We start from the raw sequence: 72,089 nt of genomic DNA on the forward strand, positions 1-72,089 counted from the left end.
CAATAAAATGATATCCAATCACAAATAATGAGGCAAAGTATGAAGTTATGATTGCATGCTTGGAATTGGCACGAGAACTTGGTATCAAACAAATTGTCATTGTATACAGTCTAAATCGAGCTCGTGGTGCATCCTAGACTCCGACATGGTAAGCCAAGCTCGAGACATGATAATAAATGACTGAAGATCGATCCCAAGTCCCACCGGGCTAGAACCCAGAGACAGGACGCCTGCACTCGAGAATATCAAGGCCATGATCCCAGAATCAGTCCTAGCCCCAAACGACTTTGAATAAACATTGTCAGCATAGCCAACGGAATATCGGCATGTATCGATAAGGAGCCGGCAATCAGTAAATCAAAAGATTTTTTACCTTTTGTAGAATTATACCTAAAGTAGGACTCCAATACTATATAAAGGGGGTTTGATAATTCATAAAGTACGTTAAAACACGCATTCCAAGGCAATATACCATTATTTTTTCTACTATTAGTTCTTTTGCTTTCGTTCGTCAGTGCTTGTTTTTACGAGCCCAGATCGAGGGCAAGTACCTTAGTAAGGCTTAAATTGTCTTCCTCGTATGGTTTGAGCTTACTTCATCATTACTTATTCAATTTGTCTTTATTTACTGCTTTGTGTCAAATAAATCCGCGTATCCTTATAATCACTTACAAATTTAATTGTTATCCGATTTTGAGGGTAAACAGTTTATCGCCCACCGTAGGGCTAAGGATAATAGTGTCTATTTGATACAAATTTCTATAACACATACTATTTTATACTTGTTCTTTGGAGTGTATCTAATTTCAAGTTAAAGTTCAAAATGTCAAACTATCAGTCAGCACCTCTACATGTTGGCGATGAGTCCGGTCATCATGGCGAAAATAACAACATAGTGCATAGTGGCGAGGTACCACCTGTTGATCCTATCAGAATTTAGGTCACTGACCCGGTTGACGCCAACTCGCATGTGGCCATCGATGCAAATCTGCCCACTGATCCCGAGAATAACGTCTGTGGTAAAGCCCGATCAGCAGCCCGAAATACACAAGACATTAGAGGCGATGGGATAAATTAACATGTGATCTTCGAAATGTTGCAGGCTCAACAGACGGCGATAGCACAGTTACAAAACCAAAGTCGTGCACCGATCAGAATTGAACCCGATCCATCCCGGAAAATCACCCGCATAAATGAACCGGCCGCAGAGAGGCCAACTGAAAATGAATCAGGGACCAACCCCGAGATCATAAAGATGCTCAAGGAACTAAAAAAAAGAGTAGAATCAGGAGAGAATAAAATCAAAGCTAATGACAAAAAGGTAGAAACCTACAATTTCAGGGTCGACCAAATCCCAAGAGCACCACCGATATTAAAAGGCCTAGATTCCAAGAAGTTCGTTCGAAAACCTTTTCCTCCGATCGCGGCTCTGAAGTCGATCCCTAAGAAGTTCCGCATGCCCTAGATTTCTAAGTGCAACGGAACAACTGACCCAAATGAGCATCTGACCTCCTATACATGTTCCATCAAAGAGAATGACTTGGAGGATTATGAGATCGAGTTTGTCTTGTTGAAAAATTTTGGGGAGACCCTGTAAAAAGGAGCTATGATATGGTATCACAACTTGCCTCCTAATTTCATTGACTCGTTTGCTATGCTTGCAGATTCCTTTGTAAAAGCACATGCCGGGGCTATCAAGGTCGAGGCCAGGAAGTCAGACCTTTTCAAAGTAAAATAGAAGGATAATGAGATGCTCAGAGAGCTCGTGTCCCGGTTTCAAATAGAACAGATGGACCTGCCATCGGTCGCTGATGATAGGGTCATTCTGGCTTTTACCCAAGGACTCAACATTTGAAGCTCGTTGGTTTCACAGCAGTTGAAACAAAACTTGGTAGAATATCCGGCCGTCACTTGGGCCCATGTCTATAACCGGTATCAATCGAAAATCAGGGTCAAAGATGATCAGCTCGGGCCCCTTCTGGCTCTGTGTATCCCGTCAGAACCATCGACAGAGTCAATAGAGACATCGATCGTGAACCGAGATCAAACAAAGATCAGTATTAGCCGTAAAATGGAGACCGAAGAAGCAGTGGGTCTAGGCACGGGGTTATACCCCGATCTCAGGAAAAAACTCATTCAATTTCTTATAGTTAACGAAGATTGTTTCGCTTAGTCCCACCTTGATATGATAGGGATCCCGCCAGAAATAACCACTCTCAAGCTAAGCCCGAACCCGAAGTTCCACCCGGTCAAGCAAAAGAGACCCCAGTCCGAGGTCAAACATGCTTTCATCAAGGATGAGCTATCTAAACTCCTTAAAATAGGGTCCATTCAAAAGGTTAAATGCCAGGATTAGTTAGCAAATGTAGTGGTAGTCCCTAAAAAAGAGAATAAATTAAGAATTTGTGTAGACTATAAATACTTGAATAAGGCATGTCCCAAGGACTCCTTCCCTCTGCCCAACATCAATTGCATGATCGATGCAACGGCCGGCCATGAGATCCTCAGTTTTTTCGACGCCTATTTCGGGTACAACCAAATACGGATGAACCCGGGCAATCGAGAAAAATCCTCCTTCATCACTAAGTGCGTCACCTACTACTATAACATGATGCCATTCGGACTAAAAAATTACCAATGCCTAGTAAACCGGATGTTCGAGGAACAAATAAGAAAATCAATGGAGGTTATCATTGACAATATGTTGGTTAAGTCCCTGCGAGCAGAGGACCATTTGAAACATTTGCAGGAAACCTTCAGCATATTGAATAAATACAATATGAAGCTGAATCCAAAGAAGTGTGCATTTGGAGTCGGATCTAGTAAATGCCTCGGATTCATGGTATCCAATCGGGGAATCAAGATCAACTCCGATAAGATCAAAGCCATCGAAGATATCATTGTTGTGGACAACGTGAAGGTCGTATAAAGATAAACCGGACGTATAGCCACCCTGGGGTGATTCATCTTGAGGTCTTCCGACAAGATTCACCGGTTCTTATCACTATTGAAAAAGAAGAATAACTTCTCGTGCACCCCGAAGTGCCAACGGGCCTTGGAGGAGCTCAAGTGATATTTATCGAGCCCACCGCTGCTCCACACGCTAAAGATAGATGAGCATCTATACCTGTACCTGGCAGTATCGGAGATAGTGGTAAGTGGAGTCCAAGTCCAGGAAGAGAAAGGTATGCAATTTCCAATTTACTATGAGGCCGAAACTAGATACCCTCACTAGAGAAATTGGGGCTCACTTTGCTAAGCGCCTCTAGGAAGCTAAAACCGTATTATCAATGTCACCCCATATATGTTGTGACTACTTACCCATTGAGGAATGTAATGCATAAACTCGAGATCTTGGGATGGTTGGCCAAATGGGCCATGGAGATCAGCGGGTTTGATATTGAATATCGGCTCCGGACCGCCATTAAATCTCAAATTTTGGCACACTTTGTGGTCGACTTTACGCCGACCCTAATACTCGAGGTTAAAAGAGAGTTATTGTTGAACTAGGGGACTTCTTCGGGGATCTGGACCCTTTTTATGGACGGCGCCTCGAACGCAAAAGAGTCTGAACTTGGCATCGTCTTGAAACCACCAACAAGCAATGTAGTTAGACAATCTATTAGGACTGTAAAATTGACTAACAACGAGGCCGAATATGAGGCCATGATTGCAGGTCTTGAACTAGCCAAAAGCTTGGGGGCGGAGGTGATCGAAGCTAAGTGTGGCTCCCTCCTTGTGGTGAACCAAGTTAATGGGACGTTGGAGGTCAGAGAGGAACGAATGCAAAGATACCTGGATAAGTTGTAGGTAATGTTACATCGGTTCAAAGAGTGGACTCAATAATACGTACCTCAGGATCAAAATAGTGAGGCTGATGCCCTTGCGAACTTGGGGTCATCGATCGAAGACGATGAGTTCAACTCGGGGGCAGTTGTACAACTCACGATATTGGTGGTGGAAGAAGGCCAAATCGAGATAAACTCAACGTTCCTAACTTGGGGCTGGAGAAACAAATATATAAAATATCTGAAGACTGGAAAACTGCCTTTGGATCCAAGGGAATCGAGGGCCCTCCATATGAAGGCAGCCCAGTTTAGTCTTTCCGAAGATGGAACCCTGTTCAGAAGAACATTCGATGGCCCGTTTGCGATATGTCTAGGACCGAGAGATACCAAGTACGTTCTGAGGGAAATTCACGAAGGCACTTGCGGAAATCATTCAGGCGCCTAATCATTGGTTCGAAAAATAATTAGGACTGGCAACTAGTGGATCGACATGGAAAAGAATGTGAAGGAGTTCGTATGAAAATGTGATGAATGTCAAAGGCATGCTCTGATGATTCATCGAGTCGGGAAGGTGCTGCACTCAGTCTTGTCACCTTGAACGTTCATGAAATGGGGGATGGACATCATTGGCCCCTTTCATGGGCACCCGGTAAGGCTTAATTTATATTATTTATGACTGACTATTTTTCTAAGTGGGTGGAAGACCAGGCATATGAGAAGGCCAGAGAGAAGGAAGTCATCGATTTCATTTAGGACCATATCATATATCGGTTCGGAATTCCAGTTGAGATCGTGTGCGACGATGGAAAACAGTTCATCGGCAACAAAGTAAGCAAGTTTCTCGAAGACCATAAGATCAAAAGGATCTTATCAACACCCTACCACCCTAGTGGGAACGGATAAGCAGAGTCCACCAACAAAACCATACTCCAAAACCTCAAAAAGAGGTTGGCCGACGCCAAAGGAAAATGGAAGGAAATCCTGCCCGAAGTCCTATGGGCATACTGTATGACCTCGAAGTCGAGTACCGGGGCCACTCCATTCTCTATGGTTTACGACGCCGAAGCTCTAATACCGGTCAAAGACGGAAAACCGAGTCTTGGGTTCCGATATGCAACAAAAGAATCAAACGACAAAGCCATGAATACAATCCTGGATCTAATAGATGAAAGGTGCGAAGCCGCCCTCGTTCGGTTGGTCGCTCAAAAACAACGGATCGAGAGGTATTACAATCGAAGAGACAACCTTTTACATTTCAATGTCGGGGACTTAGTGTTAAGGAAGGTCACGCTAATCACCCGGAACCCGAACGAAGAAAAGTTGGGGCCGAACTAGAAAGGTCCTTATCAAATTATCGAGATCACCAGAAAGGGATCATACAAACTCGGAACATTGAACGGTGGGCAACTACCGAACAACTGGAGCATAACTCACTTAAAGCTCTATTACTGCTAAGGTACCACCCCATTTATTCCTTTTACTTATTTGCATTTTGAACTAAAACTTGCAGTGGACCGTCGAAGAACGACACAATTTTTAGGCCTAAAAGCACGCGTTGCACTCTCTTTTCCTTGAATCGATTTTGTCCCAAATGGGTTTTCCGGCAAGATTTTTAACGAGGCAGTAGTAAATCATGCTAACTTAGAATTGAAGGTTGGCTACGAACTAGTGTCGAAGATCACGACAACATAATTTGAGGCTTCTCTGTAATTGACCTCGAACACTGGGGGGGGATCATCCTCAGATAATGACTTCAGGAAGGAAAGAAACTTTGTGATCGAATGGTCTCGGCTCGATCGATAGGAATTACTGTAAGGGCCAAACGGTCAAATGAACTGTGCTCACATATACTCCTCGAGCCCTGTCACAAAGCTTGTACACATGTATAACCATATATATTACACACAGAAATAAATAGAAGTTTCTACCTTGCGGATAAATATCTTGTCCCTTAAACAAAATTCTTTTTTTTTCTCTTAAGGAATTTCATACATTCGATCCCCTAAAGATATTGAGCCCAAGGGCCACCTTTATCCGGGTTCAAAAGATCGCTCTCACTCGGAGACTGTGGTCCAAATACAAACTCGGACGGCCCGGGCTATTAGAGCCCGGGGGCACAAGGCCTATTAGGTAGTACCCGAACCTCAAAAACTACGGCCATCCCTATTCGGGGACTATTTGTCACGACCCAAACCGATGGGCCGCGACGGGCCCCCGGTACCTTACTCAACAGAGTACCAACATAACGTATCTTTTCGTATCATACTATCATGAATAACTGAACCGGAGAGGCTGTCGTGAGATAAGTAGAATACAACATGAAATACCAACTTATACATAAGACATACGGGCCTATAAGACCAAAATAACCACTTGTAAACTGAACATAGGCCGACAAGGCCATACAATCTTTTACGTACATGACATCTGTCTACAAGCCTCTAAGAATACATAATTATCATAAAGGTCGGGACAGAGCTCCACCATACCAAACAACACACGTCTAAATCATACTGACCAAACAAGCAACTCAGGAGCAAACGGAGCGCACCAACACCTTCCGCTGAGCTGATAGCCTACTTGGAGGACTCTCGACCTGTCTATCGGGACCTGCGGGCATGAAACGCAACGTCCCCAGGAAAAAGGGACGTCAGTACAAAATAATGTACCGAGTATGTAAGGAATGAAAATCAGTAAATAATAGACATGAGAGAAACATGGAGTAAAAGACTCAACATGTAAGTCTGAACAACTCTGTGAATCATGAATACTTATAATGCCATGCATATGCGTATAAATGTCATACCATGCATGGGTACATGCGTTCATAACATCATCAAGCCTCTGAGGGCATCCCATCATATCATCTCGGCCACTGTGGGCAAATCATCAACGTATACCAACTGATCAGGTGGTGGTGCGTATATAACGCCATAACCTTTTCCCATATCCCATATACATATAATATACGCGTATATAACGTCATTTGGTCATGGGTCAATATACATGTATAAATGCATGAAATGCATAAGAAATAAGTTAATAAGATTTCTCAGAATGTCATAAAAATCAATATGCCTTTCGGATAAACTTTATCCAATACGTAATTTATTTTTGAGACCCATGAACAAAAGATATAATAATAATTCACATGGGAAATCAAAAATATAGACATCCCTAGTACTTCTATGAATAGAGTCATTTATGAAAATTGTGAGTTTAGTTGTTTCGTTTGTATCGTATGGATCAGGCCAAAAGGAAAGAAGGGATAGCCTTAACATACCTGTGTCGATTCTTTTGACAATCCCTCTAACACACATCAATTGCGACAAATCATGTAACGGCAGATCGAAGTAGGGAAAAATTTGTATGATATGTTTTAGAAAGATTGTACAGTACACCCTTAGAATCAAAATCTCACGTTGCGATAACATTAGGTAGACTTCATATGAAATCTTTGAATCAATTTCGTTGCTATTGCAACATTAGCTTTGCTGAAGCTTGTTACGTTGCTATGAATATATATCTCTTTTGTGAATTTATCAAAATCTCATATGGCTTTGTTGAATTAGAGAAGTCTTTCATGACTTGGTTGAAACAGAACGTTGCCCTTTTTCCAATTCTTTGTAAATTGAGTCTTTTATGGCTTTAGCCAAGATTCCCTATAAAGGTGCCACCTAGCCTCACAACATGGTTAGTCACCTTAGGCTTAATTAAATCTTCACACATGCTGCCACGTTTTTGGCTTTATCCAAAATCCTTAATTAATCACCCACCAATTCTTAATTAACTAGTTAATCTCCCATTAACTAATAATTAACTAATTACCCACATAATTAAGAATTATCTCAATTTACTTAAAATACTACTCACTTTTAACACACATTATACACCTCACTATCATGGCCATGTGGTACCTTCTATGGTATTAGTCCATAAATACCGGGTATTTTAGCTCGGGCCATATTTTATCCCAAAATATCAAACTTTGACGAAATTCATTTTTTTCGATTTGCTTACCCTCTTTCCTTCACGAATTTACTCATCACTTGTTTGAAATAGCAAAATACTTATAATCTCAAAATAATCCTATTCCCGAACTTACGTCGATTAACTTACGACAAAACTTTAACGTACGAAAATGCGGGATGTAATATCTCATTTCTAAGCTTTCATCAATTTACTTATGGCGTATTTTCACATACGAAAACATGGGGTGTAACACTATTATTTTGGGCAAACAATCCCATTGGGCAACACCCGAACTAAAAAGGCTACGACCACACTACAATGGCTCAGAGACGTCCGAGACCCGTGACAAAAACAAGGCCTTCAAAATTTCTAAACCGGTTCAAAAGGCTACCCTCGGCAAAATTATCATCTAAAATCGTTCTAAGTATTTTGGGGAAAACTTCCGATCATACCGAGCCCCAACAAATTGTAAACAAAATAATATCGAAAGAAAGGCTTATCCGAACCTTCGGGCAAGACCTAAATATTACATGCTAAGGCATTTCGATATCTTCAAAATCATAAAGAAAAAAGTGAAAAGAAGTAAGCTTAGAAACTGTTGGAGGGAAAAAAGAGCCTAATATGTATAAAAATATCTTTACAAAGGCCAAATGGCCTCGACAAAAAAAAGATACATGAACAAAGAAAAGTACACAAAGTACTTAAACGGCTTGGCTTCCACCGGAGCCCGTCTCGACACCAGGACCATCGGAGAATCCTCTGTCCTCGGATCCGCCCGATCCCTCGGAGTCTTCTTCATCCTCGGTGTATGCCAACTTCTTGGCCTCGGCCTCAAACCCCTTTGCGGTCGCGATCTTGACTGACACATCAAAACCCGAGCATGAACCTCCTCGAGGGCCTCCTTTCAGGACTGCCACTTCGTGTATTCAACCATGTCCCTTAAGCGGTCTTGGGCTGCCTCAACGTCAGCCATATACTGGGCCACCATCTCGTCGGCATCCATTTTTGTCACTTAAACCACCGACTTGACTGTTTTGAACTCCTTGGCAAGGGCTTCTCGATCGGAGACAGCCGAGCTTAGCTGAGACTGGAGCTCCTCAATTTTTTGGGCCTGCACCTCGGCCTTTTCCTTTGTTGCTCGAAGCTGGACCTCTGTCGAGGTCAACTGCGACCGGGCAGTCTCCTTTTCTGAGGCCATGTGGTCCATCCTACCTCTCCATTCTTCGGCCTCGACCTTGACTGCATCCATCTCGGCTCGGAGTTAGTCGATCCGATCGATCTTTTGTTGGACCTGCAGGTTTCGACCATTAGTCACCGTATCTAGCTCATCGTCACTAACTTCAAAGATATTTACATGTTCAACCAGGTTGGCATGTTCCTTCCAAGCCACCTCCAACTCAGCTCGAAGGATCTTAGCCTATCCTTCACGTTGCTCACTGAGAAGTTTATAGGTGTCTCTCTTCTCAGTGAGCCCTTGGACTTCGGCTTCTAGTTGGTTCAGCTCATCCCGATACCGAAGGAAAGTTTCATGGTGAAGCACCGAGGCCTACAAATACAAATAAAAATGTTAGGATTATCCATGGATTAGTCTGAGTACAAAAAGAGAAATTGAAGTCATCGAGAGGTATCTAAAGTTACCCGGTTCAGCGCCTGTTGTGCTTTGTTGAACAGGCAGGGCATGTCTACCTCGTTCATCTTGGCTTGGTCTTCCTTGGTCACTAAGCACTGAAGGTAACTGGCCACCCCTACGGGAGCGGAGAGGACTCGGGCATCCTCCGGAACAGAAATGATGATGGGTCGCTTCCGGTCAGGATCCACACTCGGAGCTGGGAACCAATTGATTAGTTTCATCCTTGAGGAAGATCCGCTTGCTCCTGAAGATGGAATCTTCTTCGATACCTCTAAGTCACCCAATCCGGTGACATCCTCCATGGCAGTGGAATCCACACCATCAAAAAAGCCACAGAAGGGGTCGTCCGCTTCACGGGCCCCCTCGTTGGGACGCTCTTTCACCGTTTGGGCCTCCTTATACATGGACTCAGTAAACGAGGGTGATTCAGTGATGTCTATCACACCGAGTTCTTCCTTCGGGGCACTGCCCCCATCCCAGGAAGCCTCGGCCCTAGTCTCCTCATCGACCTCCTTAGCTTAAGGCAGGTCAGTCTCGAGGTTCTCTAGTTCGGAGGCCCCTTGCCATTCGAACTGCGATGACACATGGGCCATCAGGACAAAGGCTTCTTCTTCTTCTTCTTCTTCAGACTCATCTCTCAACCGGTAGAGCGAATCCAAAGGTGGTGCTTGGGCACTGTGCTGTCTTTTGGCTTGTGTACCGCCTTCTTCTTGTTATCTTTTTCTCTGAGCTCGGGGAACTCGGAGCCCTCTTTCTTTTCTTCTCTTTGGCCTGTCTCAGAGCAGGGGACTCGGTAGGTAAGTCCTTGCTACCTGCTGGAGCCCTCACTTCGGCATCCTTGGATAAACCTGCAAAAAGAAGTAAAGGTAGTGAGGACTTAATGATAAAAGAGGAATCCAAATATTACCTACTCAGGAAAGGAGTCTCACCATGGGAACGGGCCTCCCAATGGCCCTTCGAGAGCTTGCGCCATGAGCGCTCGGAGTAGGTCATCTGTGATACGATGCCCTCAACCCACTCCTTGAGTCGAGGGACACTATTCGCGACCCGAGCGATGGCTACACCGCCACGAAACACCGATAAGAAAGAAAGAAATAAGTATAAAATCGACTTCCGAAAATAAAATTGTACTTACGTGATGTATTCCACTTCTCGAAGAATATCATGTGCTCAACTGGGATCAAGTACGAAGTCCTCACTCGGACAAAACGGCCTTGCCAGCCCGATCCCGGTCTTCATCAATAATCAAGAATGGGGCTTTGCTGGCCCAGCGCATGATCTTCATCAGTACCCCCGGAAGATTTGGGGACTATACAAGTGTAGAAGATGGTCGACAGTGAACGAGCACCCATCGATTCTAATCACGAAGAACCGGAAGAGGATCACGATCCTCCAGAGTGAAGGATAAATCTGATCGAGGCATACTTCGTCCCTCTTATAGATATCTATGATAACCGGGTTCATCGGGCCCAATGTAAAGGGATAAGTGCAAATACTTTGGTATCCCTCGACAAGGGTGGTAATGGCTTCATCAAGGTCAGGGATCACTATGCCATTATCGGCCCAGTTGCTGTCTTTTTGGACCGTAGGAAGGACTTCATCAGTGATCGAGCAGATGTATCTCGAGACTTCCTCACACCGGCCTTGTATGGAGGAAGGTTTTTCAACCTTGAAATCAGCGTTGACCGAGCATCCTCCGGGGATGAATATTTTCAAAGGGGGTTCTGGTACTGGTTCATCAACGGCAGTATGCGAAACAGTCTCCTCAACTTCAGTAACCGGCCTCGAAGTAGAAGTGGTTTCTTTCTGGGGAACGGTTTTGGAAGTCTTTACCATTTCTTTAAAAAATGAAGGAAAAATGGAGAAAGGAAGGAAGTTGAAGGATTGTACTTGGTGGCTTGAGATGAAGATAAACAAGAATTCTTGTAAAGGATCTCAGATAACCGGAGTGAAAGCGCTAGAAATTATTGAAATCTCAAGTATACGAGGGTAGAAGGTTTGGATGTAAAGTTAAAATGAATAAAGGAAGAGGTATTTATAGTATTTCAGTGACGGTTCGCATCCAGGAATGGCCGATCGGAGGCTGACATGCATTTAATACCATCAAGACTTGACTGACGAGACGTTTCGGTTGTTTTATCATTTCTGTCATGATGTATCGAAGCAAGAATCGGAAGCTCATGTCATTTCTCGTTGTCTACTCTTCAAAAAATGAGGGGACTATCTGTATACGGTCAAAATCGAGCTTGTGGTGCATCCTAGCCTCCGATATGGTAAGCCAGGCTTGAGACATGATAATAAAGGACTGAAGATCGACCCCAAGTTCCACCAAGCTAGAACCCGGAGATAGGACACCTGCCCTCGAGAATATCGAGGCTATGATTCCGGAATCGGTCCTAGCCCCAAATGACTTTGAAGAAACATTGTCAGCATAGCCAACGGAAGACCAGAATATCCGTGACCGGACAGATATTACGACGGGAATCTCGGTACGTACCGATAAGGAACCGGCAATCAGTAAATCAAAGGATTTTTTACCTTTTGTAGAATTGTACCTAAAGTAAGACTCCTCTACTATATAAAGGGAGTCTGATAATTCATAAAGTACATTTAAACACGTATTCCAAGGCAATATACTATTATTTTTTTATTATTAGTTCTTTTGCTTTCGTTCGTCAGTGCTTGTTATTACGAGCCCAAATCAAAGGCAAGAACCTCACTGAGACTTAAATTGTCTTCGTCGTGTGGTTTGAGCTTACTTCATCCTTACTTATTCAATTTATCTTTATTTACTGCTTTGTGTCAAATAAATCCATTTATCCTTAAAACCACTTACAAATTTAATTGTTATCTGATTTTGAGGGTAAACAGTAATCAAAAGTGACTCGCAGCTGGCAGTTAATCAAATGCATGGGACTTACATGGCAAGAGAGACACGAATGCAGCAATACTTGAAAAGGGTACGAGAATTGCTTAGGCAATTTCAGACATGGAAAGTCGTGCAAATACCTAGGGAGGAAAATGCAGAAGCAGGCGCATTGGCAAATCTCGCATATGTTGCGGATGTAACAAATGTAGAAAATGCCATTGTGATACATTTGTTTCATTCGGCACTCGATCAAACCAAGGGTGAGGTAAATTTTAATAATTTAACTTGGGATTAGAGAAACGAATTTGTGAACTTTTTGCAGTATGGTATCTTGCCTGAAGATAAGAAGAAGTCACAATTGCTATGATAGAAGCTACTAGGTACTGCTTAAATTGTGGAAAATTATACCGTAAAATATTTGGTGGACCTTTAGTACGGTGCCTCGGTCCATCACAAATGGAGTATGTAATGAGAGAAGTACATGAAAGGCATTGCAGTAATCACGCCAGGAGAAGATCGTTGGTGAAAATGTTAATAAAAGCAGGATATTATTGGCCAAAAATGAAAGAAGAAGCAGAAAACTTTGTAGCCAGGTGCGATAAATGTCAACGATATGCTAATAACATACACCGACCGGCAGAGCTGTTGCATTTAGTTATTTCACCATGGCCCTTCATGGAATAGGGGCATGGACATCGTAGGGTCGTTGCCTCAAGCAAAAGGAAAGGTACGGTTTCTGTTAGTTTTAACAGATTATTTCTCAAAATGGGTAGAAGAAGGTGCTTTCAAATAGGTATGGGAAAAAGAAGTTAGGGATTTCATTTGGCGAGATATTATATGTTGATTTGGAGTTCCAAAGGAAATTGTATGTGACAATGGCCCACAGTTCATAGGCGCAAAAATCATAATATTCTTCCAAAGTTAGAAAATCAAACGAATTACATCCGCACCTTACCACCCTGCGGCCAACGGACAAGCTGAATCAACAAATAAAGTTATTATCAATAACTTAAAGAAAAGATTGGAAGAATCAAAAGACAAATGGCCAGAAATATTACCAGGGGTGTTATGGGCTTACCAAACAATCGCAAAAACTAATACGAGAGAGACTCAAATGGTGCAGAAGCTTTGATTCTGGTGGAGATAGATGAACCAAGTACGAGGTACACGAATGCCACTAAAGAGGCCAATAAGGAAGAGTTACCGATAAATTTAGATTTATCAGAAGAAAGGAGAGAAGCAACATTAATTCGAATGGCGGCTCAAAAATAGATGATTGAACGGTATTATAACGGGAAAGCTAATTTGAGGTACTTCAAGATTAGGGACTTCGTCCTCAAAAAGGTGTTACGGTCAACAAAAGCATGCAAGAAAATTGAGCCCAAATTGGGAAGGCCCATATAGGGTTCGAGGCATCGCTGAAAAAGGAGCATACGAGTTGGAAACCATGGATGGCGAGGTATTACCGTCGAACTGGAATGTAGTCCATTTGAAGAAGTATTACTTCTACAACGAAGAAAAGACCCACGGTCAGGTATCACGCAAGTTCGATTTTAAAGACCCACGGTCAGGTATCACGCAAGTTTGATTTTATTTTGTTCTTTTAAATTTTACTAACCATGTTAGATGATAGGCAAAAAGCTGGCCAGTACCAAATGATGATATTAAACCCGAACAACACGTGAAATACTGAATTATTTCCAGTCTAGGTTACAACTTTTCTGATGGGAAAATGGTTATGCAGTCATCATCTAAGAAATTACCTCTGAGTCCCATTTGTATTTTCCTTTTCAGGGAAAGGACCAAAAGAAAGGAGTGATCCACTGTTCGAGATTTTATACTTCAAAGCTCCAACATTGGGGGGACTATGCATATAGAAGGAAGGAAAAGGAATCACGGGCATAGTTCGGCCTGAATCAAAACCTTGAAGAACCCCTTGAAAACGTTTCAAATAAGTTCGAACTCGCAAAAAGGATGCAAGATATTCCCACGAGTTTCTAGGTTAAGGCCATAAATTTAGTCACGGGAGAATAGAGCTGAATTTGTAAATCTGCTACAATGAAAGCAGTTATGCATGTGTTGTATGAGCAGTTATGAAAATGATGTACAAACTTTATTTATTTAAAAGTTCAAAACATAAAACTTTCTCAAATTATTTCTCTTTTCATGTCTACTTCATGTTTCATATATTTGCACCAATATGAAGATGAGATGTCATCTTCATCAGTGTCGTTAATATAAAAGGGCCCTCTTTTATAAAAACCCGTGTATATCGAAGTCACGGTCTATTAAAGCATTTTTAAGTGCAAAAGAAAGATCAAACACTAAAAGGGCAGAAAGCATAATATGCGGCAAAAGTAATAACGATATTTATATCATAACCCCAAAAAGACAGGGGTATCAAAAACAAACCTTCCAAAAAAGTTTTCCAAAAAATATAAAAGAGTTCCAAGCAAAAACCAACAAACAAACATTTTCGACAAAAGATCTGAAAAAGAGGAAAAGCTAAGGAGCATCATCAACGAGAAAAGAAGGATCAACTTGGGGAGAAGAGGGTTGAACATTAGGTTCGCCAGGAACAAGTCCATCTTCATTACCCTTAGAACCTTCATCTTCAGGTGTGGAAAAGCTTTGACGTTGCTGAGTTTGTTCAATTGTTTCTCTGGCCTTAACAATCTCAGCGTTAATGTCAAAACCTTCCTGGCTAGCTTCAGTTAAAGTCTTGAGGCGAGTGTTCCAAAAATCCCAGCTAACATCCAGTGATGACTTATCCTCTAGGGCTTCATAATCCTTCTCCCACTGATCAATTGCAGCTCTCAACTCTTCTTTTTATGCTTCTGAGGCTTCAAAAGCTATCTTCAAAGGAGCAATAGAACTTTTCAAGAACTGAATTTTATCTATAGAGGTGCGGAGATCTTCCTAAGCTTGGGTAAGCCTTTGAAACAATTCACACGCGTAAACCACTTTTTGATTGAGGAGCTCTTTCAAACCCCTTATCTCCTCAATAGCCTTGGAAAGTTGTTCAGCAAAAGAGGATTCCAGTCTATCCTTATCCTTCTCAACTTGACTAGAAGAAGCTTTTAGAACCGCTAACTCAGGATACCATTCTCATTTGTTGTTCCAAAGCTTCTTTCTCTTCTGCAAGAACGTCCTTTTCCAACTAAAGACCTTCAAATTGTTCTCCCCAGTTATTAGCCTCAGTGCGCAATTCAATTAGTTGCTGATCAGTCCAAGAGACCCTTTTCATGAGCTTTGTGCCTATCAAATTGATCTACAAAAAAGAATGAGAGTTACGATTGAGGAAAAGTAAGGAAGGGAATGTAAGTAAATTTATACCTTAAGAGAATAATGAACAATGTTATTCATTAAGGTCAAGGAACTGTGACCCTCTAACTTCTTCTTCTCCACGGGTCCTAAAAGTGGCTTCAACTACACGTCAGCTTGTCCAGACTTCCTCAATAAAATTCCACCCTCTGGGACTTCAATCACAACCTTTTTCATTTCCCGCCTGCTACTAGAAGGCTCGGCTTCTACATGAGAAGCAACAGCGGGAGCAACCACTAGAGTAACACCGGAAAAAGACACATGGGGGTTAACAGTAGATAAAACTGGAAGGGAAGCAAGTGAAATTTCTTCAGAAATAGGCCCGAGGCCTTCTTCACCCTCAAAGCCATGGGAGAATTACCTTTCAACAGGACTTGATGGGGGATTAGCTGTGTTACTAGCGTCTTCATCAGAAATTTCTAAAGGGGCATTCTCTGGCTCATCAACGAGTCTGAAGGGAATTGAACTTGATGGGGGATCATGAGAGATAGGGTTTCATCATCAGAAACCACGCGTCTCCTGACACGCGATTTTCTTACCAAAGAGCCTTCTTCTACATCCTCTTCATCGTCAGACCCACGGGCTTCGACAATTTTCCTCTTGGAGGAAGAAGCACTCAAAATCCATTCTTGAGCAAGACTTACAGAAAGCCTGTTGATGGAACAGATGCGGGGCTAATGTCACGAATAGCAAACCCTAATAAAAAAGGGGGAATGATGAAAAATTTATGTATAAAAAAGTAACGGAGGAGAGGAACTGCAAAGATAAAGAGTACCGTGAGTCTTCACTTTCCAACCAAATTTCTGTGAAAGAAATTTCCAAGATCTTTTGTCCATAGGAGCAGCAGTCAATATTTTTTTTACCCAAGCACGGAAGTCAGGAATTTCTTCGATGACTTCCATGGTTGCTGAAAAAATGAATATGTGGTTACATGAAGGAATTCAAGGCAACAACAAAAACAATTACGTGCAAAGTTCTATTTTTCTGGAAAGGCATGTTTTCTTCACTCACTAACCCACTAGTGGGGGCAAAAATAAAGCAGGTGTACCAGCTACGGTTACGGTCATCCTTGCGGCTAACTAAAATCCTTTTACTTCTAGCCACGATGGAAAAGACCCCTTCACGAAACAACTTGGGAGATCAAAGATGAAGTAAGTGACGGAAGATAAAAGGAGTGGAAATCAAATCCGACAAACAGCGAAGGCATGCCACAGCCCTCCACACGATGGGACCAATCTAGCCAAGGCAAACATTAAAATAGCGACAAAACTTGATGATCACTGGATCAATTGGAGGCTTAAACCCTAAAGTTAAAGGGTAGGTATAAACAAAAGAAAAGCCAGCATGGTAAGAGGTGATTCTTTGATTGGCACCAGGAATTAATACTGGGAGAGCTGGTTTCTAATGACATTCTCATCGAACTAAAGAAAGAAGACCATGAGTGATTAAACTTGGGTAATGTTCAGCAGGGTTAAGAGAAGCTATAAAAGAAACTTAATTCTTCATGGTCTCGTGATCTAACACAAAAGAAAACTCTTGAGGAACAATCTTAGATACCGTAGGCTCACACATAGGTTCATTCAGGTCCCTATTTTTAGAAGAAGATCTAGGGGTCAAAGGAACCCTAGGTCTAGAAGAAGATGGCCTGGCGGAACTACTTTGAGAAGTAGAACCACGAGTAGATAACGAACCAAGGTTGCGGAGTCTACCACCTCTCCTACTCCTAGTAGGGGCAGTAGAAGGAGCAAGCTCATTGACGATCACAACTTTGCGAGGGTCTGGTATTGAAGAAGATATTTTAACAAAGAAAATACAGAGGAAAGGTACGGAATTACGAAGAAGGGTTAAGATCGTAGATACAAAGAAGAAGGAAGAGGGTTCAAGAAATCAAAAAGGATGAAGTATTTATAAGAAGATAAAACCGGTGTTAAAATTGGTCATTATGAAGTGTCATAATGGAACCGTCACTTCGTGACTGACGCAGCCGCAGAAAAAACCCTAAAAAAGCGCTGAAAAACTGCAAAACCAATCATAAGAAGCCACGTGGAATGCCACTTAAATGAATGTGACATATGTTGCATCGATTCTGAAGGAGGCATAATGATACTCGAGAAACGGTGGCAAAGAATTTCCGCCATAAAAACTTACCACTTCCTAAATATTCAGTTGAGAATATTCAGAAAGTGCGGGGACTATCTATATTGGTGAAAAAAGATATTACATGCGGACTATCAATAAGCTAACGGGGCATGGTATGTGGAACATCGATGTAAGGACAAGTGGTGTTATTAATTAGATGAGTTAAAGAATGCAAAAAAAAAGGTACGAGAGAAACACCCACGGGGTTACACTAAGGAAAACATTATACCTGGCAGCTGTAAAAGGAGAAACAGGAATGAAATAAATAAAGATTGTAAAGACGGGAAGATACACAAACCTGTCATAAATAAGGAAGAGAAATCGGTGCAGTTATAAGAAATCTTTAATCATAAATATTTCTGTTACGGTTGTACATGGTAATGGGCAATCAAGGCAATTAATATCATTAGTGAGCCCAAATTAAGTAAGGGAACCACTATAATTGTATGCTCCTATATAAGGACTGAAATCTCAATTGTAATGAAAAAGAAACAATTATTATTGAAATTTATACATCTATTATTTGCTTTACTCTCAAAAGTTCTAAGCCGTAAATTTGGGAATGATTATCAGTTCATTCCATATTTTCTTTGTCAATTATTTTTATTTCTTGATCTATTCTTTCAAATTGTTGGGAAAGTGAAGTAAATCTTGATTATCAGTAGCCCGATTTCTTCTAGATATTGACTTTGACCAAGAAATCTATTTTTGGGTTAAACAACTACGTTCCCTTAACACCTTAAGTATGGTATCGCCAAGACAATATTTTTTCATAGTCCACATATGTATTCTTTGATCCGAATTACTACTATCTTTATCATCATCGAAACGAAAGCTTTTCTTGAACCCTACCAATGACCCTTTATTCTTATTATCAAAAACTAGTTTACCCTTGTCTAGTCTCTTCCACGAGCCTCCGCCAGTCAATGTTCTAATGAAGTTTTTACCATGCGCAAATTTGTTCTTCAACCGAGTAATGAAATAGTTAAGATCTGTTGGTTCCCCATGTGGGTATAAATCGATGAATATATCACGTGGCTTCTTGTTACCATACAAGTCTACGTTATGTCTAATATGATCATATTCAAATGGCTTATTACCGCAAACAAACTTCAACAGGTACCGTATGAGTTCTTCGTCTAAAGGACAAAACCTCATACTTGTTACACAACTACTTCCTCCGCAGTTCGTCATCTTCTTCTTTTTCTTCTGTTTCAAACTAAGAAGAAAGCAAAGCTTTAACCTAGCTGTTAGGATCGGGAATCCGGGTAGTACGAAATTTAGCCAAACAACGGTATAATGACAATAACAAAGACAATGAAAGTTGATAACAACGATAATTAAAGTAGATAAAGAAGACACATAACGTGGTTCGGTCAAAGTGACCTACGTCCACAAGCGGAGAGGAGCAATTTACTATAACAATAAGAGTACAAAAGAGAGTACAAAATTAGAGTAAATACTCTAATTAATCCCAAATACCCCAAGAGAATAACCTCACAAGATCATCACTCCAAGGAAAGGGTTCACACAAGTGCTTCCCAACACTAACTCTCATACAAAATACTCTTAATAAAGAAAAAAAGGAAGAAACAAGAAATGAAGACAAGTCTTGTTGGTGTGTCTAAAATGAACTAATGATCTTCCCTTTTATAGGCAAAAAAGTCTTGACCTCTTAGGTGTAAAAGAAGAGATACAACTTATACAAATGATGTCCAACACACAATGCAATATTTTTGGGTCCCAAAGAATATTGCCAACAAAGTCCACACTTTGCAAAGATACTTATGCTTATGTGAGATGACTCCATTTGACAAAATAATGGTCATATTACAAATCTTCACATTGGCCTAATTTTGGATGATATAGTAAATTTACTCCACCTTCTCCACAAAAGCCCCAATGGGCATATGTCAAAATTTAATGCCATCAAAATCAGATAAATTGTCCGATATCGAAACTGTAGTAGGGCCTATAACAGTGGAGCCCAATAAAGTATACAACGAACCAGATCTGTGTGCTTTCATGATCACACGAGCACCTTGAAAAATTTTCAGAACTCCACCTTCACCAGTGAATTTGCACCCAAGAGATTCTAAAGTGCCCAAAGATATGAGATTTTTCTTCAACTCAGGAACATATCTAACATCGGTGAGAGTTCTCACCACATCATCGTGCATTCTGACCCGAATTGTACCTTTGCCAATAACGTTACAAGTAACATTGTTACCCAATTGGACAACTCCACCTGCAACTGAATCATATGTAGAAAACAAGTCCCTGCTAGGACACATATGATATGAACAACCGGAATCTAAAATTCACTCATTGTCTAATCTGAAACTAGTTTCAGTTGCTAAAAATATAGTTCCCTCAATCTCATTAGTTGCTACACTAGCTTCGGCGGTGTCAGTATTTTTGTGCTCAGTTTTTCTTTCCTTATGCTTTTCTTTATTTTTCAGCTTATAGCATTCGGAGAGAATGTGACCTTTCTTATGACAATAGCGACACTGTAAATTATTGTATCTGGATATGGAGTCGGATTTGCCCCTAACAAACAAGTCAACTTCCACTTGAGTTCCACTAGCTTCCCCAGTAATATCACTATCTATCTGTTTCTTTGATTTTAAGATAGATTTAATATCCTTATAAGAGATATTATCCTTTGCATAAAGCATAGTATCTCTTATATGCTTAAAAGATAGGGTAGAGAACAAAGCAGTAACACGGCTTGATCCTCATCTTTAATTTCAGCATCTATATTACTCAAATCCATAAGAATGGAATCAAAGATGTCAAGATGAGAGAGAATAGAGGTACCTTCACCCATACGAATTGTATAAAACTTTTGCTTCAGGTAAAATCTATTTTCCACCGTCTTCTTCATATATAAGGTTTTCAATATTTCCCACATGCCTTTGGTTGTGGTTTCTACAGAAACTTCACGTAAAATTTCATTTGAGAGATTTAAAATGATACCTGCTTTTGCCCTTTTGTCTATGACGGCAAACTCCTCATCCGTCATTTTATCCGGCTTCTTCTCCTTTCCTTGCAACGCCAAGTCTAAGCCATCCTGAATTAGGATAGCTTCCATCTTTAATTGCCACATTTCGAAGTTTGCACTTCGGTCAAATTTCTTAACATTGGTCTTTGTTAGAGTCATTTTGGTTATTGAAACTAACCCGATTAGATCCGGCTCTGATACCAATTTGTTAGGATCGAGAATCCGGGTAGTGCGAAATTTAGCCAAACAACGGTATAATGACAATAACAAAGACAATGAAAGTTGATAACAACGACAATTAAAGTAGATAAAGAAGACACAAATTTAACGTGGTTCCGTCAAAGTGATCTACGTCCACAAGCGGAGAGGAGCAATTTACTATAACAATAAGAGTACAAAAAAGAGTACAAAATTAGAGTAAATACTCTAATTAATCCCAAATACCCCAAAAGAATAACCTCACAAGATCATTTCAAAGAAAGAGTTCACACAAGTGCTTCCCAACACTAACTCTCATACAAAACACTCTTAATAAAGAAAGAAAGGAAGAAACAAAAAATGAAGACAACTCTTGTTGGTGTGTCTAAAATGAACTAATGGCCTTCCCTTTTATGGGCAAAAAAGTCTTGACCTCTTAAGTGTAAAAGAAGAGATACAACTTGTGCAAATGATGTCCAACATACAATGCAATATTTTTGGATCCCAAAGAATATTGCCAACAAAGTCTACACTTTGCAAAGATGCTTATGCTTATGTGAGATGGACTCCATTTGACAAAATAATGGTCATATTACACTAGCCACCCACCAAAAGAACAAACATAAGAGAATCTTTGTCCTAGCTACAAAAAAAACGCGCGCGGAACGATAACAAGAAGTAAGTAGAAAAGAGTGGAAAGCTTGAACCAGTGCTCTATATATATAAGGAAGTATGAGGTTAATTAATTAGCACGAAAACTTGAGATATTTTCATTGTATAATTTTTATTTGGCGAAGGTTTTTGCCTAATATTTTTAAAAAAAAAATAAAGTTACACCATAGGTGGCGTATTCCTTTCATTCATCCAAAAAATCAGTTTCAACAGAGAGATGGATCAGCTATCCTAGTTTATCTCCTTATGTGAACCTTCTCTATAAAAAGGTTACAAAAACTTACAAACCCTGCTAAGGATTAACAACAGGTAACTTAACAAAAAAAAGAACTCCTATCATAAAAAATAGTTTTTCCTATGCTTATGTCTTAGAGAGGCCATTTGCATCAAATCCAGGTCCCTTAGCTCCTTGAGGTAGAGTATTGACCGATGTAAATACATGATATGGATTTTCAATACTCCATTTTGCTAGAACGTCGGCTACTTGATTGGCCTCTCTAAATCCATGTTGAATTCTAACATTAGCCATGTTGATGTAGTTCTTAGTTTTCAACACAAATTCCAACATATGCCATGGAGGTTTGCTATATCCATTCAATATGTTGATAATCAGAAGTGAGTCACATTCAAGAACTATATTAGAAAAACCATTTGTAATACACCACTGAACTTCAAACAATGCAGCCTTTGCTTCAGCAAAGTTGCTATTGCAGTTCACGAACGAGGAGGCAAAAGCCATAATCATGTTGCCGTTATGATCCCTGCAAATGCCCCCACCTCCAGCTGATCCTTGTATATTTCTACTCCCATCGGTGTTCATTTTAATCCAAGAGTCAGGTGGTTTTTCCCACTTTACCAGCTTGCACTCAATAACAGGGGAAAGTTGCATAATTTGAGAACAAATACCTTCCCAATCGGCAGCCCAATTCCTGTTAACCTTAGTCTTGGATACAATCCATTTGAGGTGGATGATAATTTGGTAATGAATTCTCCTAATTGAGGTGTTAGAGTCCCCGTATCGAACAACGCTCCAAGCCTTCCAAATTTTCCAACAAATAATCATAGGTGTGACTTGAAGTAGAGTTTGATGAACACTATTCTTTGGCTTGGTACTCCACCACCTTGTAAGCATAGTCGTGATAGAAATTTCTTCCCATATCACGCCCAACGGACTGCCAAAAATCTTCCAGATATGTGAGGCTATTTCTCCTACCATGAATGTATGATGTAGGGACTCTATCTATGGATTCCTGCAGCAGAAACACATGGATACAATATTCTGGCTAAAAATGGGAAGAACATCATCAAAAGGCAATTTGTTTTTAAGGATTCTCCACATAATGAACGACATCTTAAATGGGAGAAACTTGTGCCAAATCTTCATCAACAAAGGTGATCTATCTTTCCTCTGTCTACCAATGTTCCAGGCTCTGAAGAAGTAGAAAATGTTCCATTTACATTAGGCGTCCAAATAGGCACATCTGGACAATTCTGATCACCAATAGGTATAGTGAGAATGTGCTCCGTGGGAAACTCTGGAAAGTGCGTATGTTCAATGTTCCAATTACCATTATTAATCAAGTTTTTGACCATTTGATTGCCATGAATTTCGCCCACCAGTATGATCCTAGAGATTGCACCCATATCTGTCCAATTATCCCACCAAAGATTACTATCTCCAGCATTTATTTTCCACAACATCCTATCTTCCACTATTTCCCGAAATCTCAACATATTCCTCCACAGTTGCGACTGGGTTGAAATAGATAGCTTGGCCACTGGTGAGAAGTATTTGGAGCTGAGGAAATAAGACCACAAAGACTTACTAGTTCTAAAACACCACCATCTTTTCATATTGAAACTTTCACTGATATCTTGCAACCTTTTGAAGCACAATCCTCCCTCATCAGTATAACACAAATTAGACCAAGAACTCCAATGGTATTTCTGCTTTCCATCTTTTGAGCTCCAAAAGAATCTTGCCATGTGTTTTTCAATCTCTTTGAAGACTGTTTTGGAGGTTCAACAGCAGCTAGAAGATGAATAGGTTGTGATTGAAGGACATGTTTAATTAAAATGGTCCTGCCTCCCACTGATAATAGTTTACCATGCCATCCAGTTACTTTCTTCACTATCTTAGCTACCATCTCGCTATAATATGCAATCCTTTATCTTCCCACATACAAAGACATCCAGGTAAGTAATAGGGAAATTAGCATGCATATAACCTGTCACTTCCTTCACTCTAAGAATCTGATTGTTTGTAGATTTTGGGTTAATCAGAAAATAACTTTTATCTATGTTAGTCAGCTGCCCAGAACATTTATCATAGTTTTGCAATTGACCTATAACCAGCTCCACAATCTCTTATTACCAGAAGTGAAAATCATGACATCATCTGCATATGCAAGATGTGTCACTTGTGGTCCTTGACACCGCATACTGAAGCCCCTAAAATGATTTATGAAGGGTAGTTTATTAAGCATTCTTGATAGAACTTCAGCCCCTATAACAAAAAGAGCGGGGGATAATGGGTCACCCTGCTTTAGTCCTCTGTTAGAATGAAAAAATCCTTGCCTTACACCATTGATCATGACTGAGTACCAAACATTGGAGATGGATCTCCACACCAAATCAATCCAGCATTTAGAAAAACCAAATCTTCTCAAAACAGCTACCAAAAAGTGCCAGTTGACTCTATTATACGCTTTAGTCATGTCTAGCTTGAGAGCAACATTACTACCAATATTCTGCTTCTCCATACCATGAATGATTTCCTGTGCTAGTAAGACATTTTATGTAATGGATCTCCCCTTGATAAAATCCGATTGATTATCAGAAATAACTTTGGAAAGTAATGGAGTCAATCTAGCAGTCATGATTTTGCTAATTATTTTATTGGAGCAGTTACTGAGGCTGATTGGTCTCATTTCATTGAAAGATGTTGGGTTTTCTACCTTAGGCAAAAGGACAAGGCAAGAATTGGTATAAAACTTGGATAATTCAGCCCCATTAAAGAAGGATTGCACCACACAAATGAGTTCCTTTTTTATAATGTCCCAGCAATTCTGAAAGAAGGAACCACCAAATCCATCAGGCCCTGGTGCACTGTTAGGACTTGTGTCAAAAACCGCTTTTCTAATTTCTTCTTCCTCAGGAATTACACATAGTAGTTCATTATCTTGATGGGTAATAATCCGACTCAAGCAGTCCAGGTGATGATATTCTGGTTCAAATTCACCTTGGAGAAGCGTAGAAAAATATTTAATAGCTTCTCTAGAAATATTTTCATCCTCATTAATCCAGTTACCATCTGAGTTTTGGATTCTTTGAAGCGTACGTCTTCTCCTCTTCTCATTAATAATAGCATGAAAGTATTTTGTGTTGGCATCCCCTTCCTCCAACCATCTGATGTTAGCCTTCTGCTTGAGTATGGATTCTTCATATTTCAGCCACTTAGTATGTTCAGCTTGGGCTTGATGAACCTATGCTCTGTAATCCTCCGTGTCATTGTCAATATATTCTGCCTCTAGAGTTTGCATTTTCATCTCCCATTCTTTCACCAATTAAAAAACATTGCCAATCTGCTCCTTAGACCATTGGCTCAGTTTTGACATGGGTAGCTTTATCCACTGTTAACAAGGTGCCGATTGGGGAAGTGATTCTTTGTAATGCACTCCAATTGAAATAATGCCATGGTAGCTCAGGTAAGTGAATCCAAATAGGAGCCAGAGATGTTTCCACATTAGGATTGAAATCCTTCGTCCATCGTACCACACGCATAGGTGAGCCTAAAATCATCAGATTGTCCCTAAAGTAGATGTTCTTGAAATCATCCTCATTTGTAAAAGAGATGAAGATGTGTTTCCCATTGTAATGCCCAATTTTAATTGTTTCCCTCATCGGAAACCTAGCAGCAAAGTCCCTCCGAATATCTTCAATCAGAGCTCTGCCATGTGAAAATTTCCCGATAATAGTAAGCCTACACACACTCGCAAGCTCCTCCTCTTCCTGTGGTGTGAAATAGACTGTTGGTTTTCCTTTGTAAAGTTCTGGCGGTCGAAATTGTAAGACAGACTTCGACGGTAACGGTCTACTCGGAAAAGCCAGAGTAGAGGCATAAGAGGTCTTTGAAGGGATCTAATTATTACCGATCTGGTGGGTCATTGCGGTGTTCACCGCCGAGTCCGATGGTTTCTATGTCGGGGAAAAAGGGAGTGTGGGGCGCGTCTGCAATATTTCATTATATCCTTAAAATTACTGACAATTCCTTTTCATTATATCCTTAAAAGGGAGTGAGAATAAAAACATACATGTAACTAAAGAGAACTTTATTTATCTACTTAGAGAAAAGAACTTAATTAACAGCAAGAGGAAAGAACTTTACCAAACCATTTTATACAATAATATGATCTCTTTATCCAACATTCTTTTCCATTACCTGAAAATATAACTTGCCTAAATTCATAATACATACATAAAGTCATAAAACAATCTATCTAGTCTAAAAAAAGGACTCCATATTTTGGAAATATACTGCTGATGGATCCCTTGGTATTAATTCAGCTTATAGAATTGTCTTACCTCATTACAACAATAAATCATAATAACCAAATTAAAACTATAAATGGTTAAAAAAAACTGTAAACAAGCACAAATTCTTTCCCGCTAGCTTGTCATGACAAACTTCTAACAACCAAAGTGCTCGATCCATGGTAGAGGCATTAATTAATTACTCCAAATGTAGCATCCATATTGAAACCATTAACCATATTTTATACACTGTCAAACTGCATCTAACTTCTGGGATCAATTTGGACACCATCCTCGACCCTACAAAAATAATCCTTACCAATGATGAATAATGAATCCATTAACAATGATAACAATAATGCGAAAAATTAATGGACCTGGAATTTAGTCACTGTTTCTTTTCATTTAAACATTGAAATTTTGATCTGGACCTTAGGACTAACTCAACCCGCAGATGTGGGAACTCAACACCTCCCGCACGCCCAAAACTAGATATTTGGAGCGTGGACAATTAAAGATGGGACCAAACATCGTATAAATCATGAATTGGGATGTGCCTGACTCTGATATTATGATAAGAAAATGAATCTTAGACGTAACTCAACCCTAAAAACCTAGCTCATGAGGTGAGAATTGTCCAAGACCATATAGAGAGGCCAAATAACCCATCACCGCGATATGGGAAGTCAATGGTGGCTAAAACAAAACAGTGGCTAAACATTAAAAAACAATGCTTTCGGTAATAATTAATAACAGCTTATCACCCCAAATTGCAATAAGAAGCTAAGAGCTATAGAGTTCATTGTCATGACTAATGATAAGTAAAGAGACAACAAATTAAGTTTATTCCTTGGCTAACCCCAAGAAATTGAATGCTGCTATAATGATAGTTCCACATTTTTTCAACAAAACGCCCCACTAATAGCAGCATTTGATAAAATAACAAAATCAACAAAAAGAAGACAGAAATATTGTCAAAAACCTGAAACCAAAGATCAGGAGGAGGACATGCAGCAGCCACCTCTGCCACCAGAATCTGAATCCTGGCCAGGAACTATGATCCTTGTTCCCTTGAGAGATTGTGACTTTGCGTACTCTGCACCTTCTTCTGCAGTGAGAGTTTTCTTGCCAACGATTTGATAGATTTCTTTTAATATTGTCATAAATGCAGTCTCGACGTTGGTGGATTCAAGGGCTGATGTTTCCATGAAGAAAAGATTCTCCCTTTCTGCGAATTCTTGAGCATCTTCAATTGGTACTGCTCGAAGACTTCCTAGATCACATTTGTTTGCGATGAGCATTATAACTATGTTCTTATCGGCATGACCCCTTAGTTCCTCCAGCCATCTAGCCATATGATCAAATGATTGACGTTTTGTCAAGTCGTAGACTAACATTGCGCCAACTGCACCTCGATAATATGCACTAGTCACTGCTCTATACCTGACAGAATTTTACTGTTAGAACTATGACAACACTATTTCATGTCATTGGAAGATATGTTCTGGTAATTCACAGCCTAAAGTACACTTAGCACTAAACCGATACCTTATATCATTTGATCGCTCTTTCCTTTTTAGGACGTCCCAGAATGTTGTCACCTCTCCGAAAAGGGTAACCATTATTCCAAAACTACCCATTCTAGAAGCTTATTAGAGCTTCTTTTAATGATTACTTGTAAAAGGGCAATGTTAAAGAGCACAGAAAGCCTTCTGGCTTACATGTCATTTTTTATTTTGTTTGCTCATTTCTCCTTCACCAGTAGTCCAATACTAGCATTACAGTCGAGCATTTTCACATTCTGTGTGAGTTATCTTATTTGTTATTTAGATTGTCAGTGTCACCTTCAAGCTTAACATATTTGCACCTTTTGGCTTCCACCAGTACTAGAATTTATGTATTGCCTTAGCACATTACTTAATAAGATATACCAGTTATTTGTAATAACTTTCTTACACTTTAAATATGGAAGCTATTTGAACTTTTAAAATTAAAATTATTTTATTAGATATGAATTTCTTAATTTATGTTAGTTGCTTTCATCAAAATAGGAATAGCATCATTATCTTTTTGTAGGATTTCCATTCATATAGGGGTGTACGTCAGTACGTGTTAGATATTATAATACTTGGGATGTATCTGCAGTTCATAATTTCTGTTTTTTTTTCTTTTTCTGGTGACTTTCATATGTAGTCTTAAAGTGGCTTTGCTTGTATAGGAGCGGATATATTGTGCTAATAACTGTTGCGTTTTTGTTGGCTTTTGTTTAGAGATAGGGGCAATGCCCAACTCTAGATGAAAAGTCAACTTACAGAGTCTGCCATTGAAAAAAAAAAAAGAACAAAGAAAGTGTCCCCATTTCTTTGTTCTGTTTACTGTTTAGAGATAGTCAATCTTGAATACCTTTGTGGTTACACCGTCTTTATTTTTATTTTCTATTTGTGTTTTATTTAAGTTATTTCTTTTTCACTAGAGAATGCATTCCATTTAGTACTGACCAAGTCTTTATTTGAACTTTTTTTTTTTTGGTTTCCCACCCGGTGTCCGATACTCACATTGGGGCCCGACTAAATCCGGATTCGCGCCGGAAAGTCCCACATTGGGGGTAAAGCGCTCCCTAACAAAAGCGACTCCATACCCAGGGACTCAACCCAAGACCTCTGGTTAAGAATGAAGGAGTACTTACCACTCCACCACAACCCTTGTTGGTTTTAATTGGACCTTGCTTTCAGCTTTGTGGCTAACCATGAAGCCATAACATGAATGTCAAGAAGGATATCATATTGCTGCTATATAAGTACCAGAGCTGCCTACTCAAATATGCAAGATACGTCTTAGCTCTATCTTTCTCTTCTCCTAGTATAGTTGGTTGCAAAATCAAATTGAGAAGCTTAGGGAATTTGGGACAATAACCCCTACTAGCAGCTGCTTTGGCAATTTGCGTAGCAGTCAGCACTGTTATTGCTGGTTATTCTTATGGTTATACTTCTCCCTCACCTTCTTAAAACTCTAAGAAGTACTATAAATTACCATCTCCGTCTAACTTTAATGTAGCCGCTCCTTACTACAAAAATCCAGGAAAAATCTGCTGAACATTCTTCATCGCACTATTACTACAAATCACGTGTTCCTTCGAAGCACGACTATTATAAGTCGCGTATTCCTTCAAAGAATTGCTGCAAGTCACCTGCTCCTTCAAAAAATTACTACAAGAAACATGCTCCTTCAAAGAGCTAGTACAAGTCACCTGCTCCTCAAAAGAACTACTACAAATCACTAACTCATTTTAAGCACTACTATAAATCACTATCCCCTGCAAAGTACTACAAGCAGAGGCGGATCCAAGATTTAAATTCTATGGGTTCAACTTTTAAGATTTTTAACATTGAACCTATTATATTTTTAAAATTATGGGTTCAAATCTATTATATTTGTAATTTTAATGAATTTTTACACATAAATTTCTATTCAGCATCGAAAGTTATGGGTTCAATTGAACTCATAACTAACACACTGCATCCGCCTCTGACTACAAGTCGCCAGTTCCTTCAAGGTACAACTACAAGTCGGCATCTCCTTCAAAGCAATACTATAAGTCGCTAGCTCCTTCAAAATACTACTACAAGTCGTCTGCTCCTTCAGGGCATTACTACAAGTCACATGTTCCTTCAAAGTAGTACTCCAACTCGTCGACCCCTTCAAAGAACTACTACAAGTAGCCAGCTCCTTCAAAGAACTACTACAAGTAGCCAGCTCCTTCAAAGAACTACTACAAGTCGTTGACTCCTTCAAAGCACTACTACAAGTCGCCATCGCTTGCAAAGTAAATATTATAGGTCACCTCCACCAGTAAAATATTATATGTCACCAGTTTACTACAAATCTCCATCACCACCAACTTATTATGAGAAATCGCCTTCATACTGTAAGTCACCTCCACCCCCTCCAAAGTACTATGAGCAATCACCTTCTTACTACAAGTCACCTCTACCCCCTTTAAAGTACTATGAGCAATCACCATCTCTTTACAAATCTCCACCACCTCCACCAAAATACTATGAGCAACCATCTTCATACAATTCTCCACCACTAACACCACCAAAATATTTCGAGCAATCACCAACTTATTATAAGGCTCACCTCCACCATATTATAAAAAATTTACGCCTTCCTATAATCTCCTCTACCTCCACCAAAATACTATGAGTAATCACCTACAACCTACAACGCGCCACCTCCACCAAAGACGTATGAACAATCACCATTATACTACTCACCGCCACCAACAACAAACTACTACAAGCAAACTCTGACCTATGCCTCACCTCCTCCACCTGAGAATTATGAGCAAACAACTACCTATGCTTCACCTCCACCCCCATCAACACCTCCTCAACCAAACCATTACTAATTTCTATCTCCACCATTTTCATTACTTTTAACTCCTCTTAGTCCTCCAATTTTGAGCATTCCATTTCCTCTTCCAAAGGTTAATGTATTGTTCTCGAAATGATTGGTTGTGATTATTGTGTGTTCAATGTTCTCTTCTTTTAATAATTTTTATTATGTATTATTTTAGATTTGAGTAAGATCCTCGAGATCGATCTCCATCAGTTTGGCTAATTGTGTCACTTTTTGGTGTATCTCTTCAAGATTCTACTTTTCTTAATTATACTCTCTTCTTCTTTCTCCGATATTGTTTGTTTTAATAGGCCTAATTCTCATTTATATAAGTATATCTGGAGGACATATATTCCAAACTCTTAGTTGAAGAGTGACCACCTAGAGTTTTCTTAAGGCAAGAGATATATATTCAACAACCAAGCAAAAACAGAGTTACATCAGGGGAACACCCCTGGTCTCTAAAGAAGAAGCATCAGAATAAAGAACAGATGCTAGACATGAAGGATAGGAATTCCAAGTTACACGAGTTGCATACAATAAAGTTATCCGAGCAAGAGAGTGAGCCACTTTTATTAGCATTCCACCTAGTTGTCTATATACACCGGAAGCCTAATTAGTCGTTCGAAGTAAAACTCTAGTAGCTATTGCCCTGAAAAAGTTTAATACACTAGGTGCCTACAGAGTATCACTTCTTAATAGTCAGATTATTTATTTTCGCATTACCCATGCTCATAAACCATGCCGAGTTCTTTAATTGTTACTAAATTGTTGAGACTTTTCAATTAACCATTGAACAAGAGTTCACTAATGAAAATATTAGTTTTCTCACCCTCCCCACCACCCTGACTTCAACATTTATCCTTATGTAATTTGACAATTTTTACTTAAATCCCGGAGCTTGTAAGGTCTGTCAGAAAACAATATGAATGAACCTAAACTTATAATTGAAAAAGAACGAATCTATAGTTATGCTATACAAATTAATTAGGATTTCTTTTTTGTAAAGAAAGTGTAAAAGTAACATTGGTAAATAAGGAGGAAGGAAATGCAGACCTTTCTTGGCCAGCAGTATCCCAAATCTGTGCCTTGACGGTCTTGTGATCAATAATTAGAGTCTTTGTCTGAAATTCAACCCCAATTGTAGCTTTTGAATCCAAGCTGAATTCATTCCTAGCAAATCTAGCCAATAGCTGTGATTTCCCTACTGCAGAATCTCCAATCAATACAATCTTGAATACATAATCAATCTTTTGGTTGTAATCTCCATATAAATTTGACATTGTTTACCAAAATCCCCTCCTTAAACAAAATGCTTCTTTTTTTTTTAGCCTCAACCAATACCTTTCAAATCTTCAGATTTTAGCATATGATTGATCCAAATTTAATAGAACAAAATCCCAGTCGGTATATATATGGCAAATTTATCTTGAAATTGCAAAGAGACATGAAGGGGTTCAATTTGGATTAGGGTTAAGCTTAGGGTTTGAGAAAAATGATCAGAAAATTTTGCTTTTGGTGGGAATGTTTAGCTTCCTCCATGCATTCCTATGTTAGAGAAGAGAGAACTTGGAAAGACCAACGGTTAGTGCGGGACCCATTAACCATCTTTTTGAGTGCGAAGCAAAAAAGTAACAAAAAAGGATTCTTTTTTTTTTCTTTTTCTTTTGACACATTTTTATTTTAGAAATTATTTAAAAAGAATTCAACAGGAATTATTTAATCTTTAATATTTTTGTTGAACTTTTTAAAGGTATATATGTGGAAATTCACTTGAAATAAGAAAAAATTAAAACGAACACGTCGAACTCTCACCATTATTTATTTAAAAGGATAATGTTATACTTTTTATATTATACTTAGTTTACATGTCTTAATTTTTAAATTTCTTGTTCAGTCAAACAATTTCAAGTAAAATGATAGAGACAATAACTTTAGAGGATAAACATCTTATGACTTTTACCCTAATTTTGCTTATAAATACTTTTAGCTTTTCAAATGCCTAGATATGTACAAAAGTATATATAAATTAATTGGGTAAACTCTTTTTACTTGGATAATTTCTTTTTTTATTAGAGACACCCAAGTAACCTCTTTGAGAAGATAAGACATAATTTGTTTTTCAAGTGCATAGATAGTCATTCTCAGGGATGCTATTTAGAGATTAGTGAGTATTTATTTTATTCTGAAATTTTAAAATAAAAATCTTAATTTCAGGACAACTCGAGACATTTTTATCCTGAAAATTTGAACTGAAAACGTGAAATTCAGGACATACTGGCTAATTCCTAAATAGTGGTCCTTTAGAGTGACTACCTGGTGTCATTTCTACCATATAGTATATGTTAATTGAGCGGGCTCTTTACGAAGGGGCTTTTGCATCTATACCCGATTTTGATATCACAATTGAACCTATACCCACTTTGTAAAAATATTTGCAAGCCTACCCACTTTACGATCAACGTTAGACTTATCGGGTTTGAAGTTTAAAAAAATTAGTCTTAAGTGAAAAAAATTGCACTTCAGATGCACTTAAGGCGAAATAGGTCTGAAGTGCAACCAATGGTTTCATGCACTTAAGGCCAATAAGTCTGAAGTGAAAAATTACATTTCAGATGCACTTAAAACCAAAAGGTTTGAAGTGCAACAAACGTTTTCCTACACTTAAAGCCAATAAGTATGAAGTGACACTAGATCTGAAGTGCAAACAATGGTTTCATGCACTTAAGACCAATAAGTCTGAAGTAAAAAATTGCACTTCATTTGCACTTATGGCCAAAAGGTCTGAAGTGCAACAAATATTTTCCTACACTTAAGGCCAATATGTCTCAAGTGAAAAATTGCACTTTAGATGCACTTAAGACCAAAAGGCCTGAAGTGCAAATTGCCAGAAATAGAAATTTGTTCTTCAAATTTTAACAATCCAATATATATACTATTTAATATCTAAATCTACTCCAAATGGTCAAATTTGAAACATAACCTCCAAATATCATCAAGAACAAACCTCAATCATCAATTTGTCAAAACAATAATAAATCTAACGAACCCATTTTGCAATTAAGAAAAAAAAAATCCTAAGCAATAGTAAAAAATAAAGCGCCACAACAGCTCATCATTGTAAAACATCATAAACTATCTTAAATATGTTTCATATAAAATCATTGTTACCCAAAAAAGAAGAAAAGAAGAAGAAGAAAGAGGAGGAAAAAAACTAAAGTTGTTTAAACATTGGTACAAATTAAAAATAAAAATAAAAATAAAAAGTGGGTTCAGGCTAAATGGGAGCGATCAAATAGGACGTCCCGTGCAATTTTTACATTCACTAAGTGTAGAACATGTTTCGGCTTCTCACTTTTTCTTGACATCTCTAGTTGTTCTATATACTCTGAACTTCTCTTTGTCGGTTGATGTGGTGTGTAAGAAAATTAGGAGGCGACCAAATAGGATGCCCCGTATAATTTTTACCTCCACTAAATGTAGAAGATGTTATTTGGGCTTCTCACTTTTCTTGACATCTCTAGTTGTTCTATATATTCTGAACTTTCCTTAGTCGATTGATGTGGTGTATAAGAAAATTAATTATAGTACAAAATTTCGTATTGGGTTATACAATACTTGATCAAGGATAGTTAATCCATGTATTATTTTATTCATTAATTAATTTATGTATAACTTTATAGATAATACGACATGGAATAACAATACAGATATTAGCTATACCAAAATTAAATTTCGTAAAGACAAAAATACCCCTGCTATTTTCATTTTAGACTAAATCAAATGCTCAATATTTCTCTTTTCTCTATTTTTTTAAACCTTAAAACCAAATGTCATAACTAAATTATATCGGAATAGTGATGGCGCCTAACCCAACCAGTGTAAACACAACTCAAACTGAAGATCATCAAATAATAATAATAAAATAAGAATACAAAATTTAATGCAAACTATCTCAAAAACTGATAATGCAAGTCATAAGCTACTAAGAAATAAAATGCAATATTGGAGCGTTAACGTATCCTCAATGCTTGCTCCTGAACTCCGCAACATATGGGCTCTAAATTCTTCGCGCAAGGTGTATAAGCGTAATATGAGTACAACCGATCCCAGGTACCTAGTAAGTATCAAGACTAACCTCAACAAAGTAGTGACAAAGTTTTAGTTAAAGATACTCACTTTATATAACCGGTACAACTCATAAGCATATATAATAACAGAGAAACAATCAAGGAATAACGAATATCCATAATAAGGTGCACAGTCAAAGAGGAGGATAATAAGCATGTTTTTCCGGATAACAGGTCAAAATCTTATACAAATGTACCAATGTGGCATATAAAGGAGATATGCAACAAATAGTAAAGACTCAAAGTTTACATCAATTTGACACTCTCTAAGTGTCCAATAACCCGCTATCAAATTATATGCATTTTTAAAATGCATGAATACGCATATGTAAATGATATGATTAAGTGTCTGCATGAGTCTAGAATGTTTATGCATGATAAAAACTCAAACTTAGTACCAAACTGATGCAAATGGTCTAACACAAATTCATGTGTCCATTGCGCGCACAATGTCGGTGCAGAATTTCGATATTCAGTGACTCTAGAGGGATGGATCCATATCCACACACAGTCGGTACATAAATCATATGCCCGAATAAATATCTCAAATACAGGAACGTGAATCCACACACCCAACAAATGTTTCCATAAAGAACGTGAATCCACACGCCTAAACAGAACCTCAATACAGGAACGTGAATCCACACGGCCAAATTGTCTCAAATGAATGATGTATGTATGTATATATATGAAAGAATGAGTATCCTAGATTTGGTCTTGATTTCAGATTTCGACCGGGAGGGAGGGGTACGAACTTTTTGTTGACCTTTTCAAATATGATGAAGATTGAACCTTTTTTTTATACTAGGATAGTTTTTAAAGCTTGTTTTGACTTATTTAAGTATTAATTAACTAGATTCGAGTTGTTTGGGAGCTTGTGCTAAAGAAAAAACGATATTTGTCATGACCCGAAATTCCAACCATCGGGACCGTGATGACGCCTAATATTTCACTTGCTAGGCAAGCCAACGTTAGAACAATTTATCCATTTTCAACAATTTAAATTTGATCGAACACATTTCGTCATAATTGCCAAGGAACGAGTGGCTCTGATACCAATGATAGCCTAATTACAGGAATTCTACAAAGAAGTCGAGGATTAATCAACTGAGTCAAGAACCTTACAGAGAAGCTTGAGAATATCATCAATGGAGATGAAAGAATGAAGATGAAACATAAATAGAGAGTTGAGAGAAATTGGATATAATTGTAATAGCTTTCTTATTGATTTTTGTAATCTGTACAATAACATGCTTTATAGTGAATGAATCTATTCGTATTATATTGAGTCGATTTTGTTCCAATAGTGCTAACTAACTTGACTTACTGTAACTCCCCTAATCAGCTGTAAATAACATAATTGCTATTACTGACGAGACATCTAACTAGCTGCAGCTTCATTTGTGTATCACATGTTCCTAAGCGCAATAATATGATTGCAATTCTAATCCCTAGGAGTAATACAATTCTGTTAATCAAGGACAATGTTGTATTCTTGGAATGGAAGAGCTTATCCCACCTAAGCCTAAATCTTCATGGCAATTCTGTTGGATCTAAAAAACTTTTTGGGAGTTATTGGCTGGCCTATAGTAAAATAAGGTTGTACCACCCACATATCCACTGCTTTAATGAGAACTATAATATTATATCTCGATATACACGGAGTTCAGATAATTACTTGTAATGAATTCGTAATTTTTTAATTACTTCTTTATTCGATGTAATCAATCAGACTTGACGCCCATGACTAAGAGCCTGTTTGGATTGGCTTAAAAGCTGGTCAAACCAATTTTTAAGCCCTTTTTAGATTTTTGGAGTGTTTGGCAAATAAGAAAACTGCTTAAAAAAAGTTTAAAAGGGCTTAAAAAAGCCAAAAGCCACAAGTTGGCTGACCCTGACTTCTCCGTTTTTTGGCTTAAAAGCCATCTTATTTTGACCAATGAAATTACTTGTCCCTTATAACTTTTACTAATCCCAAAACTACCCTCATCAAATAAATCCTAAAACATCGAACTACTCCCACTTTCTTCATTTTTGAAGCCTCTCCTCATCTTCTTTCCTCTTCACTTGTTCGGTATTTTCACTCAAGTTTTCAGTGGAAATCGATCTTCTTTATATGCTTTTTCTTTGAGGTATGGGAATATCCAGATTATCCCAAACCTGGTTTAAGGCTTTGCATTTAAAAACAATATGGTAAAAATCTTTTTGCAAGTTTTATGTTTGGTGATGGTCCGCTTATGTAGAAATCGATATTTGACAGAATGTTATATAATAAGCAGAGGAAGATGTAGGTTCTTGATTTGTTTTATGCAATATTTTTATCTTTTTAACAGAAAAAATGCTTACCAGCACTTGTTTACCAAACACTTCAACAACTTTTTTTAAGCTAGCGTTTGGCCATAGATTCCCAAATTTATTCTGAAAAATCTGATTTGGCTGAAATTTGGTTTGAAGATGAAAATGTGTTTGGACATCTGTTTTGGGTGAAGTTTGGTTTGGAAAAACATGAAACATGACTTATACCCACAAGTTCTAAAAACTATCACAAATATCCAACAGTACCATTATCAATAACATTCATTATATTATCGCAAACCATAGTCCTGAACATTAATAAATTTGATACAAAATTATCATTTTTATAATGAACTACATGATACACTATCAGATGACCGAGAAGACGAACCAACATCGTTACAAAATAATAAATGGTGGGCTCTTTTATAAAATATAAAAGTTTGGGGCAATTTTTAAAAAATATAACAGTGATATTTTGGACTGAGCTGGTTTTGGGATTTGAAATTTGGAATTTGGCTAAAATGTAGGCAAAATCTATGGCCAAACATGTATTTGCCAAATAAAACCCAAGTTTATTTTGGTAAAATCTATGACCAAACGAGTCTTAAGTTTCAGCACTTTTATCCAAACATGTAATTACTTATTTATAAAATAAGCTCCTGCACTTAAAACCTGCTTTTAAGAAAACAGTTGTGCTTAAAAACTATTTTTTTCCGCTAATCCAAACGGGCTCTAAATTCCAAACACCGTCCTCTAGCTTGCTAAGTTTGCATCTGCGTAGTATATGATAGAACAACTTCAAGTCACCGCAATAGGGCAGTCATGTGCCTCGGTTGTCCTCTACTTTTGTCACGTTTTACCCCCAATTTTGCTATCACCATTCCCAAGGCAACTAACAAATTCAATGTAAATAAAATCTATTACTATATATTTCATCCCCCTTCTCATATTGGACAATTTAAAGGCAAGAAGAGAAATTACCCGAATTTTGTGCTCATTGAAATAATAAAATGGCAACTGGATAAGGTTCCAATTATAAAGAAAATGACACGAAGGTCATCCAATGCAGTTAGAGCTTTGAGTCATATTCTCTATATATATAATAATAATATTAAATTCTCTATATAATAATATTAAAGAATATGTGCAACTCGCAATCATTGACAAACTTAGCCATCCACATGCTGGTTGGTCCATAAATGGATCATAAAAGGGAAAACTGGGATCCAACACAAATATGAGAAAAGAAGTGGACACTTATGCTAATTCATACTAATTAATTACGAAGGGCTTTCGGCTTATAAGTCGCGAGTTCAAGATTTGGAAGTAATCATTAATATTTATATTAGAGTAGACTATCTATATTACACTTTTTGAGATGCGGTCTTTTCCCGAACCCTGCGTGAGCAGGGGATACCTTGTACATCGAGCCGCCATTTAAAAGGGAAAAGGAATACATGTATAATAAAGAGATAGTTATGAACTAAACTATGCCTTTCCCACTAATTTTGTTGTTTGGAACCTTGTTGGTTTAGTATCTAGACCACTTTTGCCCCTGCTAACTGCTAAACAGAAACATAGCTTTGTTTCTTCCATTTCTCCTTCTTTTAAAGGAGAAAGAGAGACTATTGTGGATGCTTGCTTCAACCTCAACCTTTCTCCATGTACAGAAGAAAATCAAACCCTTTGATTGGAAACTGGTTTCTGCATAGCTGCACATTTGCAGTTTGCCCTACAGTCTGTAAGAGTCTGCAAATTATGAGATAAATGTGTGAGGAAAAAAAAAGTCAAAAAGCTCGAATATTAAAACTTGATAGGTTCAACTTTAAAGTTCTTATGCGTACATAATTTAGTATTTGCTAAATTTAAGTAATTATTCACATATATAAATTTATGTTAAGTGTCAGAAAACATTAAGTTCTTTTGAATCATAGCAGACTCCATTAGACTATGCTTAGAATGCAAGGTAGCAGCTAAAATAGTAAGTAAAGAGAGCAGCCCAGTGCACAAAGCATGCCGCATTTACGCAGGGTCCGGAGAAGGGTCGCACCTCAACAGAGTGTGATATAGCAGCCTACCCTAATATATTTGATTAGAGTAGAGAGTTTGGAATTATGCCAGGTTAATTTTTCCCATAATACCTTGTACTGTTTTTGGAGGTCTTTAATGTAATCAACAGCCAAATCTAACATGTCTGCTGTTTTAGTTTGCTGCCAAAAAAATGAATCATAAACTTAGTGAGGTTCCACAAGTCCCAAAAAAGAGAAAACAAAGACAAATAGGTATGAATAACCTACCTTCTCCATGTTTGGGACAAGCTCCTGCAGTTTCCTCATTCTTTCACTAATTCGAGTTCTTCTTACCTGAACAATACCACCATATAGTTTCATTCAAGAATTTAGACTAAACAAGTTGCAACGATAAAGGGAGCCTTGGAGCAACGGTAAAGTTATCTCCGTATGACCTATAAAATACGGGTTCGAACTGTGGAATCAGCCACTAATGCTTGCATCAGGGCAGGCTGCCTACATCACACCCATTGGGATGCGGCCATTCCTTGGACCCTGCGTAAACACGGGATGCTTCATACACCGGGCTGCCCTTTTTTTAAGTTGCAACGATATCAGATTTATTCACATCTAGATTCATGATTTATATTTCAATCAACGAAACTGACAACAATGAAGATCGGTAACAGATTCAAAAAAGTCGTACCCTCTCGGCAATGCTCCTTGGATGAGTAGCACAACCACGTTTGGCACGGATTTTACACGGAACGATCTCTTGGAGTTGGAATAACTTCTCCATTGCAGCTATTTCAGCTGGTGTCTTTGGTAAACTTAAGTGGTGTGACAAAATTGGAGGCTGATTTCCAAGTTGTCCAATCTGGTTGCACACAAGAATGTGAAATCCAAAAGTGTTTTAACTTCTATAAACTAACAACATAAAAGAATTTTTACACTATAAGATCACTTAGTAGATAACTTCAAGTAATGTCCATACAAAGTGATTTTAGTAATCACGAAAGTAATAGCTAGTTAAATTCAATCGAAAATTGAGATAATCCTAATGCATAGATGCCAAATTATACCTTAGCCTTGCTGCTCTTTTCATTTACTATCAAGAACTGGATTCGTGAAAAATAGAGGATCTCCATTTGACTTATAGCTGCGAAAGAAAAGCTAGTCAAAGGTATTATTCTCTTACCTGAGAATTAGCAAACAACTTCTCTTCATTATCCAGCATCTCCCTTTTGTGGCCAGTGAAGGACTCCTGAAAATCACTCCAAGAGGCAAATGGTAATCCAGAATTGTAATATTGAGTTTCTGAGTTTCCATTTCCAGACTGGTCATCACCAAGGCTAGTTGTTAGTCTGCTGATCTCATTCTCGACCTCGTTGATTCGAGACAACATCCCCAAGGAAGAAGGTGAAACTGTATCTCCATTGGCACCATTTGCCGTTCTATAACCTCCAACACCACTACCTGCAAATTAAATTGCTGGTAAAATATTTAACTAGTTGAGAACGACGATTAGTACCACAACAACAACCCAGTGTAATCCCACAAGTGGGTCTGGGGAGGGTAGGGTAGGGTATACGCAGCTTTATACCTATCCTGGAAGGTCAGAAATATGATTTCCGATAGACCCTCGGCAAAAAAACGACGATTAACACTTTATTAATTGCAACTTTTCCCTTTATAGAAGTCTTAAAAGAAGATGAAAAATGAAAATAACAACACAATTAGGAATCTTTTTACATAACAAAGTGAAATAAAGCAATCCAATTGGAGTATATATAAAGGGTCAAATTGCCCCTATTGAATATTGGTATTCATTTAAGCAAAGGGATATGTTTTCAACTCATCAACTTCTAACAAAAGTACAATACAAATCTAAAAGTGACTTTCCAAAAGAAGAAAGAAATGAATGCATCAACAATAAATAAATAAATAAATAAATAAATAAAATAATCAAACAGTACCATTTTGAGAATTGAGGTGAGAGAATAAGCCAGCAGGGGAACTGTTTTGTCTCATAAGATTTGATCCCAATTTGTTTTGCCTTTGACGATCCATTTCCATTGAACTGACAACCCTATACCCATTTATTGAATTATGCCTTGGATATGGAGGTGGCAGCTGTGAATTATTCAAACCAAGACTGCTACCAAGATTCAATTTTGAACCCAAACCATTCTTATAATTCCCATTCTTGACAACTTTATCAGTGAAATTTGCAAGAAAAGAAGTTGGAGCTGAACTAAACCTTAACAATCCAGAAGTAGTACTACTGTTCCGCATATTGCTGTTTGCATACTCTGACTCCATGTTTAATTGCTTTTCTCTCTTCTTTAAAACTAACCCTTCTTTAGTTTTGGTATATGCAGGGGAATTACCATACATTCCTTCACCTTTTTTGTTTTTTGAATATCCAACTTTTGTGCAGGAACGTTGTTGTGTGAAACAGCTTGTTTGTTTAGCAGTTTTATGGGATAGAAATCTTCAAAAACAAGCAAGAAAGAATAGTTCTTTTAGTAGTTCTTTTTTCTGAGATATGTGTAGCTTTTTTTGGAGTGTTTAGCCATGAAAGAAGAGTAGCAAGTATGGGAAAGGTGACAAATAAAATTTGGATTTGTTTTTCTTAGTAACTTTGGTTGATATTAAGAGTACCGCTTGACAGCTCAGCTGTAGTAGTATTTGTATGTATTGTTGTTAACCCGTAAAATGGTACGATTGAATTTGTTCCTGCTTTTTAGATAAGTGAATTAATTTGATCCAAAAAGTAATAAAATAACTGATGAAATATAAAATATTTAGCCTTAAAATATAAATGAAATGTCACAACTGATGAGTCCGGAAACAGAGTTTCCGGGCACAATAATGATGAGATCAAAAAGTGAGAAAGCAAAATGGTAGTATTAAAATTCTATATAGAATGTAGTATAAGTTAGCCAAAAAATCTGTGTCCCTTACAATGATCATTGAGCTTATTATTTATAGCTATGAAGAAGGTACTTGGGTCGTGCCCTTCTTTAATGTTAATTACGAGAAGCATTGATGAAGACGTAACGGTGAACATAAATGTCAAATTCTCTATAACGGGCCATTGCTCTTAATACTGTAGAATATTCCTCATTGAATGCTACCGGGCGCAGAATATTCAATGCCTTCATGAACGTTATCTTTTCCGGCGACACACGGGATAGTTGCGTCCGGTTTTTCGTCCTCCCTGCTTAGGTTCCACGTGTCCCCTTCTTGGGTGGCCACGTGCCATAACATATTTTACCTAATACAGATAGCTCCCCTGCTTTCCGGTGACATAACTTTGTGTTGTCGGGAAGTTGGTAGAAACACTCTTTTGGCAGGAATTACAATAATTCCTTTTGAAGACCACTGGCGGTTGATTAGACGCCTATCTCTCCGTATTTAATACCCCGAACACACATCTTCCCATGATTTAGCACACCTTTTGCCGGTTATCGAGGTAATCTTAGCCAAGGATTTAACCGCCAAAACTTTACTTATACGTATCAACTTCCCCCCTTGTGTTCCAACTTCCTTCATCTTATTTCGCCTATTGAGTCTTCATCTTCTTCAAACAGAAAAAATTCGTTCTCTTTTTCGATTGCTTCCTCCTCAAAACGTACTAGCTCTTCAAAAGGCAAAAACAAAACCGACGACTTTGTCGCTCCAACCGTAGACTCCATCATACCAAAAAGACTCAATACCGCAAAGAATTTTGAGGAGAAATTCCCTTTTGCTAACCCTCGTACATGGGCTGTTAGAAGGTACCCTTCTTTCATTCGTCCTTCCAGTATTCCCGCTGTGAAGGAAGATTGTCGTTGCCGTGAATTGGATATTATCGTTCCTGATCTATCGGAGAGAGTGACCCTTCCAAAGGAAGGTTTTACATACTTTTACACGTATCTCTTTACTTTGGGTGCGTTTTCTTTGAGTGGAGAGCTTGATTCCATGATTGCGGAATTTTGCCTCCGCTATCAGGTGTGTTTGGCACAGGTAAGTCCTTCTGTGTGGAGGACGGTTGCCTACCTTCGACGCTTGTGCCAAGAAACTGGAGAAGAGCTAACAATTAGCTCACATAATGAATCTCTACTCCCCCAAGATTTTCCAGGAGGGGGGGATGATAAATCTCTGCAAACGAGGTCACCATGCTTTGTTGACTAGCATGAATGATGATAGTGACCGTGGGTGGACGAAATGGTTCGCGGCGGATGCCACTAGAAGTATTATTCCAACAACGGCTTCATCCTTTTCGGCCGCTTGGAACCGCGCTCGTAAGATCTCTAATATTCCTTCTTTCATTAAATATTCTTTTATGGCCGTGTTTTCATTCTTCGTATGTTTTAGCTACTCGATGGGTCCCACCGGTGGTGAAAGGTTTAGACTGGTGGGTTCAAAAAATTTTGGACATCACAACGCCCGACACCCGCTTGTGGAAAGAGTTGGCCCTGAAATACGGGTGGAAGGCCAAAAATCATGGTAATTTGAACTTACCCTGCTTCCATCTTTCTATGCTTTGCATATCGATTGAACCCTTCTAACTTGTTTATGAAATTAGGTCTACCTGTGGGCTCTATTACTGTCCCCGAGGAGGACGTTTTGGCTGATCTCGCTGATGCAGCGAGGCTGCTTCAGGAAGCTCTCCTTCTAACCGGAATCTTCGGGCCTGTTTTGGGTGCAACCACATCTTCACGGAGTCCTTGGCCAGAAGATAAGCAACCGAAAAGAAGACGTTCCTACGTGGCCGGGGAGAAGAATAAGCGGGCGAAGACTGCTGTCCCCGGGCTATCTCTGGTAGTAATGACCCCTGGTCTTCCTTCCGGGCCGGTCATAGACACTGTGATGATTTATGGTGATGAAGAAGCTAGTGATGAGGGAGCTTCTCTTCATATAAGGCGATGATCCTTATCATCTCAACTGGATGTTCAACCTGTTGAGACAGTCATACCAACCGAGGATGATGTCTCGGCACTTTGGGGAGAATTTGATTTGGTAGATAATGCCAACTTCCGTTCCCGGGCCCCAATTGTTGTGCCCGGTACTGCAAGGCAGAGTACTGGGTCCTTGCCATATTCGGTTGGTGAGTACCCAACATCCAGGGGCTTTTGACAAAGCCGTTTCTCATTCTTCTACCCCATCAACTTCATCACCACCTTTTCCAATACCAGCAATTGCTACATCACTTCCATCTTCATCCATTCTTCCACCAGCAACATTATCTCCAGCGGCCGCACCTGACCATTAAAAAGGCGTTCCTCTTCCACAGTCCCTAGTTCATGGGAATTTGGGGAAACATTATGTTTTCCCTTTTGAAGATCCTCAGAGGGGGAGGAATGTTACTCTTTCGGTCTCTACTGGGTGCAATCTTCTTTCCCGACCAGTGGAGCTTGCTAACTATCTGAAGCCTTTGGCTTTAGAGAAGGATTGGAAAAATATTCAGACACTCTCTCGAGAGTGTTTGTTGAACAATGCTATGCATAATGCCGCAACGGTATGTTTCTTTCTACCTCTATTATTTCTCCTACTTTTGAATGAATTTATTTTAAGTTTTACCTCTTCTTGTTTTGCAGGCCAACTTTCTTGCTTCTAAGGGCCTTCAAATATTGATTCATGAGAAGGAAGGACTTACTTCTGAACGGGATCAACTTTTGGTAGAACGGGACCAAACCATTCTCCGTCTCTCATAACTGGAAACCAGAGCCACCATGGCCGATGTTTTAAAAGCTCGTTTACAGCAAAGCGAGCAAGAAGTGATAACCCTTAGCCAAGAAGTTGGCCTGTTGAGGGCTAGATTTGATGAATCCAAGGCTAAATGGGCTGAATTCCAGGACGCCATTCTTATTGCAACCGAGCGCGAGGCTGCTGCTGCTGAAAGGGTAACTAACTTGGAAACAACCTTGAACTCCAAAGTCGAAGAGCTTGCTGTCGCGGGGGAGAAACATTCCCAGCTAGAAGAGAAGTACAGGAAAACTATCGAGCATAACAGGCTCTTTAGTTCAACAGTTCGCGAGCTTGATGTCAGCCTTAAATCTGTTAAGTCTGCTCGGGAAAATCTTTCTGCCGAGATAACCCAACTCAAAGAAGAACTCAAGCGCCGAAAGGCTTCCCTTGTTGTTGAAAACACTTACACCATGTACAACATGAGGAGAAAAACCTTGGAAGAAGCCAAAGCTGGTGTCATTGATATTGATGCCGAAATTGCTAAGGCACATGATCTTGAGTTAGCCGCTAAGACTGGCCTTCTATCGAGGTTCGATGTATCTGTCTCATCTGGTTCTGGTTCCAAATTTTCAGGAACTGAAGAAGAATCATAGGGCGACGATATTGAAGATCAGACTGGGGGAAATCTCGAGCCATCGATGGAACCATCTACCACTCCCGAGGGCGAGGACACTTCTCTTTATCCTGGGCCCGGAAGTACTTCAGTTTGGCTTTACTTGTCTTTTCCCGTTTCGTACTTGTAACATTTTGGCCCGTTCGTGTAAATAAAGACATATTTTCTTCTTTTTGTTTAAGTGCCGTTTTAGTCTTACTTTCATTTGAATATCTATGCAAGCCTTTAACTTTTGCATTTGCTCAAGTATTTTGCGCATGTTGTTCAATTCGCGCTTTACTATGTGTAGCCTCGGATGCCTTTTCTTTGAAGCATTTTGATTCTGAGTATTATCCTTTTTACGTGAGGGTTTTTATGAATATTTGTGCAAGTTTCCCTTTTACATGAAGGTCTTTATAAATATTTGCACATGTTTCCCTTTTACATGAGGGTTTCTATGAATATTTGCACAAGTTTGCCTTTTGCGTCCTCTTCATATGCGGCTTCGAGGTTTGGCGTGGGGTTCTTCTCCTGCTTTTGAGGTTTTTGCATCGTCCCGGTTCCGACCATAATTGTTTTTAGCTCGGTCACATTAGAATTCTCTGAGGTGACCATTCTTTAACAGTATTACCACTTCTTCCCGGAGGTGTCGACAGTCTCCAGTCCGGTAACCGTTAGTGCCATGGTATTCACACCATAAATTGGGATCCCTATGGCTTGGATAAGATCTCATAGGTCTCGGGAATTGTGCCTCTATGATATTTCTCATGGCTGATACCAACTCCATCACACTAATGTTGAAGTTATACTCTGATAACTTTGGGTAAGAAAAATCTCGCGCCCCCGAGATTTCTTTATCCTGCAGCGATCTATTGTTCCAGCCACGATCGGTCCTTCTATCAATGGTGAACTTATCTGTTGTCCGGAAGCTCCTGCCACGACCTTTTATCCGCTCGTAGGGCAAAAACCGGCCCCTTGAAGTCTGTCTATCCATGCCAATATCATCTTTCATTTTTTCTCTGTTCTTCTCTCATCCTTTGGTCGACGATGGAAATCCAACATGATCGTCTTCGATCCTTATTTTCGACTCGTACCAGTTGTGGACATCTGCACAAGTCGTCACCTGAAACTCGAGTAGACTTTCCTTTAACTTCCGGGAAGTGTCTGAACTTCTCGGATTTAAAACTTTGGTGAACGCTTCAGCTGTCCATTCATCCGGGATTGCCGGTAGTAACATCCTTTCCTTTTGGAACTGGGTAATGAACTCTCGTAATAATTCGGATTCTCTTCGCGCAATCCTGAATATGTCAGATATTTGGGCTTGTACATTTTTGGCACCGGCATGAGCCTTGATGAAAGAATCTGCGAGCAGCTTAAAGAAATCTATGGAATGCTCGGGCAATAATGAATACCACGTTAAAGATCCCCTTGTGAGAGTCTCACCAAATTTCTTTAGCAACACAGATTCAATTCCATGAGGATCCAAATCATTTCCTTTCACCACTATTGTGTAAGTGGTAATGTGCTTCTACGGATCTGAAGTTCCATCATACTTTGGCACTTCAGGCATTTTGAACTGGTTCGGGATTAATTCTGGGGCTGCGCTCGGTTTATACGGTAATTGAATATACTTCTTCGGATTTGGGCCTTTTAATACTGGTGGTGCGCCTGGGATTTGATCCATGCGGATGTTTACTTCCTTCATGAACCGAAAAAGTTCATCCTTGAATGGATTGTTCTCGTTGTTGAGGCTGGATCTACCCCCGGCCCCATCGGAGCCAACTTTTCCCCTAGGAGTGTTTTTTCAACTCTCTGCGTCGTCTGGTTCGCGGGAACATCAGGAGGAACTGGATCTCGCATGTTTGCATTATTTGAGGCACCCGATAGCGCCCAGTTCAGTCATAACCTGATTCTGCCGCGTGATATGGCCTAGAATGATTGCATGTTGCTCTTGCAGGACCCTTACCGCATCCGCTACATGCTCCTCATCAGCATCATCAAGAGTTGCCTCCCGAACCTGTCAAGGGTACCGCCTATCATGTACCGGTGTGGTGTCGTTCCCCTCATTGCAAGTGTCACTGATTGAATCCTCGAAATGAGGCGGTTCCCCTTGAATTTTAGAGTTGTGTGTGCCATTAACAGTGTTATCTGCCATTTATTGTGATTTTTTGCTAAGACAAAATAATCAAAACTTGTAAGTAAAAAAGGCAAGGATCAATTTAATTACACGACTGTCTAGGCCCCACGGTGGACGCCAAACTGTTTACTCGTAAAATGGTACAGTTAAATTTGTTCGTGATTTTTAGACAAGTGAATTAATTTAATCCAGAAAGTAACGAAATAACTGATGAAATATAAAATACTTAACCTTAGAATGTAGATGAAATGTCAGAACTGCCGAGTCTGGGAACAGAGTTTCCTGGCGCAATAATGATGAGATCAAAAAGCGAGAAAGCAAAATGGTATTAAAATTCTATATAGAATGTAGTATAAGTTAGCCAGAAAATTCGTGTCCCTTACAATGATCATTGAGCTTATTATTTATAGCTATGAAGAAGGTACTAGGGTCGTGCCCTTCTTTAATGTTAATTATGAGGAGCATTGATGAAGACGTAACATTGAACATAAATGCCAAATTCTCTGTAATAGGTCGTTGCTCTTAATACTGTGAAATATTCCTCATTGAATGATACCAGGCGTAGAGTATTCAATGCCTTCATGAATGTTATCTTTTTCGGCGACACACGGGATAGTTGCGTCCGGTTTTTCATCCTCTCGGCTTAGGTTTCACGTGTCCGTTTCTTGGGTGGCCATGTGCCATAACATATTTTACCCAATACAATAGTTAGTTAGTTGATTTGGTTATAGTAAGGTTATCTTTGTAATTAGCTAGTGGTAGTAAGTGGAGTATTTTCATACATGTATATATTGGGCACAATACAGAAATACAATTGGATTTATATTCCCACTTTACTGTTTTCGAGAAGCTTCTGTTGCTCTCTATCTCTCGAATCTGTTCCTCGTGAGCTTGAGTTGTTGCATCAATGGCAGCTTCTACTCACAATTAGTCTCTTAGTTTTGAAATGGTATCAGAGTTAAGGCTCAGTATTGGCTCAATTCTCATTTACTCTCATCATTATCATCCCTAGTTTCTGTTAGATTCGAAATTGCAAGTCAAAATTAGGGAACCCTAATTGTCACCCACAGTCTCTCAAAATTGTTGATTTATTCACTCAATTTCACTGATTAATTCATCTTATATCATGGTTATAGATGGCGATACTTCGGATTCGACTAATTCACTAAATGCGAACAAGGACACATTGGATTCAACCAATCCACTGTGCATGCATCCTTCGGAGAGTGCCGGATCGACACTGGTGCAGGTGGTATTTGACGAAACTGGTCATAGATCCTGGAGAAGAGGCATTCTCAGAGCCCTTTCAGTGAAAAATAAGGTTGGTTTCATTGAGAGGCATATGGCAGTATTGAGTGGTTCAAGGCAAGACTTGTGGTGAAAGGATACACACAACAAGTTGGAGTAGACTACACTGAAACATTCTCTCCAATTGTCAAGATGACATTGTTAGGACTTTGATCAGCATAACAATTAAAAGAGGTTGGGACATATTCCAATTAGATGTAAATAATGTATTCTTTCATGGAGATCTACATGAAGAGGTGTATATAGAAGTACCACATGGACTGCAGGTTGAGGCTCTTGGTCTAGTTTGCAAGTTAAACAAGTCCATGTATGGACTGAAATAAGCAAGCAAACAATGGTATGAAAAGCTGACTGAGGCACTATGCACGAAGGGTTTAGGCATTCAGAAAATGATTACTCATTGTTCTGTAAGAAGGATGACTCTTCAATTGTGTTTGTGGTTGTCTATGTTGATGATGTAATACTTACAGACACATATGTTGAGGAAATTAAGGCACTAAAAACTTTCCTCCCTGATCAGTTCAAAATCAAGGATCTAGGGAGGTTGCATTATTTCTTGGGACTGAAAGTGTTCTACAAAGAAGAAGGGGTCCTCATTTCACTGAGAAAGTTCACTACAGATTTGTTGAAAGAGTATGATAATAAGTACACTACTGTCTCTTCTCCTCTTGACTGTACTGTAAAGCTAAAGGTAGAAGAGGGACCCCTATTGGCACATCCTACTCACTATAGAAAGTTAGTTGGTAAGCTCTACTTTCTCACCAATACAAGGTTGGGCATTACCTATAGTATTCTGCACTTAAGTCAATTCATGAAAACACTTAGAGAGCCTCATCTTAAAGTTGCCTTCCATGTCTTGAGATATCTCAAAAATGATCCAACCTTGGGCATTTTCTTTTCCAACAGCTCAGATTGTACTGTGAAGGCCTTTTGTGATTCAGATTGGGTTGCATGCCCTGATTCTAGAATATCAATGAGTGAACACACTGTCTTGCTAGGTGATAGACCTATTAGCTGTAAATCCAATAAGTAGGAAACAACTCCCTCTCCTCTGCAGAGGCAGAATATAAATTTGTAAGAAAGGTGGTTAGAGAGCTAGTTTGGCTCAAAAGATTGCTGGAAGAACTGACAGTTCCTTGCCCACATCCTATTTTATTTTTTTTGTGATAGCCAAGCTGCAGTATACATGGCAAGAAACCCAGTATTTCTTGAACGTACCAAGCATATAGAAGTGGATTGTCATTTTGTACGAGACAAGCTACAAGATGGACTAATCACCTTGCATCACATCCCCACAGATGCTCAACTAGCAGACATACTTATCAAGGCCTTGACAGGGATCAAGCATGCCACCATTCTTGGCAAGTTGGCGTGAGTTCCTCACCTCCAACTTGAGGGGGTATTAAGAGTACCACTTGACCGCTCAGCTGTAGCAGTATTTATATGTATAGTTAGTTAGTTGAGTTGGTTAGTAAGGGTATCTTTGTAATTAGCTAGTGATAGTTAGTCGAGTATTTTCATATGTATATATATTGGACATAATACAGAAATACAATTGGATTTTTTTCCCACTTTGCTATTTTCCAGAATCTTTTGTTGCTCTCTTTTTCAATCTCTCTTTCAAATCTGTTTCTCATGAGTTTGAGTTGTTGCATCAATGGTAGCTTCTACTCACAATTAGTCTCTTAGTTTTGACAATTGAAATGGAGGGCTGCAAGAAATTAGAATGACCTCAAAGTAGGGTGTTTGTCGATCGGTATAGTATGATATTTATATATTTCAGTTCGGTATTTTCGGTATTCAGTTTCTTAAAATGCTATATCAATACTGTACCTAATTAAATTCGGTATGGTTCGGTTTTTCTCTTTTCAATTTTGGTTTATTCGGTTCAGTAACTTCGGTTTATTCGATTTGTACTAACTAGTGCATAGAGCCATAGACTGTAATGTTCTTAATTAAAGTACTCAAACGTAAAAAATGAAAACGTTTGTTGACAAAAGTTTTGTCCAAAACCAACAAATATCAACCCATAAAGAGAAAACTGTACATCTATCTCTCTATATATATATATATGAGGGAATAGATATGGTGACTTAGCACTTCTGTTTGGCAAGGATCCTATTTATCTTTTTTCTCATTTTTTTGCATTTTTCTCTTATCTTTATTTAAGTAAATTAGCTCAATAATAGCTTGAGTCTTTTTGATTCCCCTACTTTTATTATACTCAAAATGACACCTTCTTAACTTTCTTCTATCGTTTCAAAATGATACCTTATTAAACTTCCTTCTACCGTTTCAAACTCTTTCCCTTCCCCATAATTGCTTATTAATTAGATACATTAACATCTCATATATTGTGTTTAAATAAATAGCTAATGTGTTTAGGCACCCATTGTTAGCCTACAAAAGCAGATTTAGAAGATGGAGATTAGCCACCGTAATAAGCATTTCTATGAGTTTTGTGAAAAGGTATGAATTTCTAATTTTCTGGTGCTTCTGAATAAACTAGAAGCTATAATTATGTTCTATTTTAATAAGTTCAAAGGTTTTGCTTAAATACTTAGGTTTCAAATATATAACTGTTATCATGAACAATACGTAGTCGAGAGAAAAGCTATGGCGATTTGGAGATGTAAGATTGAATCAAAGGTGGAGCTTATACATTGAAGTAATACTCTCTATTAATTATTATAGTTTTTTGCAATAGCACTGCAAGTGTTTATATAACCTTTTCTCTTTTGGTGATAGATCTGCCGAATTTGGGAGAGCATATTTTTTGGTTTGAAGAATATTTTGATGTAACTATTGTGCGAAAATTGGATATATTCTGAGAAATACTCTATTTCATCTTTTCTTGCAATTGTTTAGATGACACTATCTCAGGAGAGCAACTTTATTATCTCCACCTTATTTTCTATATATTTATTACTCAATATAATTTTCTGATTAGGTCCCATATGAAATATTAATATTTTGAACCCCAAGTTGTGTTAAAGTTGAGGTTTTGTTGTAGGTGTGACAAATGATGCAAAACTTTGCCGATGCAGTGGGTGAAGTAGTTGAAAATCGATATGCTCTTTCATTTCTTGAAGTGAAGATAAGTTTCAAGAAATTAGTACTCTTATGATATTCCTGTGATAGTGAATTACATTATTTTCTTATTTCTGTAATTAAAGTAAAATGTTTTGCTTTGTGGAGTTCTTTCTATTTGTTTATTATTATTATTATAGCTAACTTCTATTTTCTTTACTCTCTTTTTCCCTTCTAAATCTGATGTTCCTTCTACCTTATCTTTCCATTTTTTCTTCCTTAATTATATTAATTAAAATATTATATCAAGAAAAAATGACGTTATTCATTATTAGACCAAAAAACACAAATATCGTTTTCTCTTTTTTAAATTTTTTTCTCAACATTAACGCCCAACAATACGTAACTACAAAAATACTAATAATATCTATACATAATTTTAGTATATATATATATATATATATATATATATATATATATATATATATATATATATATATATATATATATATATATATATATATATATATATATATAATGAAGTAAACCTTCATTCAACTCTTATTTACCCTTTTTTTTTTTTTTGCATTTTTCTCTTTTTTTTATTTAAATAAATTAGCTCAATAATGGCTTGAGGCTTTTTGGTTCCCCTAAAAGTACTCCGTTTAAAAACTCAAAATGTTACCTTTTTAAACCTTCTTCTAATGTTTTATACTTTTTCCCTTCCCCATAATTACTTATTAATTAGTTATTTATCATTTTGCTTAGTAATTACGTGACACAAAAATTATTTTTCTTTTATTTTTAACTTTCGTCAAAATGCTCGCATCTAAATATATTTATTATTATTATTATTATTATTATATTACAACAAATGATACATTATTTGTAAATAATATTTAGACGAAATGAAATACAAGTGTGTGTGATATATATATATATATATATATATCCTATTTATCCTTTTTCTCCTTTTTTTTGCATTTTTTCTTATTTTTATTTAAATAAATTAGCTCAATAATAGCTCGAGTCGTTTTGAGTAACTTTCCTCTTATTTAGACTCTAAATACTTTTCCTCGTCTTCTCTTCTCTAATGTTTATATGAATTTGATTGAAATTCAAGAAGTACATGTATTTTATGACTGTTTGTTATCACCTACGTTAAATAAATTTCATATGTACCTATTTATTTAGTGGATAAATAAGAACCAATTAAAGAGTTTAGAAACTTCAGCTATTGTCAAGTCAATACTCAATTATTTTACAGTAATGCAAGTAATAAGACGACGTCTTTTAAATTGATCAAGTTGTTCATGATGATAAAAAATTCGATTTGTGACATAATCAATTTCTATATATGCTTATGGATAAAAACTATCTATTTTATCTCAAGTAAATTCAACAAAATATCATTTAAAATATTATCCAATTAAACTGCTAAAGCGCGGAAAAATTCACTAGTAAGGGAATAAATTTGATCATTAGAAATATCTTGTTACTTGTTTAGAATTAATTGATAAACTTAGAGAATAAAGAAAAATAAAATTTTAGATTTCTTATATTTATGTTATAATCTATAATATGTTTATTGTGTAATATAATATTAATTTTGGTATGGTATCGGTATCGGTATGTTGGTATTTTATTTTAAAATACCAAATACCAATTTTTGTTAACAAATTTAAACCAAATACTATAACGAATATCAAAATACCAAATATCAAATTTTCGATTTCGGTAGGGTAATTCGATATTTATCAAATTATGCACAACCCTACCTCAAAGTTCGGCACACATTTTTAAAATATTAATTATTGAAAGAGATAACAAGATTTTGTAATAAACCTGTTGTATATTTTTGTAAAATATAAATTGAAGAAAGGGGGGGAAAGAACGTTTTGTTATGTGTGTGCTGCAATGGGAACTAGAAAGAAGAAAGGTTGAAGACACGTAACTGCTAAAAGCTTTTCTTTTTAGTTTTAACTCGGTATTTCGTATTTGTTTTGGAATTCTAATTAATTTAAACTCACACAAATAAACTAATTAAATGGGAAAACCTTCTTACCAGAATATTTTCTATTTTCAGAGTAATTTAATCCATCTCACCACAACCTCCTAAAGTTATCTGCTTAATGGTGATGGTTGCATTACTCGTATCAAGTGGAGAGATGTGATGGCAATAACTTTTCTTTAACTAATATTTTATTATCTAAAATTCGTGTAATTACAGTACTACAAATTCATTAATGTCCTTTTTTAGTCAAAAAGAAAACATATGTAAATTCACAAATTTCCTTTACTTATAGGCACCGCACGGAAAAAACATATGTAAATTCACTAATGTCTTTTACTTATAGGTACTGTATAAAAACGAATATACGGAATAAGTTGGGTTATGTCGGCATGTAATATTTTAATATTTAAAAATATAAACTTCAGCAAATATAATACTATAATTGGTGAAACATAGAAAATTTGTTTAAGTAATATCAAGTAACAATTTCGCTCATAAATTCAACGTTTTTTTCTAATTTAAATTTCTGTCTAAATACAAGTTCAAATTCTAAGTACTTTTTTCGATATAACTTCAAATAAATTTTTATCACCTTGAACCGAATATTGTCCAAACACCAATTTAGATTCTTTTGCTTTTTCCTTTCTGGGCATGATGAAAAGATTCTTAGACTGTACAGATTGTAAGGAAGAAATAGAAAGCAGATAAAATAAGTTTTTAAAAAAGGAATAAAAAAGAATTTGAAGATGCTCATATTTATAGAATTGAAAACTAGATTCTCATTCTACTGTACATAATACAAGCACTTCGTATTTTATCGAATCATAATTGCTATAGCACTACGTGCAGAGGCGGATTCAGGAATCGATGACTGCGGGTGCCACTATATTTAATTAAAATTTACCACTAGTCAAGGATATTAAATTAGGTTGTATATTTTGCTAATTTTCTATTTTTTATTCGATTTTGTTTTGAATTAAGTCGATTTACTTTATAAGATACATGATAACCAAACTAAAAACGTTTGCTCCTTATTCAAAATCAAAGGGAAAACAACAACATATGGATAACAGAAGAAAATAATTAAAATTATATTTAAATAAAAATATTTTAGATCTAGAAAAAGCAAAAGGAAGCAAATGTTTAATGTATAGTAAAAATGGGGTCGTACAATGAAAGGAAAAACAAAGATGAACAAAATTATAAGAATTTAAGAAAAAGATAAGAAAGATTAACAAATTGAAAAAGGGACCGAGAGGGAAAGCAGAAGCCCATTGCCCATTAACAGCGTCGATCGCGGGTCTTGTTTGTGAAAAGCCGCTATCTTACCATGGCACCTATGCTAACTTTGTGATTTTGGTTGCCACTCCTAGCATAATAATCATTGTTTTCGTGAAATACCGGTATATACAAGAAATTCTACCCGAGCGTCCGGGTGGCATACCATCCCGTCTCCTCTATGTAGTTCCGCCCCTGACTACGTGTAGAGTTTGATAGACTATTTTATGACGATGATAATAGGTACGTAAGGGAAAAATGGGTTCTCTGATTGCATAGATCTGGCCAAAATACTACCATAATTAAAATAAATAAATTAAAATTTGGTTTGAGTTAGTAAGTTGTCGTTTTTAAAATTTAGAACTTATAAATTCAAAATCTTGGGTTGCCTCCCAAAGATAGTGGCTGGTATTAGGTATGTTTTCCCCAAATTATTAGGTTGAAAAGGAAGGATTCTATTTTGCAGAAAAGAAAAAAATTGAAAGCATCTATAGAATGCAAAAATTTAATGTTAAAAAAAAAAGAAAGAAATCCGAACACATTGGACTTTCGAGAAAAGCAACTCCCAAACCACTCTTTTTCTTCTTATCTAGACTTTCCACACTCTTTTCACTAAGGACAAGAACCCTTGCAAGAGACAACAATCGTTTGAAAGTTTTATTAAAAGAGCACTTCAAAGCGCTGCGAAATGAACACCATATCATAGTCTAAAAAAGCTTTTCCTCCCAAATAACCTGCATTTCTCACCCTAAAAATCAAATTAGTTTCTGATAATTTATTATGTTGTATATAGCATGAATAATCCATAGAAATGTGTGTGTGTGTGTGTGTGTGTGTGTGTGTGTGTGTGTGTGTATATATATATATATATATATATATATATATATATATATATATATATATCAGTGACTTTCACTCCTCATAGAGAGTTAGAAATGGCCCTTTTTGATTAGCCTGTTCCCAAGAGGGAGAATATCTCGATCAAATAGAGTTTCCTATCCTATGTTTTTTTTTCCCTGTTACTTTCGTAGATACGCCTTGGATGAGCGGACGAACGCTAAGATGGAATAGGCTCGTTATATATATATATATATATATATATATATATATATATATATAATAATAATAATAATAATAAGATCACGATTATTATCCCCTTATGCTAATTAGATAATTGTTTTGACTCTATAGATAAGACGCAAAGAGTAGGCAGTTAAGGCTGCTAAACCAAAAGAGAAGTTTTGACTAAGTAGCCATGAAAGTGAAATGGAGGGAACATCAAAGGGCACGCATGCCTAATCCGATAATAAGACTTGTATGTAGGTCAGCCGTTTTCTCTACAGTTGTATTCCCAATTCTATACCAGTATATTCTTTTATCGCAATCATACCATTGCCGATTAAAATTATTCCAAAAGTCAAATTCTGAATTTCTTTCTACTTTTTTTCTCTTTTATTCTCAAGTACTCAACGAATGTGCAAAATCTTTTATTATTCTTTTTCTTTTTCTTTTTACACTAATGAAGGTTTAGCGGGTCGTCTGACTTATTAGTTTAATGAAAATAAATTTATCTAAGCCTGTCTGTACGTTGTTGATTATTAACACCCGATCCTAAATGATCGTGTGTAGGATAAAATCGATTTATATTAAATAATCGAATAATAGAATGACACGTGGAACCGGAAACAGACAGAAGACGAAACAAATGAAAACCAAGACCGAGGACAACAGTTTCGGTTGGCACCGGGCAGACGCCGAAGGGAACACTATCAACGAGGGCAAACGAATATTTGCCACCAGATGACATTCAATGGAAAATATTCCTCAGTATTAAATACGCATCTGTTACAGAGAATTTTAGCATTCATGATCTACCGTTACATATTCATCAATGACCCCCCATTATTGTCATTTAAGAAGGGCTTGATCTTAGGACCTTGTTCCCTAGGTATACCTATAAATAGGTACTTCAACAGCCATGGTAAAGGGACGAAAATTCTGACAAACTTATGCTACACATTAGTTTAAGCTCAATAATTCTTTATTTTCTGTCTAACAATATTTTTATTGTTGCCTTCGGAAGCCCTGCTCTTGAAACCAAGTTCTCTGTTGTCTTATCTTGATTTCAACGCTAAGTCTTGATTTTTATTTAATTTATTTATTATTTTGGGATCAAATTGATTCACTTGTCTATAAACCACGCTATAAATTCAATTGTATCGTTTTATGGGTAAACAGTTTGGCACCCACCATGGGGCTTAGACAATTGCGTAATTGAGTTGATTCTTACGTTTATTACTAATATGTTAGATTCTTTTATTTCTTAGTAAAAAATCATAAAGATGGCAGATAATGATGTCAACATCGCACATAACGTTAAGGCACGGGAATATCCACCTCGACACGAAGATTCGATCAGTGGCACCCGCAACGAGGAGGACGTAGCCACGCCAGTCACCATGGTAGAAAATATCCATGACACATACGTGAGATGACTCCTGATGATGCCGAAGACCATCACGTTGCAGAAATGGTAAGGGGCTTGAGAGAACAACAGAAGGCCATCATGGGCCATCTCTCACGACAAGACCAGGCCATGACAGAATTGAGGCAAGTAACAATGCGAATGGAAGAGGTCCAGCTCTACCCGGTGCTCCCACAAATCAAACAACACAAAGGGTTGACAACAACACCCCGAGGGGTGAGGTCGATTTCGACGGGGCCGGGGGAGCGGCAGTGGATCTGGTAACAACATCGAGAATTATCCTTTTAAAACCTAGCTCATGTGATTTATGAGAGAAATAAATGCCCGAATAGACCAGATTCCAGGCGCACAGCCAGAGTTGAAGGGGTCGGACTTAAAGAAATACACCCAGTTGCCGTTCAAATCGAGCGCATCACCAAAGTTAATCCCGAAGCAGTTCAAAATGCATGACGTACCAAAATATGATGGGACTTCAGATCGTCAAGAGCACATCACCACCTATACAACGGCAGTGAAAGGAAATGACCTAGCTTCGCACGAGATTGAATCAGACCTGCTGAAGAAGATCGGGAAAACTCTCACAAAAGGGGCCCTGACATGGTGTTCACTTTTACCCGAGCACTCAATAGATTCCTTTGAGATGCTCACGGATTCCTTCATCAAGGTCCATACCGGGGCCAGGAAGGTACAGGCCCGAAAGGTCGACATATTTAGAATTGCGCAAGAAGAATCTGAATTGCTGCGAGAGTTCGTGACCACATTCCAGAAGGAAATGATGATGCTACAGGTCGTGCCGGATGAATGGGCAGCTGAGGCATTTACTAAGAGGCTGAACCCGAGGAGCTCCGACGCTTCCCGAAAACTGAAAGAAAGCCTGCTCGAGTTCCAGGAAACTACATAGGCAGATATCCACAACCGCTACGAATTAAGAAGATAAGAATAGAAGATGACTAGCTCGGTTTCCCGGCATCAACCAAGGGTCGGGATCAGCGTTCTTCTAAGGGCCAATTTTTGCCCTACGAAAGGGCCGAAGGACGCGGCAGAGGTTTCCAATCGGCGGACAGGTTCGCTCCCGGTAGGAGAACCGATCGTGGCTGGAATAACAGGTCATTACAGGACAAAGAGGTATCAGATTCCACATATCCCAGACTGTCTGAGTATAATTTCACTGTCATTGTAGTGGATCTGTGGCCAATGGGATCTGATCCGAGCCAAAGTGATCCTAATCTGTGGTGTGAGTATCATGGGACTAACGGCCATCGAACTGGGGACTGCCGACATCTGCACGAGGAGGTGGCGACGTTGCTGAAAAATAGCCATCTCAGAGAGTTCTTAAGTGAACGGGCTAAAACTAACTACAGCCGCAACCAGGATAACGAAGAGCCATCGAAGATAGGAGAAACTCCTCATCGACTAACGATCAACATAATTTTCGGAGGGGGGTGGGGGAGGGGGAGGGGGAGGGGGAAGGGGAGGGAACGGGATAAATGGTGTAACCTTTTCAGGAGCAAAAAAGACAAAGGTATCGGTGACTCATAGCAAGAGATTCTGAGAAGTCGCCGAGGACGATATCACCTTCACAGAGGAGGACGCCGATGGACTCCCACTGTCGCTCAATGATGCCCTGGTAATTTCTCTTAATGTTCTAGATTTTAAAATTAAACATATTTTGGTGGACCCAGGAAGTTCAGCCAATATCATTCAATGGATAGTGCTGGAGCAAGCCAAGCTAATCGGGAGTATCATTCCGGCTACAAAGCTCCTCGCCGAGTTCAACTTAGCAAGTGTGACAACCCAAGGGGAGGATCCTGCTGCCCATAAACACCGAAGGGGTCATGAAGACTACCTTGTTTGAAGTAGTAGATGGTGACATGGGCTACAACATTATTCTTGGCATACCCTGGATACACGAGATGAAAGCTCTGCCATCAACATACCATCAACTTCTGAAATTCCCAACTCCAAATGGAATTAAACAACTTAGAGGATATCAACCGGTGGCAAGGGAGATGAATGCAATCTCGGTTTCTAGCAATAAAAGGAAGGAACATGCGGCATAACAATCATAGGAACCGATGCCCGCTCACGAACCAAACAAAATTAACAAAGGGGAGGAGCCATCGGAATCCTATCAGGTACCAAGGTATTTTCAGGCACCAGAAGAAACGGACGCAACCAAATCTAAAGTATCCTGACTGGCTAGCTAACATAGTGGTAGTTTCAACAAAGAATAATAAATTTCACATGTGCGCATATTATAAAGATCTAAATAAGGCGTACCCAAAAGACTTGTTCCATTGCCAAACATTGATCAATTGATTGATGCGACGGCCGGGCACGAGCTAATGAGTTTCCTTGATGCCTATTCCGGGTACAACCAAATCAAAATAAACCTGGAGGATCAGAAAAAAACTTCATTCATAATGAACTTTGGCGCATATTGCTATAATGTGATGCCTTTCGAGATTAAGAGCGTCGGAGCCACTTATCAAAGGCTCGTGAACAAAATGTTCAAAAATCAAATAGGGAAAACAACGGAAGTTTACATAGATGATATGCTGGTTAAGTCTTTGAATGCAGGTGACCATATGAAACACATCTAAGAAAACTTTGACATCATAAGGAACCACAACATAAATCTTAACCTGAACAATGTGCATTCGGAGTAAGCTTCGTTAAATATTTGGTCTTCCTGGTGTCACAAAGAGGGATTGAAATCAATTCCGATAAAATTAAATCCATCGACGACATTCCCGAATAGCTGACAAATGTAAAAGAAGTTCAAAGGTTGACTGGAAGATTGGCCACTCTAAGCAGAACTATTTTTCGGTCTTTGAAAAAATTCCATAACTTCTTCTCACTTTTGAAGAAGAAGAACAATTTCGAATGGACTCCGGAATGCCAACAGGCCCTAAAAGACATGAAACGGTATTTATAGAGCCCTCCGTTATTATCAAAATCAGAGGAAAGTGAATAGTTCATAATTTACTTAGCGGTCTCGGAGGTAGCAGTAAGCGTCGTTCTAGTCCGAGAAAACGAAGGTACGCAATCTCCTATTTATTATGTTAGCCAAATTTTAACGGGTGCAGAAAGTCGTTACCCACATTTAAAAAATTTGGCCTTAGCTTCGTAGTCATCGCTCGAAAGCTTAGGCTTTATTTTCAATGCCACTCGATAGCCGTGGTGACAACTTTTCCTGTGCAGAATATCCTTCACAAACCTGAATTGTCAGGCCGACTGGCCAAGTGGGCAGTCGAAATGAGTGAATTTGGCATCGAGAATAAACCCACGACTGCGATCATATCATAAGTTTTGGCTGACTTTGTGGCTGATTTTAGTCTCGGGCTGCTGCCTTTGGCCACCAAGGAAGCAGTGATGGTATTGGAAACGACATCAGGAATTTGGACCTTGTTCACAGATGAAGCTTCCAATGTGAAAGGGTCCGGGCTCAAGATAGTATTAGTTACTCCCTCGGTAGAAACCCTGAGGCAGGCCATAAAAATTGTTTCGTTGACTAACAATGAAGCTGAGTATGAGGTTTTGATTGTAGGTCTTGAACTGGCCTGGGAAATAGACTCTAAGGTCATTGAAATCAAATACGATTCCCAAGTGGTGGTAAATGAGGTATACGGGATCTTAGACACCAAAAAGAACGCATGCAAGAATATGTGGCGAAAGTTCAAACTCTGCTCGCACAGTTCAGGGAATGGTAAATCACCCACATATCGAGAGAAGAAAATGTAGAAGTAGATGCACTGGCTATTCTGGGCTCGTCCACGAAAATGAAGGGATAAAATTATGATACAGTCCTACAGCTTATGCATTTTGTATTGGATGTGGGTGGTTATTATGATGTAAACACAACCAACTTGGTCTGGGACTGGAGAAACGAAATCATCGACTACCTTGAGCACGGAAAATTGCCCGAAGCCATCCCGGGTACTCTGCATCAAAGTAGCTCATTACAGCTTCTAGGGAGAACAACTGTACAAAAAGACATTCCAAGGCCCGTTTGCCGGGTATTTAGGTGCCTCCGAGGCTAATTACGTCACGAGAGAGGTTCACGAAGAAATTTGTGGAAACCATTCAGGTGTAGATTCATTGGTCCTAAAATTTGTTAGGGAATGATACTTATGGCCCCGAATGTAACAAGATGCTAAGGCATTCGTTCAGAAATACGACAAGTGTCAATGCCATGCACCGCTAGTGTACCAACCGGTAGAGCTACTGCACTCGGTATTGTCCCCATGGCCATTCATGAAATGGGGGATGAATATAGTCAGTCTCTTGCCAGCGGCTCCCGGTAAGATAAGGTTTATTTTTATTTTAACTGATTACTTCTCTAAATGGTTTGAAGCAGGTCCTTACTAATAAATCGGTGAGCGTGAGGTGGTCGATTTCCTGAGGGAGAACATAATGTGTAGGTTCAGAATACCAAAGGAAGTAGCCTGCGATAACGAGCCACATTTCATAGGTGCAAAAGGTCACAAAATTCCTTGAGGATTTGAAAATCAAAAGAATCACATCTTCACCATATCATTCGAGCGCAAATGGCCAAAGGGTGTCGACAAACAAGGTGATTATTCAAACCCTCAAGAAGAGATTGGAAGCAGCCAAAGGCAAATGGCCTGGAGAGTTACCGGGAGTGCTATGGGTATACCGGACAATGGACAAGTCAAGCACATGAGAGACACCGTTCTCTCTTGTATATGGAGCAGAAGCCCTGATCCCAGTGGAAGTGGGAGAACCTACCATGAGATACTTCCGCGAGAACAAAAAATCAAACAAAGAAGCGTTGTTGGTCAAGTTGGGGCTACTTGTCGAACGCAGGGACTTGGCACACATAAAAATGGTGGCCCAAAAATAAAGAATGGAAAGATACTATAATCGGAGAACCAATCGCCGTTATTTCAAAGTGGGAGGCTTGGTTTTAAGGAAAGTGACTCAAAGTACCCCCGAGAGCTCAATGTAGGAAAGCTGGGTCCGATGTGGGAAGGCCCTTACTGGGTTTCAGCTGTCACCAAGAAAGGATCATATGAACTGAAAAACCAAAGACGGAGTAAAATTGACGAGCAACTGGAATGTAGCACATCCAAAAAAGTATTATTGCTGATGAGCACTGCTTATACTGAAAATATGTGTTGCACTCTTTTTCCCTACGTCCAATTTGTTTCCTAATTGGGTTTTTCACGCAAGGTTTTTAACGAGGAAGCAACGGAAAGCATATTATGAAGGAAACACAATCGGCATAAATAAGACCTTTAAATGACAAGGCATGGAAATGATAAACCACTCCAGGATGGTTAGATAGTCTTTGGCTCAATAGCAAATTTCCTAACGGGAAACAAAGCTTGTTATCGGAACAAAGGCTATTCGACAATTCACGAGTGCCCCTTCCCTACAAGCCACTTGGGGGAGTTAGATAATCTTTGGATCGGTAGCAAAGTTCTTAATGGGAAACGAAGCTTACTAACGGACCATAGATTATCCAACCATTCACTAGTGAAATCCTCAAAGGAATGAGAATTTAAGTGTTCCAATTCGCATTCGAACACTCGGGGGGATGATATGAAAATACGGTAACCTGATTGACACAGAAATCGGGACTACAAAATTCGGTAACAAAAATTTTCATAGGGATCGGAGACTGCGCAGCCAGCCCCGTAGAAATAAGTTGTACAAATTAGCCACAAGTAATGGCAATTTCATTTTCAGAAGAACGAATGCTTATGTACTTTTGAAGATAGAAGGAATAAAATAGAGCCCTTTTATTTTTTATCTTGTTTCTTGTCCGAACGATGAATTAATTTTATCATTTGAAAGTAAATCAAGTACTTCAAATGCTAGTGCCGGAATGAATAAGAGATGACCTCTTCAAGAGCACCGTAAACATAAGAGGCCCTCTCTTATGAAACCCTCACAGTAAAGGGTATCGGGGAAAAATACACCCGAAGCCTTGTGAAATTTGACGCAAAATGTAAAATTTGTGCAATGTTTAAACAAAAAGCACTTTTATTTATCAAACGTGCCAAGCAGCACAAGTACAAAAATGCGAAAAGAAAAAAAATAAAAAGAAAGCAAAAAATTAAGCTACATCGCCCCAGAACTTGGGGGAAGAGAAGCATTCGCGCCCCCAGGAGAAGTAGGTGGATCTGACATAGGCTCAGGATCTTAGACTTCACTATCATCACCTTCAAGTTCCTCCTCGATCCCTGAGAACTCGAAATCGGAACCAGAAGAGTTAGTTGCATCGGCTGAGCCGGGAGGCATATTTGAGCGGTTGACTCTAGCTCTCAGGCCTTGGCAATTTCGACATCAACATTAATGACGTCCGTTTTATCCTCTTCCAAGGTTTTTCTCTTCCTGCTATACATAGAATGTGTTTTTTTCAAAAATGAGGAATTCGCTTGGCGCTAAAGTTCTAATTTAAGCCGATCAACCTCGGTCGAAAGGCTATCCCGCTCGGACCTCTTGGCCCTAATGCTAAGATCAAGGTCACTGATAGTGGTTATATGAACCTTATTGTGTTCCATGACCTTCCTATACTTATCCTCCATTTGGGCACGTTTCTCCTCGGCAGCAAAAACCTTTTCAGCTTTAGAGTTCAAGGCTACATCCAAGTTATTTAATCTTTCAGTAGAGGCAGCCCACGCTCGGTAACAGCAAGCATATCATTTTGGAGCATAGACCATTTAGCCTTGGCTTCTTGATATTGTACATTTAACTAAGAAACTTCTTGGTGGACGACCATCACTTCTTGCTCACTCTGCTGCAACCGAGCCTTCAACTAACCGGCTTCAGAAGCTTGTGCTTCTAGTACCGGGAGGCGAGAAGCAACTTGGTCCCTCCCGGCCAACAGTTGATCCCACTCGGACGTAAGTTTTTCTTTGTCAAGGATCAACTTCTGAAGGCCCTCAAAAGCAAGGAAGTTGGTCTGGAAAGAAAAAAACCAAGTTAGAAATCCTGTCATAGCAAATCAAGAGAAAATAGACCATAAAAAGAACGAGTACCATACCGTTGTTGCATTGTGCATGGCATTATTTATCATACACTCCCCTGAAAAAGAGTGTATGTTTTCTTGTCTTTCTCTGAATCCAACGGCTTCAGGTAATTGGTGAGTTCCACCGGCTATGACAGTAGATAGCACTTGGTAGAGACCGAGAGGGAGACACTCCTCCTCCTCTAAGGATCTATAGAAGGGGGCGAATAATTGTGCCCCAAATTTCCATGGTCCGTGGAGTGGGGAGGAGGAACATCCTCCTCTCAGGTTTCTGCGGCTGGTGAAGGTGATGTAGCAGTAGCTGGTGATAAAGGTATGGCTGGCATGGAAGGAGATGAATTTGATGGCGTCGTGGGTTGAGAAGAAGTTGCGGCAAAGATAGTGATAGTTGTTGGTTTCTCACCAACTAAAGATGGAAGAGGCCCGGTACTCAGCCTTATAGTACCGGGAGCAACAACTGGGACTCGAAAGGGGGAATTGGCATTCTCTACCAGGTCAAACTCTCCCTAGAGTGCTTGGGCATCAACCTCGATTGGGGTTATAAGCTCTTCATATGGAGCATTTTGTCGAGCTGATGACAGTAGGTTTCTCGTTTTTAGGGAAGTCCCTTCATCACTTGCTTCCCAGTCATCATCAATAACCATTGTGATTGCGGCTGGCTCGGGTACGACTTTCTTCACCCTTTTATTCATGCCCTCGACTGAGGAAGAGCGCCGCCTTTTTGGATGCGTGATCTCCAGTCGGGAACTCCGAGAGGAAACACCTACATTGAGAGTAGGCTCAAGGCCACCAAATTGGGTAAGAGCCTCCTTCAACAACCTCGCAGCCTCTGCGGGATTGACCAAAACATCCTCTTCAGGGATGAAGAAAGAACCTTAAGGGAGGCCTGAATCAAACAAGAAAGTAGGGTTAGCCAGTTTCTTATGCACAAAAATGAGATGAGGACAAAATCAATTTCTCGAGTTAACTCAATGTGATTTTTGGCCTTCCACCCATATTTGGGGGCCAGTTCTTCCACCGGTGTATCTCAGGCGTGGTAATTTCCAAAATTTTCTAAACCCACAATTCCAAGCCTTCAACCCTTGGTGGTGTCCACCGAGTTACTGAAATAATAAAAAGAGAAGAATCAGCAACAACATGAAACAACATTTTTTTAGAGGAAAGACAGACTTTGAACTTATGTGTACGAGTCCAGGACTCGAGGAAAGATGGAGTTGTGGCCGGGATGATATCACCGGTAGAGACAACAACAAACCGCTTCATCCATCCCCGGGATGGTGGCCATGTTTGCTGAAATTTATTACTCCCCCACGAAAAATCTTGGGGGAGTAGAGGTTCATCATATGCTCCAAGGTGAGCTTCTCCTTCGTCTCCTGGAAAAGCTGCCATAGACAGGCCACTGTTCGCCACACTAAAGGGCCCACATATGCCAAACAAACCTGATACCGATGGCACAACTCCAAAACTACAGGGTCATGTCCCCCACTCAAAGAAAACACACCAAAAGTGAAGAAATAAATATAAACCTACGAGAAACCCTTCTTAGTGAAGGTTACTCTCCCCACCAGATCGAGAGCAATGATATTCAGGTCGTGGCAATCACAGTCCTCCTTCACAATAGGAATACTAGAAGGACGGATGGAAGAATGGTATCTTCCAAATGCCCAAGTACCAGGATTTGAAGTAGGGAACTTCTCTTTGAAGTCTTTGGATGTATTGAGATGTTTGGGGATGATGGTGCTCACCATAGGAAGGTCAACGTCGACGTCAATTTCATTGTCTTTGCTCTTCTTCGGGCCCCCACCGAAGAGAAGTCTAGGGTTCTTAGAAATAAAGGAAGCCATGATCGATAGATAGTGGTAAGAAGTTATTTGAAGAAGATTAAAGAAATATGAAAGAAGCAAAGAGTTGAATGCAAAGAAGTTGAGAGAGTTTGTAGAACTATGAAGTGTAAAAGAAAAAGTATGAGGCGTATAAGTAAAGAAATAGGCGACTATAATAGTAGCCATGATTACCTCGAGAACCGGAAAAAAATATTGCTAAGTCATTGAGTGACACGTGTTCGGAGTATTAAATACGGAGGGACATGCATCTAATCAAGCATCAGAAATGTTTTAGAAGGGATCAAAGAGTTTCCCGCCAAGAAAGGAATCTTCACTAACTTCCCGGTGACACAAAGATGTACCACCAGAAAGCAGGGGGACTATCTGTATAACGTAAAATATATTCATATTAAATACTTGAATAATAGAATGACACGTGAAATCGGATACATACGAAAGACAAATCAAGTAGAAACCAAGATCGAGGACAATAACTTCGGTTGGCACCGGGTAGACCCCGAAGGGAACACTATCAACGAGGGCAAATTAATATTTGCCACCAGATGACATTCAAAGGAGAATATTCCTTAATATTAAATACACATCCATATTATAATTCAAGCTCGTGGGATTACAATTCAATGATTAAATCATTACTGCTTTTTTCCCTTCGTCATACCATATGTATATGGTAAAATTGGTTTATAATGAATGATCTAATAATAACGCGATACGTGGAATGGAAGACAGATAAAAGGCGAATCAAGTAGCAACCAGTACCGGGAACAACAACTGCGATTGACATCAGATAAACCCTGACGGGATCATGGTCAACAGAAGCAGATCGAATATTTGTCATCGGATATCATTCAATGAAGAATATTCATTGCATTAAATGGGCAGCCATTGTAGAGAACATTTGCATTCATGGTCTGTCGTTACATATTCATCAATGGATCCTTTATTATCATTTAAGTATTGCTTGATCTTAGGATCTTGTTTCCCTAGATATAGCTATAAATAGCAGGCTTAACAGCCATTGCAGGGCACACAAATTATTGGCAAAACTAATGTTGTATTCTACTTTCACTCTCAATTAAAACATTTTTATTTGCTCTTTTATATTGTACTCATTTCTACCCTCAGAGACACTGTTCTTGGAGCCAGGCTTGTCATCTTCTTCAATCTTGTTCAGTAAGTCTTACTTTTAATCTAGTTTGTTTACCATTTTTGGACCAATTAGTTCACTTATCTATAAACCACGTAACAAATCCAATTGTACCATTTTACGGATAAATAGTTTGGCGCCCACCGTGGAGCCTAGACAGTTGCGTAATTGAGTTGATCCTTACATTTTTTACTAACTTGTTTGATTTTTTCCTTAGCAAGAAATCGAACATGGCAGCTAATAATGTCAAAATCGCACACAATGTTGAGGGATACAAAAATCTACCTCAACATGAGGATTCGATCAGCGATACCCACAACGAAGGGGACAAGGCAGCCCCGGTTCGGGAAGAACAGTATCCTCGACATGTACGATATCCCACTCTCGATGATGCAGAAGAGGAATATGTTGCGAAAGTATTCAGAATCCTAAGTAAGTAACAGAAACCCATCATGGGCCACCTCTCAAGACAGGATCAAGTGATGGCGGAGTTGAAGCAAGCATTGTCGGGCACTTCCAACAATGCAAATGGAAGGGACCCGATTGCTCTCGGCATTCCAGCAAATCAAACATCTCAAAGAGTTTATAACAACACCCTAAGGGGTGAGATCAATTTCGATGGCGCCGGGGGGACCGATAGCGGATCTAGTAACAATAACGAGACTGGTCCCTTTAAAATCGAGCTTATAAGATTAATGAGAGAAATGAACGAACAGATAGATCAAATCGCGAAGGAGTTTCATGCCCAAATGAATCAGATTTCGGGAGCATCACCAGTTTTGAAGGGTCGAGATTCAAAAAAATACACTCATCTGCCGTTTAAACCGAGTGCATCACTGGAGTTAATTTTGGAAAGGTTCAAAATGCTGGACATACCAAAATATGATGGGACTTTGGATTCATAGGAGCACATCACAACCTACACCACGGCTGTAAAGGGGAATGATTTGGCTCAATATGAGATCAAAGTGGTCTTGCTGAAGAAGTTTGGTTAAACCCTCACAAAGGAGGGCCTGACATGGTATTCATCGTACCCGAGCATTGAATTGACTCTTCTAAAATGCTTGCTAATTCATACATAAAGGCCCATGTTGGGGCAAGGAAGGTTCAAGCCAAGAAGGCGAACATATTTAGGATCGTGCAAGTGAGTCTGAATTGCTGCGGGAGTTCGTGATCAGGTTCCAAAAAGAAAGGATGATGCTACCAGTTGTACCAGATGAGTGGGTAGAGAAGGCATTCACAAAGGGTTTGAACCCGAGAACCTCTGATGCCGCCCCAAAGCTATAGGAAAGCCTGCTCGAATTTCAAGCGACCATATGGGCAGATGTCCATAATCGTTAAGAGTCAAAAATAAGGATAAAAGATGATTAGCTCAAATTCCCGACATCAACCAGGGGATGGGACCGAGACAAAAACCTCAATAAGTTCAAAAGTGATTTCGAAGAAAACCAGTAATCTTCTAAAGTTCATTTCTTTCCATATGAGAGAATCGAAGGATACGACAACAAATGGTTTTGGTACTCGAATAGGTCCGCTCCTGATAGAAGAACTGACTGTGGCCAGAACAACAGATCATTATAAGAAAAAGAGGTATCAGGGGCCCAAAATTCCATATATCCGAGGTTGTCATATTACAATTTCAACATCAACATACTGGACTTGGTATCAACGATGAGGAATATCAAAAAAGCACGATTCCCCAAGCCAATTAGATCTGATCCCAGCCAAAGGGATCCTAATTTATGGTGTGAATATCATGGGACTCATGGCCACAGAACTAAGGACTGTCGGCATCTGCGTGAAGAGGTGGTGACGATGATGACAATGACCATCTCAGGGATTTCTTGAGCGACAAGGCAAAGAATAATTATGGCTATAGCTGGAACAATTCGCAACATTCAGCGATAGCAGAGGACCCTCCTCGATTGACTATCAACATGATTTTTGGAGGGAATGAAATTAATGGCGTAACCTTCTCGGCGGCCAAAAAGACAAAGGTTTCAGTGACTTATAGCAAGAGACTCCGGGAGGTCGCCGAAGATGATATTACATTCACGAAGAAAAACGCCGACATACTTCTTCTCCTATATAACGATGCTATAGTAATCTCTCTCAATGACTTAGATTTCAAAAATATGTGTGTTTTGGTTGACCCGGGAAGCTCAGCTAACATCATTAAGTAGAGAGTTCTGGAACAAACAAAGTTGACCGGAAGCATCATTCCGGTGATAAAACTCTTAGCTTGGTTCAACTTGACAAGTATGACAAACCGAGGAGAGATCCTGCTACCCATGAATGCCGAAGGGGTAACTAAGATCACCTTATTTGATGTGATAGACTGCGACATGGGTTACAATATAATCCTCAGAAGGTCATGGATACATGAGATGAAGGTTGTGCCCTCAACATATCATCAACTGTTGAAATTCCTGACCCTGAAAGGAATCAATCATATACGAGGAGATCAACCGGCAGTAAGAGAAATGAACGTAGTGTCGATTTCTAGAAGCAAAGGGAAGGAGCCCAACAAATAGCAATTACTGGAACCGACGCCTTCTCCCTTGACCAATGGATATGATAAAGGCAAGGATTCGTCAGAATCCCACCAGGTGTCAAGATACTTTCAGGTACTTGAGGAGACAGATGCAACCAAGTCCACTCCGGAAGAACTCGAGCAAATGGCTTTGTTCGAAGAATTCTTGGAAAGAAAGTTTCACATGGGGGTAGGACTCAATCCCGAACTCATGTCAGGATTTATTAATTTCCTTAAATCTAACGTTAATTATTTTACATTGTCGCACTTGGATATGATAGGTATCCCATTAGAGGTGGTCGTGCACAAGCTAAGCTTGGTTCAACATTTCCCACCGGTAAGACAAAAGAAATGCCCAATAGTTGAGGTCAGAAACAGGTTTATTAAAGAAGAGGTAACTCGACTACTCGACATCGGTTCAATTCCGGGGGTAAAGTATCGGGAATGGTTAGATAATATAGTTGTAATTGAAAGAATAACAAATTTATAGTGTGCATAGATTACAAGGACTTAAATAAGGTGTGCCCTAAAGACTCGTTCCCATTGTCGAACATTGATCAAATGATTAATGCAATGGTCGGGGACGAGTTAATGAGTTTTCTTGATGCATACTCCGGGTACAATCAAATCAATATGAACCTGGAGTATTAGGAAAAAACTTCGTTCATAATGTAATTCGGCAAATACTGTTATAATGTGATGCCATTCGGGCTTAAAAATGCTAGAGCCACTTATCAAAGGCTCGTTAATAAGATGTATGAAAACAAAAATAGGCAAAACAATAGAAGTATATACAGATGACATGTTATTCAAGTCTTTGAATGCGGGTGATCATTTGAAACACCTCCAAGAAACTTTTGATATCTTGAGGGAGCATAACATGAAACTCAACCCGGAAAAATATGTATTCGGGGTAGGCTTCGGTAAGTTCTTGGGGTTCTTGGTCTTACACAGAGGGATCGAGATAAATCCAGATAAAATCAAAGCCATCGAAGACATCCCAGACCAGCTAACGAGCGTAAAATAAGAATAGAGGCTAACTGGAAGATTGGCCGTGTTGAATAGGTTCATATCTCGATCCTCAGAAAAATGTCATCACTTCTGAAGAAGAAGAATAAGAACAATTTCGAGTGGACTCCGGAATGCCATCGGGCCTTGAAAGACTTGAAATGCTACCTATTAAGCCCCCAGTTACTATAAAAATTGGGGGAAGGTGAACATTTAATGATATATCTAGCGGTTTCGGAAGTAGCGGTAAGTGTCGTTTAGCACGAGAAAATGAAGGTACCCAATTTCCTGTCTATTATGTTAGTAAAATTATGTCAGGAGGGAACACTCGCCATCCACACCTCGAAAATCTGGCCTTAGCTCTCGTAGTCTCCTCGAAAGCTTAGGCCATTTTTTTCGTGCCACATGATAGCCATTGTGACAACCTTCCCCTTGCGGAATATTCTTCACAAACCTGAGTTGTCAGGCTAGTTGGCTAAATGGGCAATCAAAATTAGTGAATTCGACATTGAGTACAAACCTAGGACTGCCATCAAGTCATAGGTTTTGGCCGACTTCGTGGCCGATTTCAATTCCGGGTTAATGCCCCTAGCTGCTAAAGAAGCTGTGCTGGTGTCGGAAATGGCATAAGGAGTTTGGAACTTGTTTACGGATGGAGCATCCAATGTAAAAGGTCCAAGATCGGGGTGATTCTAATCACGCCCTCGGGAGAAATCCTGAGGCAGGCCATAAAGAATGTTTCATTAACTAACAACGAAGCCGAGTATGAGGCTTTGGTTACAGGACTTGAACTGGACCGGGGACTAGGTTCCAAGGTCATAGAGATCAAATGTGATTCCCAGCTGGTAGTAAACCAAGTGTACGGGATCTTCGACATAAAGGAAGAACGCATGCAACAATATGTGAATAAAGTTCAGGCATTGCTTGCACGATTCAGGGAGTGGTCGATCACACACATCCCTAGAGAAGAGAACGTGGAAGCAGATGCGTTGGCTAATTTGGGGCCGTCT

The 72,089-nt window shown here is 38.9% G+C and overlaps 3 protein-coding genes across 4 annotated transcripts; all 3 read right to left on the minus strand.

The window, feature by feature from the left end:
* Positions 1–21,957: 21,957 nt before the first annotated feature.
* On the minus strand, positions 21,958–23,743 carry LOC142180130 (uncharacterized). The gene is made up of 4 exons (XM_075251058.1): positions 23,479–23,743; positions 23,013–23,374; positions 22,718–22,846; positions 21,958–22,632 (listed from the first exon to the last, which is right to left on the minus strand). Exons 1-4 carry the CDS (start codon positions 23,741–23,743, stop codon positions 21,958–21,960), a joined length of 1,431 nt encoding a protein of 476 aa, XP_075107159.1.
* A 2,274-nt stretch (positions 23,744–26,017) lies between these two features.
* Positions 26,018–32,116, minus strand: LOC107781275 (ras-related protein RABA4d-like). Its single transcript, XM_016601964.2, has 3 exons — positions 31,587–32,116; positions 27,112–27,572; positions 26,018–26,429 (listed from the first exon to the last, which is right to left on the minus strand). Exons 1-2 carry the CDS (start codon positions 31,811–31,813, stop codon positions 27,125–27,127), a joined length of 675 nt encoding a protein of 224 aa, XP_016457450.1. The 5' UTR covers positions 31,814–32,116; the 3' UTR covers positions 26,018–26,429; positions 27,112–27,124.
* Positions 32,117–38,280: 6,164 nt separating this feature from the next.
* Positions 38,281–41,589, minus strand: LOC107783687 (transcription factor bHLH130-like). 2 transcript variants are annotated; one of them, XM_016604702.2, is made up of 6 exons: positions 40,944–41,589; positions 40,166–40,443; positions 39,674–39,844; positions 39,256–39,321; positions 39,100–39,168; positions 38,281–38,707 (listed from the first exon to the last, which is right to left on the minus strand). In XM_016604702.2, exons 1-6 carry the CDS (start codon positions 41,362–41,364, stop codon positions 38,636–38,638), a joined length of 1,077 nt encoding a protein of 358 aa, XP_016460188.2. In that variant the 5' UTR covers positions 41,365–41,589; the 3' UTR covers positions 38,281–38,635. The 2 variants fall into 2 exon arrangements, with proteins under 2 accessions (XP_016460188.2, XP_075108555.1); XM_075252454.1 differs by lacking the exons at positions 39,100–39,168; positions 39,256–39,321 and having other exon boundaries at positions 38,503–38,707; positions 40,944–41,583.
* Positions 41,590–72,089: the final 30,500 nt, after the last annotated feature.

This window comes from Nicotiana tabacum, chromosome 4 (genome assembly GCF_000715075.1).
Source record: "Nicotiana tabacum cultivar K326 chromosome 4, ASM71507v2, whole genome shotgun sequence".
NCBI classification, from domain to species: Eukaryota; Viridiplantae; Streptophyta; class Magnoliopsida; order Solanales; family Solanaceae; genus Nicotiana; species Nicotiana tabacum.

Bases quoted from the DNA above. Each gene is read 5' to 3' on its own strand.
- LOC107783687 (XM_016604702.2), bottom strand. From the start codon at position 41,364: ATGTATGGTAATTCCCCTGCATATACCAAAACTAAAGAAGGGTTAGTT. The intron at 39,845-40,165 runs GTAAGAGAATAA...GTGTGCAACCAG, and splicing joins AGTTGTTTGCTAATTCTCAG to ATTGGACAACTTGGAAATCA. The intron at 39,169-39,255 runs GTAGGTTATTCA...TTTTTTTGGCAG, and splicing joins TTGTCCCAAACATGGAGAAG to CAAACTAAAACAGCAGACAT.
- LOC107781275 (XM_016601964.2), bottom strand. From the start codon at position 31,813: ATGTCAAATTTATATGGAGATTACAACCAAAAGATTGATTATGTATTC. The intron at 27,573-31,586 runs GTCTGCATTTCC...AAATTCTGTCAG, and splicing joins GATACTGCTGGCCAAGAAAG to GTATAGAGCAGTGACTAGTG.
- LOC142180130 (XM_075251058.1), bottom strand. From the start codon at position 23,743: ATGGTAGCTAAGATAGTGAAGAAAGTAACTGGATGGCATGGTAAACTA. The intron at 22,847-23,012 runs GTAGACAGAGGA...TTTCTGCTGCAG, and splicing joins CTTCAGAGCCTGGAACATTG to GAATCCATAGATAGAGTCCC. The intron at 22,633-22,717 runs GTGGTGGAGTAC...AAAATTTGGAAG, and splicing joins ATCACGACTATGCTTACAAG to GCTTGGAGCGTTGTTCGATA.